General features: G+C 39.5%; 2 long non-coding RNA genes and 3 pseudogenes across 2 annotated transcripts in view; 1 reads left to right on the forward strand and 4 right to left on the reverse strand.

Annotated features, from left to right (window-relative positions):
• Nucleotides 1–5,976, forward strand: part of Gm52418 — a 7,263-nt gene extending 1,287 nt beyond the window's left edge. Inside the window, exons 2-3 of the long non-coding RNA XR_003953039.1 lie at nt 710–815; nt 1,947–5,976. This is a non-coding gene — a long non-coding RNA (predicted gene, 52418). The remainder of the gene's footprint in view (nt 1–709; nt 816–1,946) is intronic.
• On the reverse strand, nt 26,689–28,499 carry Gm8107 (predicted gene 8107; annotated as a pseudogene).
• On the reverse strand, nt 32,357–38,004 carry Gm39516. Its single transcript, XR_878114.2, has 2 exons — nt 37,886–38,004; nt 32,357–33,016 (listed from the first exon to the last, which is right to left on the reverse strand). It is a non-coding gene; the product is annotated as a predicted gene, 39516 (long non-coding RNA).
• Nucleotides 35,601–36,281, reverse strand: Gm8111 (predicted gene 8111; annotated as a pseudogene).
• Gm14631 (predicted gene 14631) lies at nt 43,234–43,827 on the reverse strand (annotated as a pseudogene).

The raw sequence follows: 72,089 nt of genomic DNA on the forward strand, positions 1-72,089 counted from the left end.
GTTTAAGGCATCTGCTTTGCAAGACTCCTCGGAATAAAGAAGCCCTTAGAAAGATATCTAATAAGGTGACACAGACAAACGGTTGTTCATAGTGTTTGCTCTTTGGCCTTGCATACTGTAGTGTGCGCCTGTCAAGTTTGTTAGAACCAGGTGAGTCATATACATATCTTTTTCATTCCAGCCTCTCATCTGCCCATCATGATGCGTCTGTCTCCCCCACCACCACCTCGCCCCATTAGCAGGTCTATGTTCTCCATTGGGATGTGTCCCCATGAACCAGGTGTCTTTTGGTGCATATGTTTTCTCCTTTAAGTGCCCTCAAGCTCTTTGACTTTGGTAACTTTGGAAAACGTAAATTGACTCTCTACTAGTTGGAGTCAAATGCTGTTTTGCCTTTCCCAAAGTGTCCTTTTTATTTGGAGGCTATCTTTGATTAGCACTCTGGCTTTAGATGGCCAAATCGCATGGCCAAGCCTCTGCCACAAGACAATTCCTCAGACCTTGAAAATATCAACTTTGTCCATCTAACATCTTCTGTTGCTCCGAGCAGTAGTTAAATGTCAAATTGATTGCAAACCCCACTCTAAAAGGAAACATAGAGAGGATGCACATGCATGCACTTCTGTACTCAGATTCCTAAAACTTTTCTTAGGCTCAGTCTAATGTTGGTTGCTTTCGATGGTTCATCGTGTCTCCCATATGTGTCTAGGATGGTCACGTATCTGGCAGCTTTTGCCATCAGAGACTCCAAGAATGGAGAGAATAGAAATGATACTCTTGCCAGCTGGAGAATGAAAATGGCCAGAGCAGACAAGGTGAGCCTCCCATTTCCTCTGCCTTCTGCGCTGTGTCTCAGACTAACCAGGAACATATCATCTGGAATGGCCTTGCCCTTCGAGGGTAAAACTGGTGAAGGGTGGTTAAGATATGCTAGAAGGGGCTCCAGTTTGGAAAGATAACTGTGATGAGGAAAAGGAACCTGGAACCCTTCACAAATCAGACTACTCAAAAGAGAATCTGTCGTCATCAACAGAAAGAATGAAAACATTCATCTGGCCTTCACCAATCAGCTTCAGTGGTTAGTGGATAGCAGTGTTGAGATGGGAGAAGCCACCTTTCTTTACAAGCTCAAATACCCCATTTCTCAAGCTGATAAAGAAAGTCTTATTTGTTTTAAATGGGGAATATAGTTTCCTTCTCCTTTTTGTTTTGTTTCTCTCATTTCAAAGTCAGTAGGCAAAGATATCAGTTGTTATAGTACTGTGAGTCTAGAAAGGCTACTGGATCTCAGATGCTGGCCCGCACTTTTGGGGACCAGGGATCTTTGATGCAATGTGGGAAAAACAAAGGGACACCCAAGTCAAGGGTTCCCACCCATCAACCAGCAAGCACATTGGTAGGTGGCTTCGGTTTGGCCTGTCATAGCCCAGCAGGCTGAGACACCCAGCACCATCCTTCCTTTGGCAGTGGGATTTCCCTTAAGGGGAGGCCCTGCTCAGACAACATTTATACAGGTACTTTTAATAGACTCACAAGTTGTGAGACTCTCCAAAGAAGAAAGCATGTGTATATTTACATGAAATATAATCAATACACCTCATGTCTTTTCTTTCCTGCATGTGTAAGTAAGTCTCCATCTGAGTATATTATACATGCAACCATCTTTATGTAAAGAGGAATTCAGAAGAATCACAGTTAGACAGGTCTGTTCTTTCCCTCTGGAATTTCTTTGAAGTCCAAAAGTAGAGGCATTGGCTTGCATCTAACATACCAAGTATGAAATACAGTAAGTAATAATTGGCTATTTATCATAATGTTGCTTTCCCGGCACACCATTCATTAACTGCCCCATATTTAATTATGCCAAAATTAGCACAGGGGAGTCTTTGGCTAGTGTATTTGCACATGCCATCAATTATGTCCTAATAAATTAATTTGCTTTTCAGGATTCACCAGAGGCACCAGTTGGGCCTCTGCGCTCCTGCTTGACTGTTCTGACTTTGAACAGGTTTATTCAGCTGCTGTCTGCTAAGCCCTACAGAAAAGCACAATGGCTGCTGATCGGCCTTTTATGGTTTATTGGAAACTGGTGGTCCGCACTGTGGCTCTGGTCAGTGATTAACCCGCGAGAAAACAAACTACACAAGGCTAAGTTGATGTTGGAGGAGGAATGAGCTCACTTCATTAAGGCTTGAAGAGGAAACCTTTTCTCCTTCAGTGCTTGTTCAAAACTTTTCAGGTCTCTATTTAATCACGTAATTCTCTCTAAGTAGCAAGAGAAGCCTGCTGCACAGCGAGCGGTCTTTTGCCACATGACAACTTAGAGAGATAAATTATATATAAATATCTTCATGGTTTTGTACAGGAAGGAAACCAATTTTAGTATTCCTCTGGAAAACTAATTTACTTGTTTCTTTATTAATAGAAATAGCCATTAGTACACTCCATGCTATTTCATGCACATGAATGGTGGACTCCATATTTCTTCTGGGCAACTTGCTCCTTGATAAGGTTATTGAAATTCAGGTGAAAGGTGCTTCCCTCTAGCCCTGTGATTCTAAACAAATATTGAAAGGGGCTGTGGAAGAGGACAGTGAGGGCAAAGGCTCAGATAATACAGATTATTGCAAAAGTGGAACAAACTAAATCTGTTCTCAGCTAGACTAGAAGGGGGAACAGGATCCGTGTGTGTCTATTTCAGGAAGTATTCCGGTTTTGAGCTTCATGTAACCTCGCATCACTCACCCAACCCCTCTTCTCCTTCCCTCTGTATAACTTCAACCTTGTAGTCAGGAACAAAACAGAGGATGTAGATTCATCAACTCTGGTTTGGGGGGTATTTATTTACTTATTTAGAACGAAAAGTTAATAAAACATGTAACATGGCAAGTTGGGGGATTTCAATAGCACCTTTTCATTTGATAGTTAAGGTTAGAATTATCCCTGCTATAATTCAGAGAACATCTTACCCACTTTTTTTTATTAGATATTTTCTTTATTAACATTTCAAATGTTATCCCCTTTCCTAGTTTCCCCTCCAAAAATCCCCTATCCTCTCCCCCCACCCCCTGTTCACCATCTCACCCACTCCCACTTCCTGGCCCAGGCAGTCCCCTATACTGGGGCATAGAGCCTTCACAGGACTAAGGGCCTCTCCTCCCACTGGTGACCGACTAGGCCATCCTCTACTACATATGCAGCTAGAGCCACGAGTTCCTCCATGTGTTTTCTTTGATTGGTGGTTTAGTCCCAGGAAGCTCTGGGGTACTGGTTAGTTGGTATTGTTGCATCTCCTATGAGGCTGCAAACCCCTTCATGTCCTTGGGTACTTTCTCTAGCTCCTTCCTTGGGGACCCTGTGCTTTGTCCAATGGATGGCTGTGAGCATCCACTTCTGTATTTGTCAGGCACTGGCAGAGCCTGTCAGGAGACAGCTTTGTCAGGCTCCTCAAGAGCTCAGCAAGCTCTTGTTGGCATCTGCAATAGTGTCTGGGTTTGGTGGTTGTTTATGGGATGGATCCCCAGGTGGGGCAGTCTCTGGATGGCATTTCCTTCAGTCTCTGCTCCACATTTTGTCTCTGTAACTCCTTCCATGAGTATTTTGTTCTCCCTTCTAAGAAAGATCGAACCTTTACTGGTACATTTTCCCTATCAGATATGCAATGATAATATTAAATTTCCTGCCCCACACTTGACCCACCTCACATACTCATGTGCCCACAAAGTACTCATTTGACATTGTTATTTACAAAAATTCCCCATGAATTAAAGACTGCATGTCAGTGAGAAAAGTTTCACATATAATCTATCAGCAAGGATGTACCAGACTTCAGAAAGCAGCAGGGAGATGAGGGTTCAGCTATGGGAGAATGCAGAGCATAAGAGCTAAGCCCTGACCTCTGCTCTGCTTCCTGCTCTCATTGCGGAATTCATCAGACCCCTTCCATGGACACTGATTTGTCCCTGATTGCACTGCCAGCAGGGATGAGTCTAAGCTTCTCTGACTGACTCCCTCAACCTTCTACCACATCATCTGTATCTCCTCCCCATGCTTCCCTCTCCCTTCAATGGCAATGAGGCCTGCACACACCTCTGACTTTGGGTACCATCAAAACTATCCATCCTTATCTTTCCCTTCCCACTATCAGTGATTCTGTTCTATCATGTTTTATGAGGCTTATCAAACTGTAATGTGCTCAATGTTCAACCACAAATTCTGATTCTACAGGGCTGAGGTGGTGCCTGAGATTCTGCATTGCTAATGAATTCTCAAAGATTGTCGATGTCGCTGGAGTCCTACTAATGGATCAGACATTTTCTTTCCTTCTGTGAGGAGCAAGGTGCTATATGCCAGCACTATTTTGCTGTAGTCAAATACTCTCACCAATGTGTAGAAACCTGAACAATGTTCTTAAAGGGCATCATAACATCATGGTATCTATTAAGGTCTCTATGTTAACTAGCCTCTTTCAATATTCAGTAGAAATACCTGCCAGTCCATACATATGCTTTTCCATATTTTAAAAAATGTCATTCATAACTACCAGCAAAGAAAAAGGCACAATTTGAGCTGATGTCCACAATTGTGGGAAAAGACTGGAGCTCAACAAATGACCTATAATTACAGGATTTTGAAATGTTAAGGAAATTTACTATTAAATCACATCCTGGTAGTGTTACTATGAAGAAAATGTTCTCAGCTGGGGGAATATTTTAGCTCTATAATGACATTTCATAAAATGGCTTTTAATATCAGCATAGCAGTTATTTTAAATTTTTTTAGCTTCTAAACCTTCCTTAGTGCTGAAGTCTGTCTGAGTAGGTGCTGGGCTAGCAATAAACCTTAGTCTAGACTGCTCTTTTCTCCCTTTAACTCCTAAGTTACCACTCTAAGGGATTGTGCATGGAAGAGAGGTTACTCAATTCTATTTGACAATTTCATATGCAAATACAATGTATTGTGATTCGATCCCCACATATTCTCTCCTACCTCCCCCGTTTTCTTCTGAACCATTCCTTCTTCCCAACTAATCCTCCTCTTCCTTTCATGATTTATTTTTGCTCCACTGAATTTAGTTAAGGTTTCTTACATAAGCATGGGTGAAGGGTTATTTGCCGGAGCAAGGATAAACTCATCTTCAAATACACTACTGAAGAAAAGGTTCTTCCCTCCCACAGCAACCACTGCCTGCCAATAGTTCCTCAGTTAAGGCTATGGCTTCAGGGATGTCTCCCATGATGACATACAGAAGGGCCCAGGCTTATGCTGGCATAGGGGTATGCGGAGGAGCTTTGCTTGTTATTGCAACAACCATGCTACGCTCTAAGTGATTTTTGATGAGTTTAATAATTCTTATTGTAGAATGTTCTTATTTATATCTAACCATACTAGTGGGATATACTTTAACGTATATCGTTACTATTGTTACTGTTGTGTCTAATGTATTATAAGCTGACCTAGAGTCCTGTATAGCAAGGATGAGCTTTCACTCTTGATCTTCCTGCATCCACCTCCAAAGTCTATATAATGTTACATGTATATATGTTTTCAGGGCTGACCATTTGGTATCAGATAACCAATTGGTAACCTCTTTCCTAGGGAAGACTATTTCTTCTCTTCTCATATTCCTCAGTTGCCTGTAGTGGTTTGTCTAGGTTTGAAACCTTATGATCTTTTCCCCTTCCAAATTGGCATGTCTATTATTGACATGCTTGTTTATCTTGGGCTTAGGCAGTCATGTTGGTGCAGTTTCATGGGTCTACCTTCTGATATTACTAGAAGATACAATCTCACAGGAACTTTCCTGCTCCTTTGGCTCTTGAAATCTTTCTACTCTCTTTCTGCAATGTTCCTTGAGCCTTCACTGTGGGGTTGTATTATAGATATATTAGTTGGGACTAGGCTCCACAACTCTGCATTTTGATTGGTTGTGGTTTGCTGTAATGGTCTCTGTCCATTGCAAAGAAGTTTCTTTGATGAGGAGTGAGTACTACACTTACATGTGGATATCAGGAAAAACACTTTGAGAGTAATTAGGGATTATTCTAGTTTAATAAAGTAGTGGCTGTATGTTTTCCTTCTATCACTGTGTGTGTGTGGGTGTATGTATATACATACATATATATATATATATATATATATATATATATATATATATATATATACTCTGAAGAATCTGAAGGTCATTAGTATATTGACAAGAACTGCATTTGTAGCATGGTCATTTTAGCAATATTAATTCTTCTAATACAAGAATGTGGGCTGTCTTTTCATTAGTTTGTGTGTCATATTGAATTTCTTTCAGTTAATGTTTTATAACCTCCATCACAAGAAATCACTGACTTCCTTGGTCAAATTTGTTCCTAGGCATTTACTAGCTATTATGAATGAAATTGCTTTTTAAATTTCTTCTCTTCAGACTCATTATTGGTATATAAAATGGTATTGATTTTTGTATGTTGATCTTTTTATTATGCAACATTACTGATATGCCATTATTATTTTGTTTAGCTAATCTTAAAATATTTGTAATTTATCACATTATTAACTTGGCTTGGTGTTAAGGTACTGTGAAATGGATAAAGAATTTTAAACCATGTAGTACAAAAGTTGTATAAAAGAAGGAGCCCTACTTTATAATCTGATAGAGTGTATTCAATGATAACAGTTCAAGGATAGCTTGCCACTTTTTGTATTAGAACTAAGAGAAAAGAGGTGTGTGTGTGTGTGTGTGTGTGTGTGTGTGTGTGTGTACAAAAACTAGTACAGAAAGAAAGTACATGGATGGAAGAATGAATTATCCCTTAGCTTTTGGGAAAATATCAACTTTTATTATTGACAATCTTTTTTTTTTTTTTAATATTTTTACTACGTATTTTCCTCAATTACATTTCCAATGCAATCCCAAAAGTCCCCCATACCCTCCCCCCCCCCCACTCCCCTACCCACCCATTCCCACTTTTTGGCCGTGGCGCTCCCCTGTACTGGGGCATATATAGTTTGCATGTCCAATGGGCCACCAGTATCAGTGATGGCCAACTAGGCCATCTTTTGATACATATGCAGCTAGAGTCAGGAGCTCCGGGGTACTGGTTAGTTCATAATGTTGTTGCACCTACAGGGTTGCAGAACTCTTTAGCTCCTTGGATACTTTCTCTAGCTCCACCATTGGGGGCCCTGTGATCCATCCAATAGCTGACTGTGAGCATCCACTTATGTGTTTGCTAGGCCCTGGCATAGTCTCACAAGAGGCAGTTATATCAGGGTCCTTTCAGCAAAATCTTGCTAGTGTATGCAATGGTGTCATTGTTTGGAGGCTAATTATGGGATGGATTCCTGGATATGGCAGTCTCTAGATGGTCCATCCTTTTGTCTCAGCTCCAAACTTTGTCTCTGTAACTCCTTCCATGGGTGTTTTGTTCCCACTTCTAAGGAGGGGCATAGTGTCCACACTTCAGTCTTCATTTTTCTTGAGTTTCATGTGTTTAGGAAATTGTATCTTATATCGTGGGTATCCTAGGTTTTGGGCTAGTATCCACTTATCAGTGAGTACATATTGTGTGAGTTCCTTTGTGATTGTGTTACCTCACTCAGGATGATGCTCTCCAGGTCCATCCATTTGGCTAGGAATTTCATAAATTCATTCTTTTTAATAGCTGAGTAGTACTCCATTGTGTAGATGTACCACATTTTCTGTATCCATTCCTCTGTTGAGGGGCATCTGGGTTCTTTCCAGTTTCTGGCTATTATAAATAAGGCTGCTATGAACATAGTGGAGCATGTGTCCTTCTTACCAGTTGGGGCTTCTTCTGGATATATGCCCAGGAGAGGTATTGCTGGATCCTCCGGTAGTACTATGTCCAATTTTCTGAGGAACCGCCAGACTGATTTCCAGAGTGGTTGTACAAGCCTGCAATCCCACCAACAATGGAGGAGTGTTCCTCTTTCTCCACATCCTCGCCAGCATCTGCTGTCACCTGAATTTTTGATCTTAGCCATTCTCACTGGTGTGAGGTGGAATCTCAGGGTTGTTTTGATTTGCATTTCCCTGATGATTAAGGATGTTGAACATTTTTTCAGGTGCTTCTCTGCCATTCGGTATTCCTCAGGTGAGAATTCTTTGTTCAGTTCTGAGCCCCATTTTTTAAGGGGGTTATTTGATTTTCTGAGGTCCACCTTCTTGAGTTCTTTATATATGTTGGATATTAGTCCCCTATCTGATTTAGGATAGGTAAAGATCCTTTCCCAATCTGTTGGTGGCCTTTTTGTCTTGTAGACGGTGTCTTTTGCCTTGCAGAAACTTTGCAGTTGCATGAGGTCCCATTTGTCAATTTTCAATCTTATAGCACAAGCCATTGCTGTTCTATTCAGGAATTTTCCCCCTGTGCCCATATCTTCCAGGCTTTTCCCCACTTTCTCCTTTATAAGTTTCAGTGTCTCTGGTTTTATGTGGAGTTCCTTGATCTACTTAGATTTGACCTTAGTACAAGGCGATAGGAATGGATCAATTCGCATTCTTCTACATGATAACCACCAGTTGTGCCAGCACCATTTGTTGAAAATGCTCTTTCTTCCAATGGATGGTTTTAGCTCCCTTGTCGAGGATCAAGTGACCATAGGTGTGTGGGTTCATTTCTGGGTCTTCAATTCTATTACATTGGTCTACTTGTCTGTCACTATACCAGTACCATACAGTTTTTATCACAATTGCTCATTAGTAAAGCTTTAGGTCAGGCATGGTGATTCCACCAGAGGTTCTTTTATCCTTGAGAAGAGTTTTTGATATCCTAGGGTTTTTTTGTTATTCCAGATGAATTTGCAGATTGCTCTTTCTAATTCGTTGAAGAATTGAGTTGGAATTTTGATGGGATTGCACTGAATCTGTAGATTGCTTTTGGCAAGATAGCCATTTTTACAATGTTGATTCTGCCAATCCATGAGCATGGGAGATCTTTCCATCTTCTGAGATCTTCTTTAATTTCTTTCTTCAGAGACTTGAAGTTCTTATCATACAGATCTTTCATTTCCTTAGTTAGAGTCATGCCAAGATATTTTATATTATTTGTGACTATTGAGAAGGGTGTTGTTTCCCTAATTTCTTTCTCAGCCTGTTTATTCTTTGTGTAGAGAAAGGCCATTGACTTGTTTGAGTTAATGCTATATCCAGCTACTTCACCAAAGCTTTTATCAGGTTTAGGAGTTCTCTGGTGGAATTTTTAGGGTCACTTATATATACTATCATATCATCTGCAAAAAGTGATATTTTGACTTCATCTTTTCTAATTTGTATCCCCTTGATCTCCTTATGTTGTCGAATTGCTCTGGCTAGGACTTCAAGTACAATGTTGAATAGGTAGGGAGAAAGTGGGCAGCCTTGTCTAGTCCCTGATTTTAGTGGGATTGCTTCCAGCTTCTCACCATTTACTTTGATGTTGGCTCCTGGTTTGCTGTAGATTGCTTTTATCATGTTTAGGTATGGGCCTTGAATTCCTGATCTTTCCAAGACTTTTATCATGAATGGGTGTTGGATTTTGCCAAATGCTTTCTCCCCATCTAAGGAGATGATCATGTGGTTTTTGTCTTTGAGTTTGTTTATATAATGGATTACATTGATGGATTTCCGTATATTAAACCATCTCTGAATCCCTGGAATAAAACCTACTTGGTCAGGATGGATGATTGTTTTAATGAGTTCTTGGATTCAGTTATTGAGAATTTTATTGAGTATTTTTCATCGATATTCTTAAGGGAAATTGGTCTGAAGTTCTCTGTCTTTGTTGGATCTTTCTGTGGTTTAGGTATCAGAGTAATTGTGGCTTCATAGAATGAGTTGAGTAGAGTACCTTCTACTTCTATTTTGTGGAATAGTTTGTGCAGAACTGGAATTAGATCTTCTTTGATGTTCTGATAGAACTCTGCACTAAACCCATCTGGTCCTGGGCTTTTTTTTTTTTTTGGTTGGGAGACTATTAATGACTGCTTCTATTTCGTTAGGGGATATGGGATTGTTTAGATCATTAACTTGATCCTGATTTAACTTTGGTACCTGGTATCTGTGTAGAAATTTGTCCTTTTCTTCCAGGTTTTCCAGTTTTGTTGAGTATAGCCTTTTGTAGAAGGATCTGATGGTGTTTTGGATTTCTTCAGGATCTATTGTTATGTCTCCCTTTTCATTTCTGATTTTGGTAATTAGGATGCTGTCTCTGTGCCCTCTAGTGAGTCTGGCTAAGGGTTTATCTAGCTTGTTGATTTTCTCAAAGAACCAGCTCCTCCTTTGGTTGATTCTTTGAATAGCTCTTCTTGTTTCCACTTGGTTGAATTCTCCCCTGAGTTTGATTACTTCCTACTGTCTACTCCTCTTGTGTGAGTTTGCTTCTTTTGTTCTAGAGCTTTTAGGTGTGTTTTCAAGCTGCTAGTGTGTGCTCTCTCTAGTTTCTTTTTGGAGGCACTCAGAGCAATGAGTTTCCCTCTTAGAAATGCTTTCATTGTGTCCCCTAGGTTTGGGTATGTTGTGGCTTCATTTTCATTAAACTCTAAAAAGTCCTTAATTTCTTTCTTTATTCCTTCCTTGACCAAGGTATCACTGAGAAGAGTGTTGTTCAGTTTCCATGTGAATGTTGGCTTTCCATTATTTATGATGTTTTTAAGGTCAGCCTTAGTCCATGGTGGTCTGATAGGATGCATGGGACAATTTCAATATTTTTGTATCTGTTGAGTCCTGTTTTGTGACCAATTATATGGTCAATTATGGAGAAGGTCCCGTGAGGTGCTGAGAAGAAGGTATATCCTTTTGTTTTAGGATAAAATGTTCTGTAGATATCTGTTAAGTCCATTTGTTTCATCACTTCTGTTAGTTTCACTGTGTCCCTGTTTAGTTTCTGTTTCCACAATCTGTCCATTTATGAAAGTGGTGTGTTGAAGTCTCCCACCATTATTGTGTGAGGTGCAATGTGTGCTTTGAGCTTTACTAAAGTGTCTTTAATGAATGTGGCTGCCCTTGCGTTTAGAGCGTAGATATTCAGAATTGAGAGTTCCTCTTGGAGGATTGTACCTTTGATGAGTTTGAAGTGTCCCTCCTTGTCCTTTTTGATAACTTTGGGTTGGAAGTCGATTTTATTCGATATTAGAATGGCTACTCCAGCTTGTTTCTTCAGACCATTTGCTTGCAAAATTGTTTTCCAGCCTTTCACTCTGAGGTAGTGTCTGTCTTTTTCCCTGAGATGGGTTCCCTGTAAGCAGCAAAATTTTGGGTCCTGTTTGTGTTGCCAGTCTGTTAGTCTATGTGTTTTTATTGGGAAATTGAGTCCATTGATATTAAGAGATATTAAGGAAAAGTAATTGTTGCTTCCTTTTATTTTTGTTGTTAGAGTTGGCATTCTGTTCTTGTGGCTGCCTTCTTTTTGGTTTGTTGAGGGATTACTTTCTTGCTTTTTCTAGGGCGTGACTTCCGTCCTTGTATTGTTTTTTTTCTGTTATTATCCTTTGAAGGGCTGGATTCATGGAAAGATAATGTGTGAATTTGGTTTTGTTGTGCAATACTTTGATTTCTCCATCTATGGTAATTGAGAGTTTGGCTGGGTATAGTAGCCTGGGCTGGCATTTGTGTACTCTTACTGTCTGTATAACATCTGTCCAGGCTCTTCTGGCTTTCATAGTCTCTGGTGAAAAGTCTGGTGTAATTCTGATAGGCCTGCCTTTATATGTTACTTGACCTTTCTCCCTTACTGCTTTTAACATTCTATCTTTATTTAGTGCATTTGTTATTCTGATTATTATATGTCGGGAGGAATTTCTTTTCTGGTCCAGTCTATTTGGAGTTCTGTAGGCTTCTTGTATGTTCATGGGCATGTCATTCTTTAGGTTTGGGAACTTTTCTTCTATAACTTTGTTGAAGATATTTGCTGGCCCTTTAAGTTGAAAGTCTTCATTCTCATCTACTCCTATTATCCATAGGTTTGGTCTTCTCATTGTGTCCTGGATTTCCTGGATGTTTTGAGTTAGGATCTTTTTGCGTTTTGTATTTTCTTTGATTGTTGTGCCAATGTTCTCTATGGAATCTTCTGCACCTGAGATTCTCTCTTCCATGTCTTGTATTCTGTTGCTGATGCTCACATCTATGGTTCCAGATTTCTTTCCTAGGGTTTCTATCTCCAGCGTTGCCTCACTTTGGGTTTTCTTTATTGTGTCTACTTCACTTTTTAGGTCTTGGATGGTTTTATTCAATTCCATCACCTGTTTGGTCGTGTTTTCCTGCAATTCTTTAAGGGATTTTTGTGTTTCCTCTTTAAGGTCTTCTACCTGTTTAGCTGTGTTCTCCTTTATTTCTTTAAGTGATTTATTAAAGTCCTTCTTGATGTCCTCTACCATCATCATGAGATATGCTTTTAAATCCGGGTCTAGCTTTTTGGGTGTGTTGGGGTGCCCAGGATTAGGTGGGGTGGGCGTGCTGGGTTCTGATGATGGCGAGTGGTCTTGATTTCTGTTAGTAGGATTCTTACGTTTGCCTTTCGCCATCTGGTAATCTCTGGAGCTAGTTGTTATAGTTGTCTCTGATTAGAGCTTGTTCCTCAGGTGATTATGTTAGCCTCTGTCAGCAGACCTAGGAGACTAGCTCTCTCTAGTTTCAGTGGTCAGAGTACTCTCTGCAGGCAAGCTCTCCTCTTCCAGGGAAGGTGCCCAGATATCTGGTTTTCGAACCTGCTTCCTGGCAGAAGTTGTGTTCCACTCACCAGAGGTCTTAAGATCCCGTGGATTGTCCTGTGCAGACCTTGGGGTTGTCCAGAAACTCCGTGGACAAGGAACCCCGGTGCTGGAGTGGACTGAAGGGACTTGTGCCCCTGATCAGGCCGGGTTATCTGCTTCCCTAATTAATGAAGTCTCAGGTCCTGCACGTGATTGGATTGGAGCAGATGCTGTGTTCCACTCACCAGAGGTCTTAAGATCCTGTGGGGGATCCTTTGGGGGTCCTTGCTGGTGTCCTGAGACTCTGCGGTCAAGGAACCCTGGTGCTGGAGTGGACCGGAAGGGACTTGTGCTGACAATCTTTTTTATTAATCATTTTATTTGTTTATATTTCAAATGATAGCTCCAGGAAAATATCATCTTTTAAAGCTTCTAAAAGATGTAAATCTTTTAAATATTATTAAAAATTCAGTAAAAAGATCTGCAAAAATCAAAATTTAATTTCAACTTAAATATTTGTTTGTCCATTTATTTTATGTCTTCATGTGCAGGAAAGGGGCATTTCTCAGAGGTTGGAGTCAGGCTGCCAGGCATGCCAGCAGATCCCTTTACCTGAAAACCTATCCTGTTGGTCCTAAAACTTAATTTTATTTTATTCCAGCTCTCCTTAACCAAAGGACTTAACACCAATGACCCCTTTAACTCCCAGTGTCAGTGACTACACCTAGAGCTTAAGTATTGGTTGCCTTCCTTTTTTCCTATCTTGCTTCCTCCTCACCTCTGGTTTTTCCTCCCTTTCTTTCAATTAAGTTCTTTATCTTTTTTGTGAGACAGCCTCTCACACTATATCCATGGCAGGCATCAAAACCAATAATGTAGGACTGAAAAGTATTTCATCAAGTAAAAGAGTATACAGCATAAACCCACTGATATAAGTTTGAATCCTGGGATCAATGGTGGAAAGAAAATTAATCCCCAAAGGTCCCTTCTCTCTCTCTCTCTCTCTCTCTCTCTCTCTCTCTCTCTCTCTCTCTATCTCTCTCTCTCTCTCTCTCTCTCTCTCTCTCTCTCTCTCTCACACACACACACACACACACATACACAATAAAAATGTAAAGAAAACCATTACTGTAGATAAAGTGTCTTCAAAATCCTGGTAATTCTCCTGCATCTGCCTACTGAGTACTGAAAAGACACACATGTTATAATGCTTGGCTTCACCTTTTACTTTCTAAATATCATTCTTACCAAAATAGGGCCAGTGCTTCTTAGGAAAATAACTGATTCCAAAGGAAGCGAAAGTATAAGGTGAGCATGGGATTTTTTTTTTTTGTCACAAAGAAGGGAAGTACTTAAATACTAATAATTTAAATTTAGAGGGGATGGGTTAAAGGGTCTCAATTGGTCAAATCTATTACAACCTTAATATTTCAAAGTAATGATATTGATAATGTTTATTACATTGATTTTAAAAATTATCCATGAATTTGAAAATATCGGGTGAAAGTCTTATATGTGTATGGGGTGTAGTTAAGGAAGAGATGAAAACTCCTTTTTCAGGGTAATAGTAAATCAAATGTAGGAAGAATGACATATATTGAATCTCACTGTATTTCAATCTGAAATGTAATAATTAATGTACCAGTGATCATTAATAGATGCTAAAATCATGCAGTGAAATACAGTGTAATAGAATATTCATATGGTGTCAGAGTATCATCCACAGACTACTTACCAACTACAAAGAGAACAATGTGGTTTTAAAATGAAAAATATGATAACCTTTGTCTTATTAAAGTGATCAGTTTTAGTATTCCCAGTATTATGCTATATTCCTCCTAATGAAATGACACAGCAACCACAAAGCATTACATAGAATGCTTTCAGATTGTTGTGGGGTTGTATTCCTAGAATACCAGCACTTAGGAGGTAGAGGCAGGGTGATCAGGAGTTCAAGGCCATTCTTGGCTTCATAGATTTTTTTTTTTTAGATCAGCCTGGGCTGTATGAGACTGTGTGTCAAACAAAACAAAACAAAACAAAACAAAACAAAACACAGTACTAAATTTTCTAAGACTGTCTACCCTTAATGTAATCGTGAGGACTCAAAGACAGACTTTAAACTACTCTATAAGACCACTAGCCTGAGACCTTGAAAACAAGCCTAGGCATGGTGGCTCATGCTTGTAATCTGAGTGCTGGGGTAGGGAAGCAGGAGGATTGCTGTGAGTGTAAGTCTACTATGGAATACAAGGTAAGTTTCAAGGCAGCCTGGACTACAGAATAAAATCCTTTCTAGAAACAATAACAAATAACAAATGGGGACAGCACTGGCATAGGCAAAGACACTATGGAGGGATGGCATTAAGTGCGCTATCTAAAACTTGGTTGCAGCTAGAGTACCTCAACTAAAGCATGAAAGGCATTCGGGTGGAAGCAAGTGATCTGATGAATTCACAGAATGATGATTATATTGTTCAGGTCTGATAATGATGTTACGAATATCTAAGAGATTGACCCCATTTTTAGGAACTATGTGCTGAAATATGTCAGGACTGAAATCTTGTGATATCCAAAAGTTGCTTTCAAATAATTAACATATAGCATATGTAATATAAACATAATTCTTCATATATATATATATATATATATATATGCACATATGTACAAATGAGAAAAAGCAAATGCAGTATGATGTCAACAAATAAAAGGATATGCAGGAACTGAATTTTATAAACCTTGATTCCTGAACATTTAAAAACATATTAAAAATTAATATGTATGGATGAGGAAAGTGTACTACACTATCCACAGAATTTCTCAAAAGAGAGAGAAAACCAGAACATGAACTTGATTGCTACAGCCACGGGTAGAATTTTGCAACAAATTCTACCGAGTAAGAACCCTACTGTACAGAAGCTTTAGAGCCCCGAGCTATGGGTTGATATCCGTAGACTACTTAGACTGCTTTTGTCACCAGTACAGTTTGCTTTCATTTCTTTTTTTGTGTGTCACTGGGTCCCATGCCTTTGATTAGCCACCCTTCAAGTCATGGGTAAATATCTTAGCTTCAGAAAGTGTCCAGGAGGACTTTTTGAGTACTTATGGTGAGAAGCAAATTCTTCCTTGCTCATACTCATTTGATGAGGAATTCTTCAAACAGAAAGACTCAGTCAAACTTTAGAAAGTCATTTATAAACTATCTCAGTGTGGGCTACAAGTTATAAAGCAAGTTAAGAAGAATGAAGATACTTCTCCTTCTCCCCATGACCTTTGAAAATGACACTTCATTTCTAGGCCAAACTCTGAGCTGGACTTTCTAGTTCCAGTGATTACATTAATGCCAAAGTAGTAATCCACTACTGGACTTGGAAAGTATAGAAAGTTGAAAGAGAAAAAATAGTGATGTGAGCCTACAATGAATGTAGCCAGGCACTGTACATTGTGAAAGTTGAAAGTAAAATTTTTAGAGTAGCTCAAAGTGTGGTCTGTGTAAGACATGGGTGTATCCCCAGTTTTCAGCAGATAACAAATCACCCTAAATGTCTTAACGATTTAGAAGTAAGAGCATATTGCAAAAGTTGGATGCCATACATTCAAATAGCTAAATGGAATCACCAACATGAAGGAGAAAAAATACTTAGACTCTTATATCTTCTTATAGGAAGAATGCTCTGTCAGATTGCTATGACAGTTTCTATTTCCTTGATAAGTCTGTCGCCACAGTGATAAGGATGAGTCACCAGATTGCCATAGCCTGATGACATTATTTCTCAATTCAATTTGATGCCATCGTCATCAACAATAGCCATTTATTGAACACTGTGCTCATTACTGCAAATACTAAGATGAATAAGGCCCTCGAGGGGCTTAGAAATCCATTTGCAGAGTGAGAGATACACTGTCAGATAAATAACCATAAAAGGTAGCACATGAAAACCAAAGAGGAATGCACAAGTACGGAAGTACTTCTGAGGAGGGACAGCATACGAAATAGTCATGACAGGCCTCCATCTGCACGTGAACAGGAGAGATGAGTCAGGTTGGAATACAAGCAAGGAAGTACTTAGGGGCTGCTATGCAGAGAAAAAGTAAGAACAGGAGGCAAAATAGTATATGGCTCTGTAATGGAGCTATGATAAGGCAGCCGGTCTTTTCTAGGGGGAATCATGTAGAGGTTGTAGACTGCAAGGCAAGGTCATGAGGTAGCCTTGAAAAGACCTGACATTAGAGAAAAATCCAAAGAAGTCAGCCAATGGATTGGCAGAGCTTGCCAAAACTTACCTAGATTGTGTGTTCTCTAGTCTGCAGTCTAACTGCCTGCACAACCTGCTTCTCATTGGCTTTCCCAAGCATCTGATCTTTATTGGCTCCTTCCCATGCCTTCAAAACAGATAATTCTTTTCACTCTGCCAGGTACACTGTTTCCTCTCTTGTTTTTTTTTTTTTTTTTCTTTTTTCTCCTGGTTTTTGGTTTGACTTTTTATCTTTCCACATACATTTTCTTGGGTGTTTCTTTTACTTCTTTTAATTTTTTCTCACCTTTTATTATTGTGTGTCAAGTCCCCTTGCAGCATAAGAAACTTTCCATCCAAGCTTTCTAGAAGCATTTTGCCATCTGTACATATTCATTTACATTAACCCCTCTGTTATCAAAAGCATAAATAAATAAAAATAAAGACATGTCAACAAAGGCCCTTGAAACCATGCACAGTGATATGTGCCTTATCTCAGCTATCCAAGGGGCTAAGGCAGAAGGAGCATTGAAGCCCACTTGAGTTCAAAGCCAGCCTGGGTAACATAGCAACTGCATCAAGAGATTGCGTTTGGAGGCGTTTAGAACATTTAAAAATCTGCTCAACAGAAAAACTCTCAGGAAACTAAGAATAGAAAGAAGCTTCCTTGAGCTGATAACCAGCAGCTATTAAAACCATATGATTAACTAGAGTTTTGTTCTTCAAGAGATTAAAAATGAGGCAAGGTTGTCTGCTTTCCTGGCTTTCATTTGCCATTATATTGGAAGGCAGGTGAGGGGCAGGAAGATTGCATACAGAGCAAAAGAAATAAAACCATTTCCCTGGCTGGTGACACATGGTTGTGTACATAGAAACATTAAAACAATTTGCAAAAACAAGAGTAGATTTAATGGGTGAATTGAACAAGTTCAGATGATACCATGTCAACGTACAAATTTTGACATATTAGTTATAAATCATTGAAAAATAAAATTTTAAGAAGAAAAATTTCACTCACACTCAAAACTGATATAATTAAGAATGATTTTAACAAGTGTATAAAAGACTTTCATACTGTGTGTAAAAAACGTTTATACTGGATAGTGCATAAAACTATCAAGGGAAATTCAAGATGTAAAAGATCAATGGACTGGAAGACTCAATTACCATTGAGAAGGTGTTGGCACATGAGTTCTTTCCAAGTCGCTCTATAGATTTAACACATCCCAATTAGACTTTCAGCATAGTATTTTTGTAGAATTGGCACTCCAATTCTAAAAGGTGTGTGACAATGTACACATGCTCAGATAATTGGAATAATCCTGTAAATTAGAAAAATAAGGCAAGGACCTGATTTCAAAAATACTCTGTACAGCTCTTGCCATCAAATGAGTGTGAGATGCCTGAATAAGAAGAAAATAAGTCCAGGTGAGGTTTCTCAGCATGTAAAGGTACATGCTGTATAAGACTGGTGACCCAAGTTTGATCACTGAAACCCAGGAAAAAGAGAGAACAACTCTACAGCGTTGCCTTCTGATATGCACTATAGCACATTTTTGCTTATGCATCTCTCTCTCTCTCTCTCTCTCTCTCTCTCTCTCTCTCTCTCTCTCTCTCTCTCACACACACACACACACCTACTGAAGATGATGATGGTGATGATGGTGATAACATTTTTTAATTACAAAAATCTAGATTGACCCATATATAGTCAACTCCAGTTGGTATCAATGCAATTAAGTTAGGACAAACATATTTTCAATTTATGTTTCTACAGTGACTAGACATCCTTAAAAACAACACAAATAAAACCAGGAAATTCCATCTTTACCTGATGTTACACAGAAAACATCAGCTCAAATTATTATAGACCTTTTGGTAAGAGTTGATACTATGGACCCTAAAAGAAAGCATGGGTAAAACTTTGACTACCATGATCCTCCAAAGGTTTCTTAGGATGCAGAAAGCATAAACTATAAAGAAAATTTCAGTAAATTTACTTCACCCAAATTTAGCACATCTTTGTTAAAACACATAATTAAAAAAAAAAATGAAATGTCTCTGGATGGCCTTTCCATCAGGCTCTGCTCCAAACTTTGTCTCTGTAACTCCTTCCATGGGTATTTTGTTCCCCATTCTAAGAAGGAACAAAGTATCAACACTTTTTGGTCTTCCTTCTTTCTGAGTTTCATGTGTTTTGTAAATTGTATCTTGGGTATTCTAAGTTTCTGGGCTAATATCCACGTATCAGCGAGTGCCTATCATGTCTGTTCTTTCGTGATTGGGTTACTTCACTCAGGATGATATCCTCCAGATCCATCCATTTGCCCAAGAATTTCATAAATTCATTGTTTTTAGTAGTTGAATAGTACACCATTGTATAAATGTACCGCATTTTCTGTATCCATTCCTCTGTTCAAGGACATCTAGTATTTTTCCAGCTCCTGACTATTATAAATATGGCTGCTATGAACATAGTGGAGCATGTGTTCTTATTACATGTTGGAATATCTTCTAGATATATGCCCAAGAGTGGTATAGTGGGTCCTCAGGTAGTACTATGTCCAGTTTTCTGAGGAACTGCCAAATTGATTTCCACAGTGGTTGTACCAGCTTGCAATCCCACCATCAACAGAGGAGTGTTCCTCTTTCTCCAAATCCTCACCAGCATCTGCTGTCACCTGTATTTTTGATCTTAGCCATTCTGACTGGTGTGAGGAGGAATCTCAGGGTTGTTTTTATTTGCATTTCCCTGATGATTAAGGATGTTGAACATTTCTTTAGGTGCTTCTCAGCCATTCGGTATTCCTCAGATGAGAATTCTTTGTTTAGCTCTGTACCCCACTTTTTAATATGGTTATTTGATTTTGTGGAGTCCAGCTTCTTGAGTTCTTTGTATATATTGGATATTAGTCCCCTATCAGATTTAGGATTGGTAAAAATCCTTTCCCAATCTGTTGGTGGCCTTTTTGTCTTATTGACAGTGTCTTTGGCTTATAGAAGCTTTGCAACTTTATGAAGTCCCATTTGTTGATTCTCAATCTTACAGCACAAACCATTGCTGGGGATTCACCCCATAATCAACTACCAAACCCAGTCACTAGGCAGATGCCAACAAGAGCCTGTTCACAGGAGCATGTTATAGCTGTCTCCTGTGAGGCTCTGCCAGTGACTGGCAAATAAAGAAGTAGATGCTCACAACCATCCATTGGAGAGAGCACAAGGTCCCCAATGAAGGAGCCAGAGAAATACCCAGGGAGCTGAAGGGGTCTGAAGCCCCATAGAAGGAACAACAATATGAACTAACCAGTACCCCCAGAGCTCCCAGGGACTGAACCACCAATCAAGGAAAACACATGGTGGAACTTGTAGCTCTATCTATATGTGTAGCAGAGGATATCCTAGTCAGTCATCAATGGGAGGAGAGGCCATTGGTCCCGTGAAGGCTCTATGCCCTAGTATAGGGGAATGCCAGGACCAGGAATGGGAATGGGTGCATTGGGGAGCAGGGGAAGGGGGGAGGGAATAGGGGAGTTTTGGAGGGGAAACTAGGAAAGGGGTTAACATTTGAAATGTAAATAAAGACAATATCTAATAAAAATCCCATAATCAGCTTCCAAACGCTGACACCATTGCACACACTAGCAAGATTTTGCTGAAAGGACCCAGATATAGCTGTCTCTTGTGAGACTATGCCGGGGCCTAACAAACACAGAAGTGGATGCTCACAATCAGCTATTGGATGGATCACAGGGCCCCCAATGGAGGAGCTAGAGAAAGTAACCAAGGAGCTAAAGGGATCTGCAACCCTATAGCTGGAACAACAATATGAACTAACCAGTACCCCCCGGCGCTCATGTCTCTAGCTGCATATGTATCAAAAGATGGGCTAGTCAGCCATCAGTGGAAAGAGAGGCCCATTGGTCGTGCAAACATTATGTGCCTCAGTACAGGGGAACACCAGGGCCAAGAAGTGGAAGTGGGTGGGTGGGGCAGCGTGTGGGGGATTTTTGGGATAGCATTGGAAATGTAAATGAAATAAATACCTAATAAAAAATTGAAAGAAGAAAAAGAAAGAAAAAAAAAGAAAAAACAAAACAAAATAAAAATAAAAATAAAAATAAAAATAAAAAAATAAATGCTTGGGAGAAGCTTCAGTGATTTTGCCCACGCCAGCTCATCACTGGTTTGCATTGCCATTGAGTAGTGCTTAGTTATTTAGAAAATGCATCCACATGCTCACCAGTCACATGTGATTGAAACATGCGTTTGTTGTTGTTGGTCGTGGTATTACAGACTTACTCGATCACAAACAGCGAGTGTGGTATCTACAATGTAATGTTTGAATATACTATCTTTTAAGACCCTTTAGAAACAAGCTTAAAAAAAAAAAAGAAATTTTCCTGCCATTGGTCATCTGAGAGCTACAAATTAAATTGGTAATCATATACCACTAATCTAAAAGAAAAAAAAATACTGTTAATACCAAGCATTGGTTTAGATCTGGAGCAATGACCACAATCATTTGCCACCAAAGTGGTACTCTAAAACTGAACAATAGCTTGATAGGTTCTTAGAAAGCTAATTACACATTCATTACACGCTTTCACTATTCAACTCTAAGGTACTTACTACAGAGCGAAAAGAAGCATCACTATACAGAGATATTCACAAACTCTTCAGTCACAGGACTTTAAATTAGGAACAAATATTGAACAGATACATGAAGATTCTGGGTTTTTTTTTAGCGTTTTTTATTAGGTGTTTTCTTTTTTAACATTTCAAATGTTATCCCCTTTCCTAGTCTCCCCTCCAAAAATCCCCTATCCCTTCTCCCCTCCCCCTGTTCACCATCTCACCCACTCCTGCTTCCTGGCCCAAGCAGTCCCCTATACTGGGGCATAGAGTCACAGGACCAAAGGCCTCTCCTCCCATTAATGACCAACTATGCCATCCTCTGCTACATATGCAGCTAGAGTCATGGGTCCCTCCATGTGTTTTCTTTAGTTGGTGGTTTAGTCCCAGGGAGCTCTGGAGATACAGGTTAGTTCATATTGTTGTTCATCCTACGGGAATTCAAACCCCTTCACCTCCTTGGGTACTTTCTCTAGCTCTTTCCTTGGGGACCCTGTGCTTTGTCCAATGGATGGCTATGAGCACCCACTTCTGTATTTGTCAGGCACTGGCAGAGCCTCTCAGGAGACAGCTATATCAGGCAAGCTTATGTTGGCATTCACAATAGGGTCTGGGTTTGGTGGTTGTTTATGGGATGGATCCCTAGGTGGGGCAGTCTCTGGATGGTCATTCCTTCACTTTCTGCTCAGAACTTTGTCTTCTTTAACTCCTTCCATGGGTATTTTGTTCCCGACTCTAAGAAGGACCAAAGCATCTACACTTTACTCTTCCTTCTACTTGAATTTCATGTATTTTGCAAATTTTATCTTGGGTATTCTAAGTTTCTGGGCTAATATCCACTTATCAGTGAGTATATATCATGTGTGTTTTTGTGACTGGGTTACCTCACTCTGGATGATATCCTCCAGATCCATCCATTTGCTTAAGAATTTCATAAATTCATTGTTTTTAATAGCTGAGTAGTACTCCATTGTGTAAATGTACCACATTTTCTGTATCCATTCCTCTGTTGAGGGACATCTGGGTTCTTTTCAGCTTCTGGCTATTATAAATAAGGCTGCTATGAACATAATGGAGCAACTGTCCTTATTACATGTTGGAACATCTTTTGGGTATATGCCCAGGAGAGGTATTGCTGGGTCCTCCGGTAGTACTGTGTCCAATTTTCTGAGGAACCGCCAGACTGATTTCCAGAGTGGTTGTACCAGCTTGCAATCCCACCAGCAACTGAGGAGTGTTCCTCTTTCTCCACATCCTTGCCAGCATCTGCTGTCACCTGAGTTTTTGATCTTAGCCATTCTGACTGGTGTGAGGTGGAATCTCAGGGTTGTTTTGATTTGCATTTCCCTGATGACTAAGAATGTTGAACATTTTTTTAGGTGCTTCTCAGCCATTCGGTATTCCTCAGTTGAGAATTTTTTGTTTAGCTCTGTACTCCATTTTTTAGTAGGGTTATTTGGTTTTCTGGAGTCTAACTTCTTAAGTTCTTTGTATATATTGGATATTAGCCCTCTATTGGATTTAGTTTTGCTAAAGATCTTTTCTCAATATATTTTTTTTTTCTTTTTGTCTTGACAGTTTCTTTTGCCTTACAGAAGCTTTGCAATTTTATGAGGTCCCATTTGTTAATTCTTGATCTTACAAGACAAGCCATTGCTGTTCTGTTCAGGAATTTCCCCCCTGTGCCCAGATGTTCAAGGCTCTACCCCACTTTCTCCTCTATAAAGTTTCAATGTCTCTTGTTTTATGTGGAGGACTTTGATCCACTTAGACTTGAGCTTTGTACAAGGAAATACAAATGGATCAATTCACATTCTTCTACATGTAACCGCCAGTTGAGCCAACACCATTTGTTGAAAATGCTGTCTTTTCCACTGGATGGTTTTAGCTCCCTTGTCAAAGATCAACTGACCATAAGTGTGTGGGTTCATTTCTGGGTCTTCAATTCTATCCCATTGATCTACCTGTCTGGCACTATATCAGTACCATGCCGTTTTTTGGTTGTTTGTTTGCTATTTTTTTGTTTTGTTTTGTTTTTAATCACTATTGCTCTGCAGTACAGCTTGAGGTCAAGGATGGTGATTCCACCAGAGGTTCTTTTATTGTTTAGAATAGATTTTTGTTATTCCAGATGAATTTGCAAATTGCCCTTTCTAACTCTGCAGAGAATTGAGTTTGGAGTTTGATGGGGATTGCATTGAATCTGTAGATTGCTTTCCACAAGATAACCATTTTTACTATATTAATTCTGACAATCAATGAGCATGGGAGACCTGTCCATCTTCTGAGATCTTCTTTGATTTTTTTTCTTCAGAGACTTGAAGTTCTTTTTTTTGTTTGTTTTTGTTTTTGTTTTTTTTTCGAGACAGGGTTTCTCTGTATAGCCCTGGCTGTCCTGGAACTCACTTTGTAGACCAGGCTGGCCTAGAACTCAGAAATCTGCCTGCCTCTGCCTCTCGAGTGCTGGGATTAAAGGCATGTGCCACCACGCCCGGCTTTTGAGTCTTGAAGTTCTTATCATACAGATCTTTCACTTTCTTAGTTAGAATCACACCAAGGTATTTTACATTATTTGTGACTATTGTGAAGGGTGTTGTTTTCCTAATTTCTTTCTCAGCCTGTTTATCCTTTGTGTAGAGAAAGGCCACTGATTTGTTTGAGTTAATTTTGTATCCAGCTACTTTATTGAAGCTGTTTATGAGGTTTAGAAGTTCTCTGGTGAGATTTTCAGGGTCACTTAAGTATACTTTCATATCATTTGCAAATAGTGATATTTTGACTTCTTCTTTTCCAATATTTATCCTTTTGATCTCCTTTTGTTGTCTAATTGCTCTGGCTAGGACTTCAAGTACCATGTTGAATAGGTAGGGAGAGAGTGAGCAGCCTTGTCTAGTCCCTGATTTTAGTGGGATTACTTCAAGTTTTTCTCCATTTAGTTTGATGTTGGCTACTGGTTTGCTGTATATTGCTTTTTACTATGTTTATGTATGGACCTTGAATTCCTGAACTTTCCAAGACTTTTACCATGAACAGGTGTTGGATTTTGTCAAATGCTTTCTCAGCATCTAATGAAATGATCATGTGGTTTTTTCCTTTGAGTTTGTTTATATATTGGATTATGTTGGTGGATTGCCATATATTGAACTGTCCCTGCATGCCTGGGATGAAGCATACTTGATCATTAAGGATGATTGTTTTGATGTGTTCTTGGATTTGGTTTGCGAGAAGTTTATTGAGTATTTTTGCATCGATATTCATAAGGGAAATTGGTCTGAAGTTCTCTTTCTTTGTTGGTTCTTTATGTGGTTTAGGTATCAAAGTAATTGTGGCTTCATAGAAGGAGTTGGGTAGAGTACCTTCTGTTTCTATTTCGTGGAATATTTTGTGGAATAGTTTGAGGAGTATTGGCTTTAGGTCTTCTTTGGAGGTTTGACAGAACTCTGCACTAAACCCATCTGGTCCTGGGCCTTTTTTTTTTTTTTTTTTTTTGGTTTTGGTTTTTTGGTTGGGAGACTATTAATGACTGTTTCTATTTCTTTAGGGGATATAGGACTGTTTAGATCACAAATCCGATCCAGATTTAACTTTGGTACCTGGTATCTGTCTAGAAATTTGTTCATTTCATCCAGGTTTTCCAGTTTTGTTGAGTATAGGCTTTTGTAGTAGGATTTGATGATTTTTTGGGGATTTCCTCAGATTCTGTTGTTATATCTCTTTTTTTCTTTTCTGATTTTGTTAATTAGGATACTATCCTTATGCCCTCTAGCTAATCTGCCTAAGGGTTTATCTATTTTGTTGATTTTTTTCAAAGAACCAGCTCCTGGTTTGATTGATTCTTTGTATAGTTCTTTTTGTTTCCACTTGGTTGATTACAGCCCTCAGTTTGATTATTTCCTGCTGTCTACTCTTGGGTGAATTTGCTTTCTTTTGTTCTGGAGCTTTTAGGTGTGCTGTCAAGATGAAGATTCTTTACACATAGTAGCTTAGAGTTAACAACTACCTAAATGTGAATAAATAAGTGAATTTATATTAACTTATACATAAAAGGAATTTATATATATTGCAGGTATATTAATAAATAAAGTGTGTCTCTCTATATTACATATTACTCATCAATAAAAGGAAATAGCCCACTGATATTTCTTCAGAGACAAATCTCAAAACATTATCTGTTGAGTGAAAGAAGTAACATAAACAGTTTAAGCTGTGTGATTCCGTGTCTATGAAATTCTAGACTAGTTAAAATGAACAATGACATTAAATGTATCACTGGTGGCCTAGGATAAGTACTTTATACAAAAAAGCACAAGGGAACTACTAGGGGTGACAGGAGCTTTCTATATATTGAGCAAAATGGTGATTATATTACTATAAATATTTAGGTATAACTCACAGAAGTATACACTTTGAATACATGTACTTTAACTATGCTAATTATATAACAATAAGTTGAGTTCTAGAAAAACATGGAAGATAGAATAAGAAAGCACAGCATAACATCCAATGGAAATTTCAAAGGAAGAGAATAGAGAGAATTAAAGAAAATCTAGGTTTAAGGAGATTGTGACTGATGGTGTTACAATTGAGATATAGAAGGCAAATTACCTTTCAGGAAATAGAAATAATATGGAGAATAGAGTTAACAACTAAAAGTTGGTGACTGTGAGAAATTTCATCACATCTAGAGGAGAGAATAGCTTCAAAGTAACACTCCAAGCCATTTGCAAACATTTTCAGACACCCAGTGTCAGTTATAATGGCTTATCCATATTTAAAATTGCCAGCATTTGTACTTAATACTACCACAGTTTTACTCTAGAAAATATGCCTTAATTTAATGATTTAAAAACTTCTACTTTCATGTATGTTGAATTGCTTTTTTTTAAACTGAAAATACATTTTGACCAATTTTAAATAGTTTTATTTTAGACGTTGCATTTTCCACTTAGGATACTGTGCTTATAAAGTTCAATGTTCTATTTTCCCTCCCTGTGCACATATTCCGGGTTAAAGTATTGAGAATGCCAAGTAATTTATTGTAGCAGCTTAACTTTCAAACTACCACAGAACTTGCTAAATTTGGGTCCTTCAAATATTTCCCTGTGGAACAATGTTACACCTCTTCTGGGACTGATTTAATCTTTTCGATGGTAGGTCCCGAAGAAGTACCATCAGGGAGAGGGCTCCCACCAGGGCAGCTACCAGGCATGCTTCCCAGCAGGTACAGCTTGTTGATGACGGGGTAACAATGAGGTTTCAGACCTTCTTCAGTTCTTTCTGCTGATGTTCAGCTCCTTCCTTCTCTGGAATTTAATTATTATCCAGCCAGATGATGATTTTATGTCTAGAATCTTCTATTTGTCCTCATAACTGGTATTGCCTAGAAGTTTCTCCTCCATGGCTGTTGCTTTCAGTTGAATGTATAGAACTCCAGTGAACTCTTGGATGATACCTCATCCCTCTGCTTCTAGTCTTCAGCTTTGTACTTCTCAGCTTCACAGACTATGCAGTCAATACCCTCCTTGCTTAAGCATCCCTTGTAATCCACTGGTGATGATGAGTTTGTTCTCCTTTCTGGGACTCTTATCCATAGCAGAAAAATTGAGATTGACATTAGTATCAGTGTCAAAAGTGACTTCATTCTGAGGAATGTCATGGGATGCTAAAGCTATATCTATGAGTTGAAAGTTTCCAAACAGGTTGTTAACCTTAGTCATGACCCTTTTACCTTCATATACGTGAAAAGGCACATGCAGCTGGTTGTCAGAGGAGGTGGTGAAGATCTGTGTCTGCTTGGTGGGAATGATGGTATTGTGCTTCATGATGGACAGTCATAACTCTATCAGAAATTTCAATATCAAGAAGAAGAGAAGTGACATCTGAGAGCAGTAAATTCTTAACATTCTCAGACTTGTCTGCAGATAGAACGGACTCCTGGACAGCTTCCTTGGGGTTAATGCTTGTGTTCAGTTCTTTTCCATTGAAGAAATCTTGCAGAAGCTTCTGAACCCTGGGGATCCTGGTAGAAACACCCACCAGGACAATATCATGGATCTGTGACTTGTCTAGTTTGGCACCTCAAAGAGCCTTTTCAAGGTCCAAGTGTCACAGAACAGATCAATATTCAATTCTTCAAATTGAGCACAGGTGAAAAAGGTATAAAAGTTGATTCCTTCATTGGGAAGAATCAACCTCAACACCGGCCTAGGTGCTAGAAGAGATTCATAAGCAGTAAAGATGTTGGAAATCTCTCTTATTTTCACTGATGTCCTCTTTGTGCTTGCACTTAAACTCTAATTAAATGGTTAACCATTTGATTGTCAGTCTTCTCTACCCATGAGAGAATCTCCAGCTGTATAGTCAACCTAAAATATTCCATCTGAAATAGTGAGGGTTGACATGTCAAATATATCACCCCCCCCAATAAAAAAATCAACACACTCCTCTCAGCTTCAAACATAAGCAATAGCAGCACGTTCATTGATAATCCTAAGTACATTAAGGCCAGCAATAGTTCCAGCATTTTTTTATTGCCTAGTGCTGACAGTCATTGGTCACAATCTTTCCCAGACAGGCTTCTACATTTTTTTTTTCATCTTTTTTAGAATCATAGAGGACACCTCTTCTGGGAAGAAAATTTTTGTTTTTCCTTTATATTCTACTTTGACCTTTGGCTAACCTGTATCATTCACCACCATAATGGCCCAATGCTTCATATCATACTGAAAAATGGCATTGTCAAACCTATGCCCAACCATATGTTTGGCATCAAAAATTGCCTTGGTGGGGTTCACCACAACCTGATTCTTCCAAAAATTCCAAATTAATCACTCCAAGTATTAAATGCAACATACATTGGTGTGGCTTAGTTACCTTGGTCACTAGCAATTTTCCATGCTGCAAGACACTCAAACAGTAGTAAGCGGTGCCAAAATCAGTGCCAGCTGTTGGTTCCTTAGACATGGCTACTTACATGTAGGACCAACTGTGCTGCTGATAAGGCAACAGGAATCCCTAAAAGTTGCCACTGCATTGCATGAGCTGAAATTAAATTCATTTTGAATATAATATATTCTCACTATGGCTTTTCTTTCCCCAGTTCCTCCCAGACCCTCCCCACTTTCCCACCCATCCAAATCTCTCTCTTGCTTTCTCTCTCTCTCAGATATAGTCAGGAATCTAAATCACAATAACAATGCAATGAGTAAATAAGGTAAAATAAAAATTAGTAACAAGACAAAGCAGACAAACAGAAAAAAAAGAGCCAAAGTAAAAGCAAAGAAACATACAGGTGCTGCTAACATCAGTGTGCAAGTGGTAAACACACTGTTCAGTGAAATGAAAACAAAACGAAATTTCAGTCAACATTTGAATTATATACAGGCTCAAATTATGAATTATTTCTATTAAGAGACCCCCCCACAAGAACAAAATTGTATTAAATGAAAGTAAAGGAAATTTAGCTCAGAAGTAAAAAATGGAGGCTAACAACTGAGAACAAAGAATATGGAAGACATCTTAAAACTAAAGAAGGACTGACTATGTCAAGTAACAATGATAATCGTCTATTTAACTGATTTTAAATGCACTTTAAAATCTTTGTAATGTTTCTAAAATTGGGATATAACTTATAAGCTGGTATGTCATGTTTAATTGCCAGTATGTTTTTCTTCTTTTGAGAAAATGAAATAGTAGTACATTTATAATCAATGATACCTTTGAATAAGCAAAATGCTAGTAATTACTTGTTTGAGTAATTAATAGGAATTAAAATGCTCTAAAATCATCTTTTATGAAGAGAGAAGAGGCACTGAACAGATTTTGATTCTATTCAGTCAATTTTGACTACTCATATGAAGGGAATCCTAACTATATAGTATAAACACACAGGGGAAAGAAATATTTTCATGTGACATTAAAATACATTCTTGATTATATATTCAAAGAGAAACATTATCCTAGACATCAAAAGAACAAGAAATAAACATTAGACTTCAGTGAGTAGGGTATTTGTTGGCAATAATAATAATGTTGTTACTTGAAATTTTTAAGGTATGTTAATGAATTAGTGTCATTAGGACTCAAGATTTTTAAGAAACAATAGTGCATAATTAAGTTGAATGACTCAAAACCCTGTAACCTCATAGTCATCTATTGGATGGAGCACAGGGTCCCCAGTGAAGGAGCTAGAGAAAGTACCCAAAGAGCTTAAGGGGTCTGTAACCCTATAGGAAGAATAACAATATGAACCCTAGAACTTGTGTCTCTACCTGCATATGTAGCAGAAGATGGCCTGGCCTGCCATCATTGGGAGGAGAGGCCCTTGGTCTTGCAAAGATCATATGCCCCAGTACAGGGGCATGCCAGAACCAGGAAGCAGGAGTGGGTGGTTTAGGGAGCAGGGCTGGGGGGAGGGAGGGTATAGGGGACTTTCAGGATAGCATTTGAAATGTAAAGAGGTTTGATCCTTCTTAGAAGGGGGAACAAAATACACATGGAAGGAGTTACAGAGACAAATTGTGGAGCAGAGATTGAAGGAATGACCATCCAGAGACTGCCCTACTTGGGGATCCATTCCATAAACAACCACCAAACCCAGACACTATGGCAGATGCCAACAAGAGCTTGCTGACAGGAGCCTGATAAAGCTGTCTTCTGAGAGGCTCTGCCAGTGCCTGACAAATAAAAAAGTGGATGCTCACAGACATCCATTGGACTGAGCACAGGGTCCCCAAGGAAGGAGCTAGAGAAAGTGCCCAAAGAACCTAAGGTGTCAGCAGCCCCATAGGAGGAACAACACTATAAACTAATCAGTATCCCCAGAACTCCCAGGGAGTAAACCACCACCAACAACAAAAAACACAACAAACAAAACAACAACAACAAAAACACGGTAGGACTCATGACTCTAGGTGCATATGTAGCAGAGGAAGGTCTAGTCTGCCATCAATGGGAGGAGAGGCTCTTAGTCTTGTGAAGATTCTATGCCCCAGTACAGGGGAATGCCAGGGCCAGGAAGTGGGAGTGGGTGGGTTGGGGAGCAGAGGGAGGGGGTAGGGGGTAGGGGATTTTTTTCAGGGAGGATCTAGGAAAGGAGATAGCATTTGAAATGTAAATGAAGAAAATATCTAATAACAAGTATGAAAAACTGTAACCTTAAGTATGAATTGAGATTATGGTAAGAAAATATGATTTATTTCTGTTGAAAGGTACTAAATATGACATGGTAACATTAAAGAGCAAAAATTGAGAAAATAGAGATGAATGGCAATAGAAATAATATACAAAAGTTATAAATAGAGTTAATACGACACTTTGAAGGAAAATTTATAACTATAAATGTTTATGTAAGGTGGAAATGATTTAAAAATTCATGAGCTGTGGATTCCCTTTAAGAAAATTGGTGGCTTTTAGGAATGGATAAAGAAAATGTGGTACATTTACAAATGGAGTACTACTCAGCTATTAAAAAGAATGAATTTATGAAATTCCTAGGCAAATGGATAGACCTGGAGGGCATCATCCTGAGTGAGGTAACCCAATCACAAAAGAACCCACATGATATGTACTCACTGATAAGTGGATATTAGCCCAGAAACTTAGAATACCCAAGATATAAGATACAATTTGCGAAACACAGGAAACTCAAGAAGAATGAAGACCAAAGTGTGGACACTTTGCCCCTTCTTAGAATTGGGAACAAAACACCCACGGAAGGAGTTACAGAGACAAAGTTTGGAGCTGAGACGAAAAGATGGACCAACTAGAGACTGCCATACCAGGGGATCCATCCCATAATCAGCCTCCAAACGCTGACACCATTGCATACACTAGCAAGATTTTTCTGAAAGGACCCTAATATAGCTGTCTCTTCTGAGACTATGCTGGGGCCTAGCAAACACAGAAGTGGATGCTCACAGTCAGCTATTGGATGGATCACAGGGCCCCCAATGGAGGAACTAGTGAAAGTACCCAAGGAGCTAAAGGGATCTGCAACCCTATAGGTGGAACAACAATATGAACTAACCAGTAGCCCCCAGAGCTCATGTCTCTAGCTGCATATGTATTAGAAGATGGCCTAGTTGGCCATCACTGGAAAGAGAGGCCCATTGGTCTTGCAAACTTTATATACCTCAGTACAGGGGAACGCCAGGGCCAAGAACTGGGAGTGGGTGGGTAGGGTAGTGGGGGGGGGAGGGTATGGGGGACTTTGGGGATAGCATTGGGAAATGTAAATTAAGAAAATACCTAATTTAAAAAAGAGGAAAGTAAAACAAGCTACAAGTGGGTATAATTGCTATTATTTTTCTACTCGGGTTTAAAAGCCCTTGGGAAAAAAGAAAGAAAGAAAGAAAGAAGAAAGAAAGAAAGAAAGAAAGAAAGAGAGAAAGAAAGAAAGAAAGAAAGAAAGAAAGAAAGAAAGAAAGAAAGAAAGAAAGAAAGAAAGAAAGAAAGAAAATTGGTGACTTTTGCCTGTAATCCTGACACTTAGGCAGCTGAGGCCTGAAGATTGTGAGTTCAAGAGCAGTCTGGCTACAAGAGAGTTTGAGGAGTCCTGAGTTACATAGTGATATCCCACTCCTAAAGAAACAAAAGGGGAGGGGACCAAAGGAAACCGGTTAGAATAAGAACCAAAGACAGAGTAAGAACAAATGAACAAAACAAATGTCCTACTAACAGAAGGAAACAGTTAATGATGTTGAAGGCATGGCGTGATCATTAAAAATAAAAGTTGTTTCTTTGACTAGAAAGTAGATAAATTTTTGGTGGCCATTTCAATAACGAGACAAGCTAGTACAAGTTAATGCGGTTTTAAAAGAAAACAACTAGAGTTGCATCAGGAATTTAATAGCAAAGCAAAGGGAACATTCATAAATCTGGAGCCTTGGTAACCATTCCCTATTCTGGAATCGGACAAGCCTCACCATAGTCAATGGTGCTGGTTGCAAGATCTCTGCTGCCTGTGCAGTGGCGCTGCACCTTACATCACCAACCTGACCCAATTGAACACTGTCTTTGGAAAGAATAAAGTAAGCAGCATGGCTCTAAGCATCATTGAAAGATAGATAGTCATAGCTGCTAGTGCGATGGGGTATGTGCTACAGCTGAGAGGATTCAGGGTCTCTTCCAGCCCACTCTGTCTTGTGTGTCTGCACTGGCTTGGATACAGATGGCTTTCCTTATGCAGTCATCAGTTCTTCCTTGGCACTTGGATCTTAGCAGCTACATCCTTGCAAATGTCCAGAGTCCTTGTACTATTTCCCAGTACACCACCTGCCCCCTTCCAGCTTTCTCTTCATTATGTTTTTGCTTCATCCTTATCTGTTTCCTCAGAATTATATTACCTCAGACAACATGAAGATCAGAGGTTTAAGTTGGTTGCTTTGGCATTTTGTTGATGCCATGAAAACCTTGGAATCTTCTCGTGCCTCTACCATCCTCAGCATAGGGTTATCCTGGGTTTCCTAAAAAGATAGTTACAACAATGGCAAAACAGGTAGAACGATCATGATATTTGATTGCTATATCTTTAGTAAAATTAAATATTTATATTAATTTTAAGAATAGGTTTCATTTATTTTGTGTTGGATGAGGAGAGACATGCAGCATGCAGGTGGATGTCAGAGCACAAGTTTTGGAAATTGATTTCCTCCTTCCATCACGTGTGTCCAGAGGATTGCACTCAGATCAAGAAGTTTGACAGAGGCACCTTTACCAGCTCAGACCCCGTGTTTTATTCATTTGGGGAACCTTGAGAAAGGCCTCAGTGGCTTAGCACTGCATGAAGCCATGTGTTGGATCAAGAACACTGAAGACCATTGATGAATATGTATCATTAATTTTAATTGACACAGAAGACATATCTATATTGTGTGGTATAGCATGATAATTTGATAGGGTATACAATATATAGTAACGAAATCAGGTTAGTTAGCATTTCCACGTCCTTACGATATTCTTATACTTGGAACCTAAAAACTCCTCTCTCTGTTCCAAAGTTGTCTAGTAAGTCACCCCAGTGTGCTATATCATGCTAGAACATAGGTTTTATATTGAAATGTGCTTTGATGGTCCCTATTCATCCTCAGTCTACAGTCTCTCCTACTGTCCTTCATAGCAGTAATTGCCATTGCACTTTCTTCTATTACACAGCTTCCATATATATGCAGTTTGACTTTCCATTTCTGGCTTATTTTATATAATATATGCCTTCCAGTCCTATTTCTTCTGCTAGAAACGACAGAGCTACATTCTCTATTTTTAGCTGAATAATGCTTCATTGCATCTGCATAGCACACTTCCTGTATTAATTTGTCTGCTGTTGAAACCCTCAGCTTATTCCTGTCTGTCTCATTGTAAGGAAAAGGGAAAGTTTTCAGGAAGCCATTACCACATACTTCACTTCAAACATTCTATTTTATAAGCCTGTCAGAAGAGTTAAGAAATAAAAATCAAAAGATCAAATGTAACCAGACATGGTGGCACACACCTATGATGCAAAAGGATCAAAAGGCTAGCCTTGGCTACATGGTAAGACCTTGTCTTAAAAGGAAAAATAAACAAACATCTCTTGGGTGTCTAAAATATAAAGTTTCGTTATTTAGGGACCTTCACCTGCGTTTCACTTTGCAAGTGAGCTCAGGCTTGAAGAATGTCTTTGAATTGAAAAACTTTTGACTGTAGGCCAGCCAGATATTTATGGTTATTATAGGTGTGTATGGTACTTCATTAATTTTTGTTTTTTACAATCTGAGAAAAATATGTTGTGTCTTCTAATGATATGCAGGGTTTGGGGCATTTTAAGCCTAGAATAATAAAAAGGAAATAGACATGAAAAATGTTTTGAATTTGCATATGTATGGTGGAATATGCTCTAAAATTGTTCTGAGACCAGCAAGTTGCCTTTTAGAGAAACCACAGTAGATTTATGTCTGACAGTGAAGGGTGTCTTAGTTTATTTCCCAATAGTTTTTGTATTCTCTCTCTCTCTCTCTCTCTCTCTCTCTCTCTCTCTCTCTCTCTCTGTATGTCTGTCTATCTCTGTCTCTGTTTCTTTCTGTGTGTATGTGTGTGAAAGAGAGAGAGAGACAGAAAGACAGATATTTGCATGTGGAGTCAAGGAAATGATATAGGAATGTTCTCTATTATTCTCAACCTTTTTTATTTTCTCTCTCTGTCTGTCTAACTCCATCTCTGCCTGTCTCTCTCACTTTCTCTCTGTGTGTGTGTGAGAGAGAGAAAGAGCGCGCACGAGAGAGACAGACAGACAGACAGGCAGATAGACAGACAGATGTTTGCATATGGAGTCAAGGAATTGATATAGGAGTGTTCTCTATTATTCTCAACCTTTTTATACTTTTGAGACAAATCTTTCAGAAAACCTGAAGCTTACCAATTCCAGCAAGCCCAAGATAGTCTCCTGTGTCCACATCCCTAGCTCTGGAATTACAGATGTGCTGCTAAATCTGGCCTTTTAGTTGGGTGCTCCAAATCTCAACTCAGTTCCTCATGCTTGCAAAATAAGAACTTTCCCCCTGAGTCATCCCCCACTGACACATATTTCCTAGCATTAAAAAAAAACTCTAATATATTTATGTACAGAAAACTTAGCAGTGCAAATTTAACCCAGTAAGAACTCAGTTTAATGCCAGTTTCTTTGGTTTTTTACTTTTCCAGCTGGATGATACAAACCACAGACTTAGGACCCTGCAGTGGTAGCAGATTATTACCCCCCACCCCCAGTGGTAGCAGATCTCACCTTATCTGTTGTTGTAATTGGTTCTAATAGCTTCCACTGTGGCCCCAGCACATACATAGCAGAGTTCTGCCGTGTCTGGCCTCAGTGGGAGGATTAATCACATGTAATGCTGTAGAGACTTGATGCCTCAGGAAAGGGGGATGTGGGGTTGGGAGAAGAGGGAGTAGGTGAATATGGGAGCACCATCTCAGAGGCAAAGGGGAGGAGGAGGGGGTGAGGAACTCTTGGAGGGCGGATCAGGAAGGGGGTAACATTTGGAATATAAATAAATGAAACATTTTTTTTTAAATTAGTGTTCACTAGTTTAGCCAGAGCACCCTTGTCTTCTGAGTGAACCTGTGTGAAGGCAACAGTGGTGCATGAAGCAGCCACCCCAGCCGGGCCTTTCCTTTGATGATGCTGTAGGGGACCCCATCTTTCAACACAGGACAAGCAGAAACACCACCAAATCATTGTAGTCTATGTCATGGGCAATCACCACCGGTTGAACTTTCTTATTCTCCACCAAGGTGGTGACTGTATTGAGTCCTGCTCGGAGGACAGGTTGTTTCTTAGTTGGGACATCCTCTTTGCCAGCAGCTTTCTTCTCAGCACAGGTCAGTAGCCTTTGCTTCTTCTTCTGCTGCTTTGTCTGTGGCCTGTACTTGTGGGCAAGCTTAAGCAGCTGAGTAGCTGTTTGCACAGTGCCTATGTGAACTGGTTAATGGCAGGAAGTACTTTGAACCACTTACAGAGGATGGACCTTTGCTGGTGTAGCCTGATGTAGCAGAGGCATTTGAAAAAGTATATCATATCTCTTTTGGGCTAGATGTCCTTCCCAATGCTGATGTTCTCAGTTATTTTCTCAAAGGACTCTCCTGTCACCCCGCCACCACCTTGTGGGCTCCTGTTTCTCCATGATGGCAGGGGCCAGGGCCATCTCTTTCTCCTTGACCTTCTTTCCTTTGAACATCTTGCTCAGCTGGAGGAGAGAGAAAGCTACTTCCAAATATTTTAATGTGTGCAAGTTTTTTTTAATTATTTTATGTGCGTTCATGTTTCATCTGCATATATGGAGGAGTTGGAGGCCCTGGAAGTAGAGTTCCAGGGAGTTATGAGCTTTCATGTGGGTGCTGGGAATAGAATCAAAGACCTCTGGAAGAGCAACCAGTGCTCTTAACCTCTGAGCCATCTCTCCATCCCTAGTATGTACAAGTTTTTAACTTTTTAAGATAAATCCTCCTCCACTCTTTAGGTTTTCTCATTTACTTGATTGTTTGTTTTAAACTAGATTTGATTTTGGAAAGTGTCTATTCCAACGTGTAGCTGGTTTTGGTTACAATGGTAACAGCTAGTTTTGTTTAATACCAAAGGAAATCCCCTTCAGAATGCTGAGTGGGTCATGTGAGAGACGCTGATAGGAGACTTTGAAAAGGACTAATAGCCTGCAGCTTTACTACACTATATTATATCATTATCATTGTTAGAATGGATTATTAGTTATTGTTATTATTATTATTAATTTTTACCATGTTGAATTAAGCCAGTAACAATTTTTATAAAAAATATTCATTCAATTTTCAAATTGAAATTATAAAATCTCATCCTTTTATCTTATTGCTTTAGGAAATAAAAGACATATTCCTCTGCTCTGCAAATGGAATAAAATTATAATCTCTTTGCTCCCAACTGTTTATGAGGATAGTAATAAGCTTTTCAGTTTTTAAACCGGTTAGTCTCCAGAACATTTGAAAAAAATTCTTTTGTTGATGATAAGACAGTAAACTTTTATCATAGGTCTGTGTGTAGGGGGAAAAAAAAAAAAAAAACCACTGATTAAAAGCCAGTACTTCTGTAAGTAGGAAGAGTGCCTTGGTAAACCTTGGCTCTCTGATGACTTTCAGGACAGCTGGGGTACAGAGTGAGAGCTAGTCTCAGTAAGAATGGGAGGAGGGAAATGGAATTGGAGAAAGAAGAGGCATAGGGGGGGGGGGGGATGCAGCGGCAACATCTGGTTAAAGGACAGAGGTGCATACTAGCTGCTAGAGAATGGCCCATATCAAATTACAATTTTGTCACAGTCACTTGCATTTAATTTGTATTCTTTTTTATTAATTATACCCCCTAGAGACTGTAATCACTTGTCATATTATTTTCTGGGTGTTGTCTTTGTCCTTGTGCCAAGATTCTCTAGACAGAAATAAAAATCTTGGTTTTTGTTTTTTGTTTTTTTTTTGGGGGGGGGGAGCTGGATTCTGTCAAGACCCACACCTCGCTTACTGTATGACTCTGCTGAGTTTTTAAAAGATTTATACCTCAAATAAGTACATTTATGGGATAAAATGTAATGGTTTTATTCCTGTGAACATTGTGTGGTGATTCAACAAAGATAAGCGTGCTTATGAGATAACCTCAAAGAAAAGAATAAGGGAGAGGGAGTACAGAGTTGACATGTGTGTGAACTCCTCTCTGAATATATATGTGTATGTATATATATACAGTTTTTGACATATACAGTTAATCCTTAGAACACCCTTCTGAGACGTGTTGCTCGCTTGCTTGAGGCAGTATCACTGGTATCTCGGGGTGGCCTTACCTTCACTGTGTACCTGAGGATGATCTTGAACATTTATTCCACCTGCTCAAGTGCTGGGATTACTTGCATGCTCTCTCACAACTTGTTTCGGAAGAGCTGGAGATCAACCCCAGGAATTCTGTAGGACGAAATTTTAGAGAAACAGTGGAGAATGTTAGGCACGTTTGTTGAGATCACATAAATAGAGCAGTAAATCACAATGCTAAGATAGGAACCCAGGCCTTCTGACTCTCAAGGGATTTTTGTTTTGCCTGAAATGAGCTCTTCTATGTAGCTCAGGATAGTCTTAAATTCACAGTAAATACTTTGCCTCAGTCTCCAAAGTTTCTCATTTTTTATTGCAGTGTCATACCCACAATGAGGGTCACAAATGTAGAACCCAGTGAAGAGCTGCAAAGCAAAATGCACATCCAGTCTCAGGTCCCCTCCTCGTCTGCTTCCTCCTAAGTACTACTCTTCTGGGTAAAACTGTTGTCAGCATTTGGCATAAATGCATATGTCACATAAGTAAGTATAGTATTGTAGAATCCACCATAGGGATTATTTGCATGGGGATTTATTTTTAGTATGTTATGCATCTATGAGATTGATGAAAATTAATTTTTATTGCTGTCAGAGTATGCCACAATGTGACTGAACCACACTGCAGTTTGTTTCCTACACTACTCTATGAGATCTATTCGAACAGATTATCTTGCAGAGATGTAGCTTAGTTAGTAGAGTGATGTCTAGCATGAAACCCTAAGACTGGTCTTGAGAAATTCTCCAATTGTTGTGTATATTCCCAGAACGTGGAAGGAATCAATGTTTGAGGTCATTCTCAGTTGCATAGTGAATCCAAGGCCAGCTTGAGATACAAGTGATATTGTTTCATGCAAACAAGCAAACAAACTGGCCATCTATCTTTAATAGATGACTGACAAAAGTAAATTATGCATCAACTTACCTTGACTATAGTACCAAATTATGCAACTGTATGAATATCGAAGTGTTTCAGTGAAATATTTTAGGTAGGTATGATTAATGTACCATCAAATGGCTATAGACTATTCACCTTTGTAACCTAGGGGACTTATCTAATCAGTTGAAGGTTTTGAAAGAAAAAAAAAGTTTTCCAAAGGGGGGAAAATATCTCTCTTCCCTTGATTAATTCCTCTCTTCTCATAATCCACATTCTAGATTTATTAAACACACACACACACACACACACACACAATTTTTAATAAATATAGCTTCTACATACAAGAGGAAACATGCAGTGTTTATCTTTTTGAATCTGGAATATTTCATTGAACACAATGATTTGTAGTTTCACTCATTTTCCTGTAAATGTCATGTACCAAATTTTCCTTTCTTCTTCCCCTATCTCCTTCTGAGATAGCCTTTTATAATGAAATAAATCCCCATGAAAAGGCTACATCTATGTAATTCTGAGAACATAATATTCAGAAAAGTAAAAACTATAGAACGGATAAAAGGATCAGCAGTTATCTAAAGTTGCTATGGAGAAAAGCATAGATAAATAGAAGATAGTTTTTTAAGATTGTGAAACTACTCTGTTAGAATGATGGATATGTTATACATTTCTCCAAACCCATGAAGTTACAAAAACAAAATGAACTCCCAATCCAAACAATGAACAGTCATGTGTTAAGGTGACATTTTCTATCATAATAAGTGTAGCATTCTGGTAGTAATATAGAAAGCTGAAGAGACTATTATACAGTGGGTAAGAGTGTGTGGGGAAACTCTATACATTCTGTTCATTTTGTGTGAATTTAAATTGCTCAAGAAATTAATGTTTAAGGTGATCTTGAATGTGAGAGGATCCCAGAACATAGACTGCACAAACAGTGGTGCAAATTGTATTTGTAATTGCAAGCATGTTCAGTGATCTCAAAGTGCAGAGAAAAAAAAATCTTGACATCTATTGGAAAACAGTGAGTCTCTGAGTATTGAAAAGCTAAGTCAAGGGGCTGGTGAGATGGCTCAGTGGGTTAGAGCACCCGACTGCTCTTCCGAAGGTGCAGAGTTCAAATCCCAGCAACCACATGGTGGCTCACAACCATCCGTAACAAGATCTGACCCCCTCTTCTGGAGTGTCTGAAGACAGCTACAATGTACTTACATATAATAAATAAATAAACAAACAAATAAATAAATAAAAAAAATCTTTAAAAAAAAAAAAAAGAAAAGCTAAGTCAAACTGACTGCACATGAACATTCCTTTCTATTTATTCAATTTTTTTCTCATTGAGACCCATATGAACAATTCTGAAATGACATAGCATGTAGTTAGAGATTAAACAGATGATGTAAGTATAAACGGTGAAAGTCATGCTTCTTATCATCAGAGAAATTTATACATAAATAAAAAAGGGATGCTAAAACAAATTTTAGCATGCTTGATTAGAGTTAGAAACATTATAAATTCATGTGTATATGTGTATGCATACACATATAAATACAGACATATCACTATGTATAATATTTACTGTGCATACAAATATGCCCTTGTTCTGACTACTGGGACAGCTTAGAGACTAAGAACCATTAGCATCCATGGTGTCTAAATCTTCTTTTCTAAATATTGTTCTTCAGTAAAAGAGCCCTTGGGGAAATGATTGATGGTAGAGCTAACATAGGAAAATATATGATGGCTTTGGGGCACCAGATAGTGTACTGAAAAATAAGAACAGAGAGATGGGAAGGAAAGGAAGAATACACAACAAAAGGAAAGTGGGTGGGTGAGAGAGATATCAAGGCACAGAGAAGCCAGCCTGAGAGAGGTCCCCATGGTCAAAGTCGGAACATGTTAATCAGCAAAACAAACCATGGTCCCCATGAGTCCACTGACAGAGAGATGATTAAATGAACAAGTAGTGGAGATGTGACATATCTTCTGGAGATAATAATAATTAATGAAAATAATAATTTCAAATAATACATATAAATTCTCTCTTCTTCAAACACAGTTTAATCCCAATTCCCACGTGCATAGACTGAACTTGCTAACTTGTATCTAGTGAGTAAGTATGAAAACGGAGAAAGTAGAACTTTATACCGGGAAAAATTCACTAGGTAATCAAGAGCAACATGGCTATTGTTGAGACCCAGTTATATCATGTACTCCTTGACTTGCAATGTGAACTGCATTACCAATCAGTGATATTCTTCAGAACTTCTACAATCCCATTTCATCATGAGAAAACTCCAGATCAACTCAATTTGATGCCATTCCCCATATATGTGGTCTATACTCTTCTTCCATAGTCCTGAAAACAAATAATCTATCATGGGCTGGAGGAATATATGGAGTCTCAAGAGTTAAGTGCATTGCATTATCTTGTGTTGAAATTTGGAAGAGAAAAGGATTTTCTGGCTATACATGAATCAAACCTGTTGTTTGGCTAATAGTTTTATACCACTTATGATGGTCCACTGTTTTGGATAAATGTGCCATGAGTAGTGAAGGTGTTTCAATATAACTGTCAGAGAGATTATGGGAACACTCTGTACTACTATCTTTGCAACTTTTTTCATGAGTGAAAAATGCTTTTGAGATGAGCTACAGATTATAATAGACCTTTCACTCAAAAAGATGTACAAATAGACAGTGAACATGAAAAAATGCCCAGTCACTTCTCATCAAGGAAATGCAAATCAAAACCATAATTTCATACTGTTTACATCCATTTGGATTGTAGAATCAAAAAGAGACAATAACAAATGTTAGAGAGGACATGGGGAAAATGAAAGCTATTTTACACTCTCTCCAATACATTTTTGGATGGAATGTAAAATAGTGTAGCTGATAAGGTAACTGGCCTGGCACTTTGTCCAAAAAAGAAAGAAAGAAAGAAAGAAAGAAAGAAAGAAAGAAAGAAAGAAAGAAAGAAAGAAAGAAAGAAAGAAAGAAAGAATTACTAAGAAATGGTCACATGACTCAGCAGTCACACACTCCAGTATTTGCTAGGGAACTGTGAAATGTTATGACTAAGTTTCCTTTCAACTAAAGGTTGGGATTTGATAATTTCCATGTACATGGTACTTCAAGCCCTGGGAGTAGAAGAGTTCTCCTGGCTGTTGAACCTTAATGGGTAAATGAGGGTTATGTCTTCTGAGATAGAGAAGACCTATGAAGGAATGAGATTTGCGGAGTGTGAAACCCGGGAACTCTGTTTGGGGTTGTTAACTGGGAAATATCTTTAAAGAAGCACCCAGTGTTTGAGCCTGGAGAGATCTGGTTGTAAATGTAATGTTCTTGGTGAAGTTGGTCTAGTTTCCATTAGCACCTACTGTCCAGTGTTACACCTGATAAGTCATAGCTGCTTTAAAAACTGTCCCCAACTGGACACTCAGCACTGGGGATGAAGAGGAGGTGGATCTCTATGACTTTAAGGCTAACCTAGTTTATGTAGTGATTTACAGGGCAGCCAGGGCTACATAGAGAGACCTTATCTAAGAAACAAAAACAAAATGCAGAATAATGTGACCAGTTTTACACACACACACAAACACACACACATATATATGCATATATATGTATATATATAGCACACATACACATATACAAGCATATTATATATATACATACATACATACATACATACATACACACAACTCTTTAAGGTATTTCTTTTGGTGGCTGTTGAAATGTTAAGAGTCTCATGGATAAATCACAGTCATCACCCCCTCTCCAAGATAATGGCTTTGCAAAGACTTGCTGATGGTCATTTTCCAGCCCCACTATACAATCTGGAGGAAGAATTCTTCTTACTACTACTGGGTGCTACTATCAATTTCCAAATTAGGGTAGACAAAGTGGTCCACACCACTTAAGGCTCAGCTTAAGGACTGGCTTTTTTTAAAGATTTATTTATTGATTATATGTAAGTACACTGTAGCTGTCTTCAGACATTCCAGAAGAGGGAGTCAGATCTCGTTACGGATGATTGTGAGCCACCATGTGGTTGCTGGGATTTGAACTCCGGACCTTCGGAAGAGCAGTCGGGTGCTCTTACCCACTGAGCCATCTCACCAGCCCAAGGACTGGCTTTTACTATTCCTGGATACTATTGGTAGACTTCATGGTCACTATGGACACTGGCTTATTTTAAAAATAAAAATTATCATCATTGTCCTCATTATGTGTCTGTGTTGGAAGGAAAGCATTGTGTTCTATGGCATTCACATGGAAATATAAGGACTATTTTGGGAATAAGTTATCTCCTTCTATCACCAGGTCTAGGAACTGGCCTAGTCTTTGGGATTGGGCAGCAGTTGTTTTATTTTTTTTTTTTTCAACATCCAAACTTTCTTATTAACAGTAAGATCCAGGGTTACTTTCTGTAGCCTCAGCTTGCCTTTCAGCCTCTGGCAAGCTTGAACTTCCGGCCCTTTGAGCAGACATAGAGTTTGATGTGGCTGTATGGGATTTCTCAGGCCTTGCCACAATACCTGTAAACTTCTTGGCACTTTTGAGGACCAGAAAGGAGCAGAGTGCCTCCGTTCTTCAGAGACCCCAGGACCACCTAGTCATAGGTGAAAATCTTATCCCCAGCTTTGAGGATGTGACTTCAGGCTGGTCTCTCACCCACAGTTCACACACATTCAGCTTGAGCACTTTCAGAATCCATACATCATCAGTGGCCATCCCCCAAACCACAGCTCCTTTGTTTCTCTGACCAGGAAGCTTTATCTTTTAGATCATCTGTGACAGGGACAGAGGTGGTTGGTTAGTACAACTCATAAAAAACAAACAAACAAACAAACAAACAAACAAACAAAAAACTTTTCAGCAGAAGCTGATTGGAGGTAGAGTTGGTCCATCTGACCAGAAACCTGTATAGCTTGACTAACAGACACAGATAAATGTCTTGGTTCTTGGGCTCCTTGGGCTGAAACTTTCGGTCCTTGTTGTGGCAAATGTCAACACCCATGATGGTGCCTCTTGTTCAGCCAGGTCCACAAAGCTTGAGTGAATCTTTTACTCAATGAGCCATATCACTGGCTCAACATTGGTTCCTTTTAAGTAAATTTGTCACCAGTTCTGTCCTTTTTATGAAGTAGAATATTACAGATTTCTGCAGAAAGGAGACCCTTCAGAATGTATAGACTTGTTTCCAGAATTGTCTCCAACAAGTGAGTCTTGGAAAGATGGTCCTATCATTTTTGAAAATATAGGTGAGCAAAAATGAACCCACATACCTATGGTCACTTGATTTTTGACAAAGGGGCTAAAACCATCCAGAAGAAAAAGGACAGCATTTTCAACAAAAGGTGCTGGCTCAACTGGCAGTTATCATGTAGAAGAATGCAAATTGATCCATTCATATCTCCTTGTACAAAGCTCAAGACTAAGTAGATCAAAGAACTCCACATAAAACCAGACACATTGAAACTTATAGAGGAGAAAGTGGAGAAGAGCCTCTAAGATATGGGCACAGGGGGAAAATTCCTGAACAGAACAGCAATGGCTTGTGCTGTAAGATCAAGAATCAACAAATGGGACCTCATAAAATTACAAAGCTTCTGTAAGGCAAAGGACACTGTCAATAAGACAAAAAGGTCACCAACAGATTGGGAAAAGATCTTTACCACTCCTAAATCAGATAGGGGACTAATTAATATCCAATATATATAAAGAACTCAAGAAGTTGGATTCCAGAAAACCAAATAACCTTATTTAAAATGGGGTACAAAGCTAAACAGAGAATTCTCAACTGAGGAATACCGAATGGCTGAGAAGTACCTGAAAAAAATGTTCAACATCCTTAATCATCAGGGAAATGAAAATCAAAGCAACCCTGAGATTTCACCTCACACCAGTCAGAATGGCTAAGATCAAAAACTCAGGTGACAGCAGATGCTGGCAAGGATGTGGAGAAAGAGGAACATTCCTCCATTGCTGGTGGGATTGCAAGCTGGTACAACCACTGTGGAAATCAGTTTGGCAGTTCCTCAGAAAATTGGACATAGTACTACTGGGTGATCCAGCAATACAAGTCCTGGGCATATACCCAGAAGATCTTCCAACTTGTAATAAGGACACATGCTCTACTATGTTCATAGCAGCCTTATTTATAATAGCCAGAAGCTGGAAAGAACCCAGATGTCCCTCAATAGAGGAATGGATACAGAAAATGTGGTACATTTACACAATGGAGTACTAGTCAGCTATTAAAAACAATGAATTTATGAAATTCTTAAACAAATGGATGGATCTGGAGGATATCATCCTGAGTGAGGTAACCCAATCACAAAAGAACACACATGATATTGCACTCACTGGTTAGTGGATATTAGCCCAGAAACTTAGAATACCCAAGATACAATTTGAAAAACTCATGAAACTCAAGAAGAAGGAAGACCAAAGTGTGGATACTTCGTTCCTTCTTATAAGGGGGAACAACATACCCATGGAAGGAGTTACAGAGACAAAGTTCAGAGCAGAGACTGAAGGAAGGTCCATCCAGGGACTGTCCCACCTGGGGATCCATCCCATATACAACCATCATACCCAACACTATTGCATATACCAACAAGATTTTGCTGACAGGAGCCTGATATAGCTCTCTCTTGTGATGCTATGCCAGTGCCTGGAAAATGCAGAAGTGGATGCTCACAGTCATCTGTTGGATGGAACACAGGACTCCCAATGGAGAAGCAAGAGAAAGTACCCAAGGAGCTGAAGGGTTTTGCCGCCCTATAGGAGGGACAACAATATGAACTAACTAGTACCCCCAGAGCTCGTGTCTCTAGCTGCATATGTAGCAGAGGATGGCCTTAGTCGGCCATCAATGAGAGGAGAGGACTTTGGTCTTGCAAAGATTATATGCCCCAGTACAGGGGAATGCCAGGGCCAGGAAGCAGGAGTGGGTGGGTTGGGGAGCAGGTGGAAGGGGAGGGTATAGGGGATTTTCAGAGAGGAAACTAGGAAAGGGGATAGCATTTGAAATGTAAATGAAGAAAACATCTAATAAAAAAAAAAAGAAAGAAAGAAAATAGAGGTCAGGGAGGATAGCAAAACAAGATGGCCAAAAGCAACTAACCTAGGCTAGGCAAAAGGACCAAACAATACACGATCCTGAACTGAAAGGAAATTACTATAAAACATATCATTGGTAAGTTTTGAGTGTGGATTGTCCAGTATTAGTGTCTCATGTACTTTCATTTTGTGAGATTTTTTTTTCTTCTTCTCCTCTATTTGTCCTGAAGAGGTTTACATGAAAATATTCAAAGAAAGTCATTCATGTTATCTGCAACTTACTCCCAGTGGCTAGGCCAAAACAGTACTAACAGTGACTATATTTGTGCATTTGTTTATGTGCATACAATATAAAAAAAGATGGATGGAAGTTTGGAATGTGTCAAGTGTCAATGATGAATGAAAAAAATCACATGATTATCATCTCGTTAGATGCTAAAAAAGTATTTGACAAAAACAACACCCCTTCATGTTAAAAGTATTAAAGAGATCAGGAATTCAAGGGCACCACCTAAATATAATAAAAGCAATATACAGCAAACCAACAGCCAATATAAAATTAAATGGAGAGACTCTTGAAGCAATCCCACTAACTTCAAGGACAAGGCAAGGCTGGACACTCTCCCTGTATCTATTCAACATAGAACTGGAAGTTCTAGCTAGAGCAATAAGACAACAAAAGAAGATCAAGGTGATAAAATTGGAAAAGAAGAAATAAAGGTATCACTATTTGCAGATGAGAAAATAGTATACATAAGCGACCCCAAAAATTCTACTGGAGAACTTCTATATCTGATAAACAACTTCAGCAAAGTGGCAGGATATGAAATTAACTCAAACAAATCAGTAGCCTTCTTTTATACAAATGATAAACAGGCTAAGAAATAAAATAGTAAAACAACACCTTCACAATAGTCAAAAATAATATAAAATATCTTGGGGTAACTCTAACCAAACAAGTGAAATACCTGTATGACAAGAACTGCAAGTCTCTCCAGAAAAAAAAAAAAGGAGACCTCAGAAGATGGAAATATCTCCCATGCTCATGGATTGGTGGGATAAACATAGTAAAAATGGCCATCCTACCAAAAGCAATCTACAGATTCAATACAATCCCTATCAAAATTCCAACACAACTCTTCACAGACATGGAAAAATTAATTCTCAGTTTCATACGGAAACAAACAAACAAACAAAAAAAAAAACAGAATAGCGAAAACAATTCTCAACAATAAAAGAACTTCTTGGAAAATCACCATCCCTGACTTCAAGCTGTATTACAGAGCAATAGTGATAAAAAAAAACTGCGTGGTATTGGTACAGTGACAGGCAGATAGATCAATAGAAGAGAATTGAAGACCCAGAAATGAACCCACACACTTATGGACACTTGGTTTTTGACAAGGAAGCCAAAAACATACAATGAAAGGATGAAAGCATCTAACTAGCAGTCAGTATGTAGAAAAATGAAAATAGACCCATATTTGTCACCTTGCACAAAGTCCAAGTGGATCAAGGACCTCAACATAAAACCAGATACAATGAATCTAACAGAAGAGAACTCATTGAACTCATTGACACAGGGAGAAATTTCCTAAACAGAACTCCAATGGCTCATGCTCTAAGATCAATAATTGATAAATGGGACCTCATGAAACTGGAAAGCTTCTATAAGGCAAAGGGCATAGTTAATAAGACAAATTGGCAACCTACAGATTGGGGAAAAAATCTTCCCTAACCCTGCATCAGATAGAGGGCTAACATCCAAAATACATAAAGAACTCAGGAAGCTAACCTCCAAAAACCCAAATATCCCAATTTAAAAATGGGGTACAGAGCTAAACAGAGAGTTTACAACAGAAGAATCTCGAATGGCCAAGAAGCACCTAAAGAAATGTTCAACGTTCAGTCATCAGGGAAAAGCTTATCAAAACGACCCTGAGATTCCACCTCATCAAAACGACCCTGAGATTCCACCTCACACCAGTCAGAATGGCTAAGATCAAAAACTCAGGTGACAGCAGATGCTGGCGAGGATGTGGAGAAAGAGGAACACTCCTCCATTGCTGGTGGGATTACAAGCTGGTACAACCACTCTGGAAATCAGTCTGGCAGTTCCTCAGAAAATTGGAAATAGATCTACCTGAAGATCCAGCTATACCACTCTTAGGCATATACCCAAAAGATGCCCCACCATGCCACAGGGGCACGTGCTCCACTATGTTCATAGCAGCCTTATTTGTGATAGCCAGAAGTTGAAAACAACCCGGGTGTTTCATGACAGAAAAGTGGATACAGAAAATGTGGTACATGTACACAATGGAGTACTACTCAGCTATTAAAAACGACTTCATGAAATTCGCAGGCAAATAGATGGAAGTAGAAAATATTATCCTGAGTGAGGTAACCTAGACCCCAAAGTACATGTATGGTATGTACTCACTGATAAGCGGATATTAGCCAAAAAGTACAGAATACCTAGGACACAACCCACAGACTGTAAGAAGTATAGCAAGTAAAAAGGCTCAAGTGAGGATGCTTCAATCCCACTTAGAAGAGGGAAGAAAATAATCATGGGAGGCAAAAGGAAGGAAGGATCTGGGTAGGAGAGGGGATGGGGAGGGAATAAAAGGAACAGGATCAGGTATGAGGGGAAATAGGAGAATTAATGGAAATATGCAGTCTCCGAGCTGGGAAGTGGGAGACCCTCTAGAAAGTACCCAGAATGTGAGAGACTCTCAGGACTCAATGGGAACGACCTTGGATGAAATGCTCAACAGTGGGGAGAGGGAACTTGAAGAGCCCACCTCCAGTAGGTAGACAGGCCTCAAGTGGAGGGAGGAGTTTACCAACTCACAGTAAAACTTTCTGACCTACAATTGTTCCTGTCTAAAAAGACTGCAGGGACAAAAATGGAGAAGAGACTGAAGTAAAGTGATCCAGTGACCAGCCCAACTTGGGATCCATCTCATGGAGGGGGGTGGCACCAAGGCCTGACACTATGGTGTGCTTATGGACAAGAGCCTAGCATCAATGTTCTCTGAGAGGCTCAAGAAGCAGCTGACTGAGACAGATGCAGATACTTATACCCAACCATTGGAATGTGGTTATATTAGGAGGCAGATGAAAGAAGCTGAAGAGGAGAGTGACACCATAGGGCAACCAGCAGTCTCAACTAACTCGGACTTGTGGGAGCTCCCAGACACTGACTCACCAACCAGACAGCATACATGAGCTGGTCTGAGGCCCCCAGCACATATATAGCAGAGGACTGCTTGGTCTGGACTCAGTGGGAGAAAATGCACCTAATCCTTGAGAGACTTGAGGTCCCAGGGACAGAGGAGGCCTGGTGGTGGTGGTGGGGACATAATCTTGGAGACAGGGGGGAAGAGGAATGGGGTGAGGAACTGTTGGGGTGTGGACTGGAATGAGGGGACAATGGCTGGACTGTAAATAAATATAATCATAAATATAACAATAATAATAAACAAAAATGTTCCTATGATACCCAAAACTATATTCAATAAATATAGTCTCATAATTTGGAGAAAAAATTTGGAGGGACATCTAGGACACCTGCCCATAGTAGGTGGCCTGGACTTACTTGTTTTGCCTGTCAAGCCACAAGGTAAGTATGAACAAACGCAGGCCTGAGGCAATTCAGAATTGTTTGTGAAGATGCACTTAGGCAGTTTGTCTCCTAAGAATAAAAGTTGTCATGCTTTTCCAAATTATTTTTCATAAAGGTAACATTGAGAAGACAAAATTTAACTGTACCTAGAGGTGCAGAAAAATCCCATTTCTCATTGTTAATATGTTTAGTTAATACACATGCAATTTAAGGAGCATGAACCAACTTTCTCAGGGTACACAAATTTCTGATGAATATTTCTGTAGTGATTGTAGAAGCCTAGAGCACAAAGCATGGTGATGAGAAGAGTTACTGTAGAACCTGGAAGCATTCAAGTAGCAAAATGGCAGCCATAAAAGAAGGTTCAGTGGATTTCATGAAATCCAAAATAAAATGCTTCAAGGGAAAAGGGGTGGCCCAAAGTCTAAATTGGCCTTGACAATATAGTAACTATGAGCTATATTGTTGAAATTCAATCAAATCAGAAATTCAGTATTCTATTATACTCACTGCATTGAATTCTCAATAGCCACATGTGCTGTCTCCAAGAGGATGTTTCCTACCACCACCAGGCTTTCTCCCCTCCCTGGGGCCTCAAGTCTCTCCGGGACTGGGCACATCTTCTCCCACTGATGCCAGACCAGGCAGTCTTCTGCTCTATGTGTTGGGAACCTCAGACCAACCAATGTATGCTGCCTGGTTGGTGACTCAGGAGCTCCCAGGGGTCCGGGTTAGACTACACATGAAGTGAGATAAGAACCATAAAGTGTTCAACAGCATTTAGTGGTATGGCTATCAGGGATAGTCTTGCTAATACTATTTTCAGGAGAAGAAAAATCGTAGGGTGGCATTAAAGGAGATAAAGAAAATGAAGTGATCGGTTTCAAGGCTTCTTCGGGAACCTTGAAAGTGCCGTAGAAAGCAGCTCAAGCATGACTGCAAAAAGGGAAGCTATGTAAATATATTTTAGGAAGAAATTCTTAAAACCCTATGGAGTTCATGCATTTTACTGAGAAAAATATGCAGTTGTTAAATTGAGGTTCCCAAGTAAGTAGACAGGATGAACCAGAGTTTGGGTGACAAGGCTCTGTGTGGGAAAGAATATCTTCTCTCGTCTGTACAGAAGACTAGAGCAGCACTACAAGGATGTCTGTAGACTTGATGGCAAGAAGGCTAGAGAATTTCAATCTGAAACTTGCCATTTTATGTAAACTTGCAAGTGAGTTTCTTTTCTGACTGGAAAGCAGGGTATTAACAGAATGACGTCATGCTGGAGAGCAGAAAGGGAGAGCATCCCTACAGTTGTGGCTTTTGAGTGTAAACATCCGTCAGAATCCTCTGGCAGGTCTGCTGAATCACAGAGTGGTTGGCCCTTAGCTCTTGGGCTCCAAGTCAGTGATGAGGACGATTAACCAGGATGGTGCATTTCCAGCAAGCTCCCAGATGACACTCATGCCACACTGGCCCAGGAACTCCACTGGATTTGCTGAGTAGCAATTTTTGTGAGAATCATAAATATTGATGGCAAGGGCAAAGAGTGAGAATGGTCAAGATGTACAACAACATGTGCAAGTGCTGATGAGAGGAAGCATAGCAAGTGTTAGAGTAACAAGACTTGCATTAAAATGTTGCCTGAGACATCAAAATAGCGTAGAATCTAGATAATGAAGTGATTAGTGAGACAGGCTGCCTGTGTAAGTGTCAAAGTAGAGAGCCAACAACAGAATTTGAAAGCCTTAAATTCTTTTCAAAGTGTTTTTTCCTCCCAGGGTTTTTAACCCTGGTCTTGTTCTTAGACACTAGAAAAAAAAAAAAAAGGTTATGCTGTTTGGAGGTAGAGGTGGGGGAGGCTTCTTCTACATCAAGATGGGAGAGAAGATTTTCAAGGGGTATTTAAAAGATCTTGAATCTATGCCCTGGGGTTGGGCAGACTATTGTGAGATTGTGTGTAACTTTCATCTGGTAAATGTAAAAGGGTTCTCAGTGCTCCAGAAGCAGGCAGAGTATGGGAAGTGCAGTGTACCCCAAGGATCAGACAAGAGCTGCACATTCAAGAGAGGTCTGCAGGTTAGGGGTCTTCTCTAGTGTGGGGGTTTCAGTAGAAATCACAAAAGCATCTATGAAACAGACATCTTTGAACATCTCCTTGGCCTAGATTGTGAAAAGCCAATTTACGGCAGGATCAGTCCAGAAAGAACTCTATGGTCTCCCTCACATCTTGAACTTCTCCTTCTATAATTTTGAACTAGGGCTTCTCCCATTCAGCAAATCACAATGCAAAATGTAAGGTAAATGGAAAAGGAGACTTACCAGTGAATACCTATCACAGCATTTTACATTTAGCGTGACATTACATGCAATGTGTGTTTTATAACTAAAAGAATTCATTGTCTATCTCAGATTTCAGTTTAGTTGGGCATCCTCCATTATTACTGCTGCTTACATAGAGTAACAAACTGTATTTAGCAGCATATGAAAAGAACTGAAGTTCTAAAGTAGGAAAAGAAGGGTAAACCATGGCTTGTTTGGTAGCTGTAGCCCCTTCACCTGTAGCAGATGCCAGCTCTTTGAAAGCCTTGCTTACTTCAAGGGAAGAGAATTCTAAATAACCAATTAAACCTGTTTTGTGTTTTATCTACAGGAATGACAGAAGACAATGTGGAAGGTGGTTAGGGTTTTATTTTGTGACTTGTATTCAACTTACTGTGGTTATTATTTTTATGTGCAAAACAAATATGCTTGGAAGTATGTATACTAAATATAGCAGGTACTGATTTCTTGTCATGCCTTAGCTTTTTACTTTCAACTCTCTTTGATTTTGTTTAGCTTGAATGACTATGAATACAGATTACTTTGACCTTCAACATCATTAATGAAGTTTTTAAGACTTGTTATTTTTCAATTCGCTGTTTTCTTGATGTGTTTCTATGTTAATATTCTTTTCAAAAGTTATTTCTATAGCTATTTCATAATCCATTAGATGACTAGCTCAATGCACTCAAGACCCTTATACAGATTCATCTTATCCTTTATTAATATACATAATAATGAAAGCTTTGTGATTTATTCATTATGCACATCCTTACTGGTTGCCTTAGGAAACAGCCCTAGAAGTTGAGTGGTAAGCCAAAGAATTAAATGCATGTTCTTAAGATTAATAAAAATCCCTATTAAATCTGCGTGCCTATACTAACTCCACTACAAGCTGCTATTAATATATATCACAGTGTTTTGATTGTCATCTCTTTTAATATTCAAATGAATGTTTTTCAAGCATTTCTTGGCCATTTGTGTTTTTCTATTAGTCTTAATGGGTGCCCAGTAGGTGGATATTCAATTGATAGTTATTATCGTGAATATTTTATCTTTTGTGAATATTGACACTTTTCTCCAGTACATACACATAAACATGCACACAAAAACACATACTTAATACCAATTTATTTTGTTATCTTGTCAGTAAATAGTGGTTGCATACATGAATGGATTAAGCATTTAAAGAATTCAGTTAAATGAAAGACTTCTTAGGGTTTGTTGTTGTGGTTATTAACATTTTCATGGTTTATTCATTTGCATAATAAAAATAAGGAGTATCTTCTGTGTTCATGAGTGGATGTTGCACCATTTACAAAATAATAGCCAGGAGATATAATTTCAACCAATGCCAAAACGAACCCTAAAACTTAAAGGCATTCTGTGCACATGTTGGACACACAGCACAATCAGTAGAATAACCCTTTCTAGAATGGTCATGTGTCAGGTAATTTGAAGTTTATATACCAACTTGAAGTTTTTAGATGGCTATTAACAAAGGTATTTTGGGAGGTAACGTATATATGCTTGTGAGATTTTGTGAATATAGTGTTCTGCTAAGGACTAGCCTCGGCTTGAAGAAGAATTCTGAGGAAAGGGGTGTCTGGGAGCAGTGAAAATAAAAGACTGAATGTCAAGTCATGGGTTCAAGGTGGCAGCCCATGTTCTGCACGAGACAGCTTTCCAGATTGCTTTCTCTTTGTTCTGCTCTCTCTGGAGATCTCGAAACTATCTCAGATTTCTGCTTGATGCAGTTCTCCAAGCAGTTCTTTCTTGCCATTATAAAAATAAGTCTCTGGAGATGGGGAAAGCCTCTAAAAAGTCCCAGAGACCTGGGATGTGAGAGACTCTGGGGATTCAGTTGGGGGTGACCTTAGCCAAAATGCCCAACAATAGGGAGAGGGTACCTGGAAAGTCCACCTCAGTAGATAAACAGGGCCCCAAGTGGAGAGATGGGGTTACCAATCCACAGTCAAAATTTCTGACCCAGAATTGTTCCAGTCTAAAAGAACTACAGGGACAAAAATGGAGCAGAGACTGGAGGAAAAGCTGTCCAGTGACCAGCCCAACTTGGGATCCATCTCTTGGGGGTTGGGGGGAGGTTGGCACTAAAGCCTGACACTATTACTGATGCTATGATGTGCTTACAGACGGGAGCCTAATATGGCTCTCTGAGCTCACAGAGACTAAGCCAGCAACCACAGAACATACATAGGCTGGTCTGAGGACCCCAGCACATATGTAGCAGAGGACTGCTGTGTCTGGCCTCAGGTGGAGAGTTATAGAGACTTGAAGCCACAGGGAAGGAGGATGCCCCCTGCGGGTGAGAGGGAGAGCACCTTCTCAGAGGCAAAGGGAAGGGAGAATGGGATGAAGAACTGTGGGACGGGCATGGGGCGGGGGACAATGTCTGGAATGTAAATAAATAAAATAATTAATTTAAAATTTCTCTGGATAGCTTATCTCTTGCCGACCATAAGCCTATTATTTTATTTTACATATCTATGCAGTCATTTACTCCAGGTTCCCTTTTGATTATCTGGTGAATCAGCCTTCCATGACCCAGCCCCTAGATTCTTAGGAGACAGCAAGCACACATTTTCTTTTAACATTGCAAAAGAATTCAGAGATCTGCCCGCCCCTGCTTCCTTTCTGTTAAGCACAGAAGATAAACTAGCTGGGTGGGATCCAACCCCTAAATTACCATTTCTACCACTCCCTCCATCCCGGGCTGATCTTGAACTCGGGAGTCTGTCTGCCTTTGTAAACATTAACAAAAACTTTGCTGGGTAGGATCTTGTCATGTGATCACTACACCCTAAATCTCTTCGTCTCCTTCCTTAGTACCTTTCTGACAAGTTGGCTATTAGAGCAGCCGCCTCTGTTCCTTCAGATCTGTGAAGTTCCTTTTATAATTCATATTGCATCATTATAATTTTACATGATTGAGAAATTATATATTTTCAAACTCATGTTTTCAGAGTTCTTTTCCACAGCCTTATGGACTGTCCTGAAGGTCTCAGCATTTACCCTTTTGCTGAGACATTAGCTACACCTTCGCTTCCCAGGCTCATGCTGTCTCTGATTATCATGCAGTCATTGACACTAGCAGGGAGGACAGTCCTTGAAGGAGGAATGTAAGATATGTACATTATTATACAAACAAGCCTATGGCAGGTATCACCAAGTCACTACACGCCGGACTCAGCAGTGTTCATAGCTGTAACTACATGGATGGATGGAAATGTTGAGGAATGTAGTTTGACTCTTGCTCTGAATGTAGAAATCACCCCTCCTTTCAAGGCTGAGAATTGCCTCCTGGAATTGCCCTGAGCATCACCACCTTCCAGCTCTGTTACCATTGTTACTGTTGTTGACACCATGCCCACATTTCATCCACTTTCAAATCCCTATTTCTTCTTGCTGCCAGTGACTCCCCATTTGTTCCTCACGTCTTCTCATCTCACATCAATGCTTTTTGGATTTGAAATCTATTTGGGCTTTCTGCATATATTGCCAGTTGCTCAGCCACCTCACACTTGGGGTAAGTTACCCTTTTTGGCTGTGTTGGTTGATCCCAGTTGTCAACAGGTTGTTCTTTCATTATTAAAATGTTTTGGGGCAAGAGTCCAAGCTGATAAACTCAGAGTTTCTGAAAGCCCAGATATCAGAACATTATCAAGTTCCTGGCATCATATGAGTGCAGAATTTTATACAAGAAAAGGAAGAGACTTCTTTGGAATAAAACTTGGTATTAGAGTCAACTAATTGCTTTTAAGGGACGATTTAGTAGATTTCCCAGCCAGTTCTGTGATAGCACGGATAGAATTTTCTAAAGAAAGTCACCTCTGCAGTGCACTCATTTGTGCTCTCATTCTGAACCTATCTCCCTCACTGGGGGCAGCTTTCTTTGGTGGTTCTAAGGCTTCAAGGAAAGGAACTCCTCATGCTTGTCCCTGCCTGATTATAGTTTGCTCTCTTAGGCAGACAGAGAACCTGAATTTCCTATCAATAAAGGAGTCCTGACCTGGTGAGAAAATAGGACTAAACACATGGTTTAGGTCAGTTCAAGCAGAGATGACATGAGGAGAAAGTCAAGGTGCATTGTTAGAAAAAAAATCCTCAAGTTTGTTTGTGCGAAAAGAAAGGGGACCTGCTTGTTGTATTTGGCTAGGAAATGTGACAAAGAAGATGACAGCACAGTAGATTCTTATGAAAATATCTTTCTTGTATCACTTTGAACAGCTCCCTGGATTATTGAACCACCTCTTTCTTCCAACAGGGTACTCAGTATGGATGCAGAGGTGAGGGTCAGGGAACTAGTCCTGGAATGCTGTGGTGGCCTCTGTGGGAAAATCCCCAGGCACAGCTAACTGTGGAAAACAGAGGGGAGAAGGGGAGGGGAGGGGGTGAGGCAGGCTTGAGTGCTGCAAGCGTTCTGCCAACCACTTCAACCACCACATCATGATGATGAAGAGAAAAGTCTTTCCTTGGAGGGTGATTCCACCTGCCTTTGACACCAGCTGCCACACATCTGGCTTGCTGGTATTTCATTAAAAAGGCTGCCTGTGTGGAGTTCCGAGGGAAAAGAATGAAGTAGGTTTTGCCTCTTCTCTTTTAAAGTTGCTCCCCAAAAGAGTGTACATTTGCTAAGGGCCAAAGTCTGTTTGTGAAAAGAAACCTCTGAGGGGAGATACAGCACCTAAGACCAAAGACCTTAATTTTTGCCTCAAATTTTGGCTATACTGTTTCTATAGAGACCAAAGGCAAGCTTTGGCTCCCCCACTCAGCTATTAAAGTTTAGTGCATTGAAAACTGTCTTCATGCTGTGATACCCTTTCAGGGAGGAGAATAGGGTCTGAACTAATCCATGAAAGTTGTCATGCTATGAACTAGTAGTCAAGCTTTTTCCTTTCAATTGAATCTAAAACTATACTGTACTTCACACTTGATTGGTCCTTCAGATGGAAGGATTCAATATCCCTGCTGGAAATCAGCTCGTCTTCTTCATACAGTGCCGTTGAACGTGGAAAGAACTTATTTCTGAAGCATAATTACCGGCTCTAACATATGAGAAGTCGTAAGGATATTTCAATTTCTTTTTGCTTTTCTTAAATGTTGGTCAACTCTTTAAACTGCTAACTTTTACTTTCCCCTCTGACAAAGCTTGTTTACTAGGCTGTGTCTTCATGCTTGATTTTGCTGTTTGTCAATAGAGGTTGGGATCTATACACGTTCACTAGCCTTTCTTTCCTCAGGATGATAGACAGACATGCAGCATAAATGTATCGAGGACAAAACCCAAAATATCTTCTGAATGCAGCCGGCAGCAAGCCATTGAATGTCCTGTAGCAAAGGTAACGGGTCATTTATTTACCATGAAGACTGGGACAAGAACTCAAGGAATCTGAGCGGTGCTATGCCAATTGTCTAAGGAAAAGGACGCTTTTCCTTTCCCACTCAAAAGAGTTAGCTTTGTTTGTTTGCACATGTTTTAGATCAATAACTGGTAATAGTAAAGGCAGAACAAAAGCTCTAATAACCATGAGCCATCTGCAGTGTGAATCGACATTTCCCAAGTTAAACACTGTGTGTTGTGAGTGAATACATACAGTGTATATGATTTTTTTAAGCTTAAAGAAAGCCTTGATCTGGCTACACCAAAAGGGGGCACCAGGGTATTAAAGAAGCTGTGATATTTTCGGAGTCTATAAGTGAAATTAAGTGAAGTTTGAAGAGGTTTTTGAGGATAATCGTTATGTATGTGATTTTTTAGAGTTGCTATTTGAAAATCTGTTTGAGTGACTCCAAGTATTTCAGTAAGATCACATTTTGATAACTGAGTGGAATTTCTGGTTGATGTGGGGTTATATCTTTGGAGTCTGATGAAATAAGTCCCTGGGAAACTCTACATTTTATACGAGAGAAACTATATAAGGAAAACTACTTTTTTGATTAATTGGTATTAATATTTATAATATTTTGTAATTGATGTTTTTTTTTACTATTCTGTCTTAAAATAGAAAAGTTTTCTTTATTGTGAGGATATCTTTGTGTGTGTGTCTGTGTCTAGATGGAAAAAAAATCAGTCTTCAGTATTGATATTGTGAGAGCAAGTGCTGAATGTGGAAATCGGTGGGTTATGGCGAATAGTAGCTAGTTTAGAAGTTCTGTACCATAGTTTCCAGAATTTACACTTAATGGAGAGAACAGAAGGCATTTTCTGGGAAAGAGTTTCAAATTGCACATGTCAGATTAGTGCTATCTCGTCTCTGTGGCTTTGGTGAAGGGGATTTATTGGAAGAAAATAGATGCAATGTAGTCTGTAATGGAGTTGTAAATGTGTGCAATGCAAGTGGATAACTCTTACTTTAAGAGTTATGTCACTTAAGGGGAGTAAAAACCAGTTCACTAATTTTGTTAGTGGTTGAATAGTGTTATTTATGTGGTTTTCCTCATCACCCTGATCCTGCCCCCCTTTCTCTCCTCCACATGAAATAGAGACCTTTGATATGTAATCAAATCTCAACTGATTGGTTAGCTAATAATTCATCTTAAAAATGGAAATCAGTGCCTACATGATGCTATTTCCCCTGTATATCTGTAGACTTTCCAAAAATGGCTACAATCTAAACAAAATGTCCTGTCTCTTCATAGAAAGGATTTTCTCCTTTTTAGTTTTCTATGTCTGGCTGTCACTGCTTCTTTTAGAAAGACAAAATGATACATTTAGTTCATGGTGTGTTTTATAGTTTAATTTTTACCCATTGTTTTGTGCTTTGTGATGATTGATGAAATCATATATTATGTAATGTGAGGCAATTTACAAGCTGCTATTACATCCCTGTAACTTTTATGAAATATGTGACTAATTAGTATATTGTTTAACTGGGAGAATAGATGAGAAAAGCAAGCATCTCTCAGGTTTATTTGAACATATGGACTTTACTCAGCTGGAGTAATTATTCAAGTACAATAAATTGTTCTGCACAGTACTGGAAGAGAGATGTAAATTTTATTTCAAAATATGGCAGTATGTAGAAGTTTTTATGGCTTTGTTGTTTATTTGAAATAAAAATAGAATAGGGTTATTGACTTTCATATCTTCCTTGTTATTATCACTGCTGTAGTAGTGAACATGTGCTGAAATGCCCACATAAAGGGAAAGCACGCAAGCGATGGTTGCTTTTTGTTTGCTGGGATTCTCCCCTCACGTGCCTCATAAAGGATGCTAGGAGGCTTGTCTTGATTGTAGAAGATTTTAAACATGACCAAGAAGCATCGTTCCAGCTAGCCAGACTTTTAAGCGTGTGTTTTCATTTTTTGAAAGAAAATGGGATTTATTTTTAATAGTCTTATTACATTGCTTCTTTTTTTTGAAGTATTACTGTTCCTTAGTATCCTTGAATAAGAACAACATACTTTTTCAGAGTAGTGCTTTATAAATTGTGTGTAAGGAAAATATTCCACAGAAACAGAGATATTCAGGTGGAAATTGTATTTCTCCATGTGCTTTTCAGATCCTGCCATTTTGACAAAATGTTGATGTGACCAGATGCTGTACACTTTTGGAATAACAGTAAGCCTGGATGTCTATGATCTGAAAATGTAATTAATCACATTGCTGATGATGAGGGTTTTTGCTGTGAACTCAGGCTATGCTTTTAGAGGCTTTGCTTTGGGTCTAAAATATTGCCCTGCTTTTACATGGTCGTAATTTTTATAAGATCAGAATAAACAACAAAGTATGAACTGGGTCAAGTTCCGATATATGATTTTTAGCTCCTTTGCCTGGCCTTTCTTATGACAAGATTGTGTATTAGTAGGCCACAAAGACCATTTCTGCTTTCAACTTTTCCTCCCAAAGTCAATTTACTAATGCTTAAAAACTTGGCCCATCCTTCCATCTCACAGCATATTTTTGTGGGGTTTGCAAGTCACCTTTCCTTAGAAGCAAATAGTTAGCTAAAGAGAGCTTATGAAATGACCTGAAGCACTAAAGGTCTCCTAGGGGTTATTCTGAAAGGGGTCAGGGAAATCCCAGCTGCAAGGACCGCTGATCTGTTTCCTGGAACGATGTCCTTTGAAAACTCTACAGAGGGGTTTTGCATCCGATGTGGTATTTAATTTTTACAGACCAGTTTGCCTACGGGCACAGTCGGTGGGGGGTTTCTATCACAAATTTTGGGTTTTTTTTTTGTTTTGTTTTGTTTTGTTTCTTCCTCCATAATCTTACTGGAACTCTGCCTGAAGAATCAAAGGGGCATTCTGGCCTCTCATTATAAAAACAAGCAAGAAGTACAGAAATCCTGATGGAATTAAACAAAACTTTCTTTTCAAAGGTAATTCTACACAATTCCAAAAAGCAAACTCTTTACATATGGAGAGAGAGAGAGAGAGAGAGAGAGAGTTAGTTTCAGGGACTGAAAAATAAATACTGATGGTGAAAATATGAATAATTTGATTTTTGATTGGGGGCCAATTAAACCAAAACCAGTACAGAGTAGAATTCTAGAAAAACCATATAGAACTACATGCTTTGTCACCCACCCCCACCTAGCAACAAAATAGTTTATATGAAACTTGAAGGCTGGTTTGACTTGTCATTCGGCAAGAATCTAAATTCACAATGGACTTTGCAGCTTAACTGGCCTTCATGCAGTTGTTGATTAGAAATCGCAGTCTTGTTCGTCAGTGTTGCTTGGTGATGTGATTAGGATGAGGGATGACCAGAATTAAATTAAAGAGGTGTTCCAAACTTGACAATTTAAAGCATTTCCGCGAACGGATGTGGAGACAATACCAATCTCTCTATTTATGAGAACGGAATCAAATTCCGTTCTCTCGGTCTGAATAGAGAGAACAAAGGTGCTAATCTGCAGTACTGAGAAAGGCCAATTATGCCCCATGCGTCAGACAGGGCCTAATATGATTCTAAATAATTGCCAAATCAGATGCACATGACTATAGTTTTTATTATTTGCCCCAAACCCATTAACACAGCGTTTATAGGATGGAGAACTGGGTGTATTTCTAATGAAGTTTACCTATACCATTGAAATGCTTTGCTTCGCCTTACAAAATCTTGGAAAGACAAAATTGGAGTCTTGTTTTGAAACCATCAGTGCTGTTATTCTGGTGGCAAATGAGCTGCTTAGACAAAGCAACTGAAGCTAATGTCTCAGGAGTCCAACTCTTTTGTACTTTAAAAATCAGTCATTTCTTTTTTAACCACTCTCCCATGTCTAACATTAGACTCCTTATCCTAGTTTGAGAAAGTCCAGATAGCCCCATATTTTTCTATGGAGGATATTAAGGCCCAGGAAGTCAAGTGGTCAGTTTGTTAAAGAAATACAGGATGCTGCTGATAGCATCCTGAAGGCTTTTACAGTGACTAACAGATACTTCTTGTTTAGCCCAGGTGCCATGATTAAAAAACAAACAACAGTACAGGGGAATGCCAGGGCCAAGAAGTGGGAGTGGGTGGGGAGGGGAGTGGGTGGGGGAGGGTATGGGGGACTTTTGGGATAGCATTGGAAATGTAAATGAAGTAAATACCTAATAAAAATTAAAAAATAATAAAAAAAACAACAAACATTTTTAGATTAGCTGATGACGTTGACTATTGAATGAAAAATAGATTTCTTTGTTTGTTTGCTTGTTTAAATCAAAGTGATTGAATTTTATGGAAGAATGAAAGCCCTGACTACCTATCATGGTTTCCCATTTCAATAGGGCCAGTATTGCCATTGCTGTAGCTTATACCTACCTGGTCTTCCTTGGTTCTTGCTTCCTCCTCTGGGCATTTTAACTTAAAACAGTCTACATAAAACCAATGATTAACAAGCTTTCTTGTTTCTAGAAACAAAACAAAACAAAAAACAAAAATTTCTTGACCCCTTGTCTGTCCTCCCTGCTGGACAAAAAATAAATATCCAAGGCTCCAAAGAGGAGCCTAGCAGCAGGCCATAGCATAGTGACTAGCACACAATGTGCCCTTCTGAAGTCTCTAGGGCTGGGATGGCATGAGAGTGGCTTCACCACTAGAGTCATCACAATGGAAACCTGTAAAAAAGCTCTTTTTTTAAAAAAAGAATATATATTTTTATTGCTTATTTTATTTATTTACATTTTGAATGTTATCCCCTTTCCCTGTTTCCCCTCTGGAAACCCACTATCCCATCCCCTCTCCCCCTGCTTCTATGAGGGGGCTCCCCCACCTATCCCCCAACTCCTGCCTCCCTGCCCTAGCATTCCTCTACACTGGAGCATCAAGCCTTCACAGGGCCAAGGGTTTCCTCTCCCACTGATGTCTGACAAGGCCATCCTCTGCTACATATACAGCTAGAGCCATGAGTCCCTCCATGTGTACTCTCTCTTGTTGGTGGTTTAGTCCCTGGGAGCTCTGGGAGGGGTCTGGTTGGTTGTTATTGTTGTTCTTCCTATGGGGTTGCAAACCCATTCAGCTCCTTCAGTCCTTCCCCTGACTCCTCAGTTGGGGTTGCTATGCTCAGTCCAATGGTTGGCTGTGAGCATCCACATCTGTATTGATCATGCTCTGGCAGAGCCTCTCAAAAGACAGCTATGTCAGGCTCCTGTCAGCAAGCACTTCTTGGCATCAGCAGTAGTGACTGGGTTTGGTGACTGCATGTGGGATGGATCACCAGGTGGGGCGGTCTCTGGATGGCCTTTCCTTTAGTCTCTGCTCCATTCTTTGTCCCTGTATTTCCTTTAGACAGGAGAAATTCTGAGTTAAATTTTTGAGATGGGTGGGTAGCCCCATCCCTCAACCAGGGGCCGTGCCTAATCTCTGGATATGGTCTCTACAGGTTCTCTCTCCCCTTTGTTAGGTATTTCAGCTAATGTCATCTCCATTGGGTCCTGGGAGCCTCTTGCTTTCCTCCCATCTGGGACTTTCTGGTGGCTACTCCCAGTTCCCCATGCCCCATTGCTACACACCTCTGCTCAATTTCCTGACCTTCTCTACATCTCCCCCGTAAAAGGCGTTGTGAGAGGGGAATAAGAATTGCCAATCCTGTTACCTCCCATTTTAAAGGTTGTTTTCTGATGTGTCTTTTCCTCATCTCATTTGCTGCGGAGGATATATCCATAGTTTCGAAGAGCTTCAGGAAAAAAAAGTATCCTTGGATTGATGGTTTACATATATGTGTATGTTTCTAGTTGTGAAAACGCAGCCTCCATGGGCTGATGGACTACAAGAACCTGGGCAGATCCCAAGGCCTGGTAATCGTATAACGTGTTTCCTTCCTTGTGGTCATGACCTTCAAATGTGCCATTTTTAATGTTTCATGTTGTTCCTCTGAGAAATTCCCATCAGTTCAATGCCATGCACATACTCTGGAAGTGGAGGGCGCTGTAGAATATATTAACCACCAAAGATCTCTCCTGTTTTCTTTGAACTTTGTCAGCTTCTATAGTCCACATTAGTCTGATAATATTCACATTCCCAGAATTGGAGACTATTATCTTTTTTTTTCTTTTTTTTTTTTTTTCGAGACAGGGTTTCTCTGTAGTCTTGGCTGTCCTGGAACTCACTTTGTAGACCAGGCTGGCCTCGAACTCAGAAATCCGCCTGTCTCTGCCTCCCAAGTACTAGGATTAAAGGCATACGCCACCACCGCCCGGCGGAGACTATTATCTTATATCACATTGTGGATATGAAACAGATGCCCTGAGAGACATCTATTTAATATCTATTATCATTAGATAATAGCTATTAAACATTATCTAATCTTTACAAGTTTCCTGTGTTGATACTGAAGGACAAGGTCCTTGGGGGCAAATACTGAGCTTTACTGCTTTTTTTCATTAGATATTTTCTTTATTTACATTTCAAATGTTATCCCCTTTCCTAGTTTCCCCTCTGAAAACCCCCTATTTCCTGTTCCCTCTCCCTGCTCCTCAACCCACCCACTCTCGATTCCTGGCCCTGGCACCCCCCTACATGGTGGCATAAAGCCTTCACAGGACCAAGGGACTCTCCTTCCATTGATGACCGACAAGGCCATCCTCTGCTACATATACAGCTGGAACCATGGGTCCCTCCGTGTGTACTCTTTGATTGGTGGTTTAGTCCCTGGGAGCTCTGGGGGTACTAGTTAGTTCATATTGTTGCTCCTCCTATGGTGCTGCAAATGCCTTCAGCTCCGTGGGTACTTTGTCTAGCTCCTCCATTGGGGACCCTGTGCTCAGTCCAATGGTTTGCTGTGAGCATCCACCTCTATATTTGTCAGGCACTAGTAGAGCCTCTCAGGAGACAGCTATATCAAGCTTTACTGCTTTTTCCCCCACCTAGTATGGTGAGTCTTGCATATAGTAAGGGCTTAGCCATTTTTATTAATATAATCCATATCATCCCCACAGTGACTTATGGTATATAATACAAAAGGTGTTATGGTTAGCTTGTTGGGCTATCATTAAAAACAAGAGAGTTCCAGCATGGCTGCATAATAGGATATTCAGAGCAGTACAATTCAAATACTTGATTCAAGTAAAATGGCCACCAAAGGCATGCTTTGAAAATAATTCATTTTATGTTTAGGATCTTTGGTGGAGGTATAGAAAAGATGGAATATCGCATGTGTGTGGGGGTGGGGTGGGGTTCCTCTCATTATTGACCTGATAGGGATTAAAACTGACCTGACTCATTAGATTTAACAAAATCCAACAGAATGTATTTGCCAAGTCCCCAGGCCTTTTGTATTATCCTTTACCTAAATTTTTTTCCAGCGACTAAGTGTCAGAAACAGGCACATCTACAGAAAGTGAGCGCATTTCCCTCCACAATATGACAATGCTGTCTGACAGCTATTAGAACTTGCAATTCAGGGGCTTGTAAAGTAATTCTTCAAGAGTAGTTCATTTCAAATAAAAGCATTTGATTCTTTCTCTCTCTCTTTCTTCCTTTCTTCCTTTCTTTTTTCCTTTCTTTATTTTCTTTCTTTCTTTTTTCTTTCTTTCTTTCTTTCTTTCTTTCTTTCTTTCTTTCTTTCTTTCTTTCTTTCTTCCCCATCGATATTCATTTAAAATTTCTATTCCATAGGAACAGGAACATTTTTGTGTTTCTAAAACCATTAGGTATATACTCTCTGTTCTTGTACTTAAAATAATTTATTACTGTAAACTAGTTTTAGAAATTTAGTGCCAGGGGGCTGCAGTAATGGCTCAGTGGCTAAGAGCACTGGTTGTTCTTCCAGAGGACCCGGGTTCAATCCCAGCATCCGCATGGCAGCTCACAACTGCCTGTAAGTCCAGTTCCAGGAGATCTGACACCCTCACACCAATGCACATAAAGTAAAATGAAATACAAGTTTTAGAATAGGAAGAAATTGATAGGACAACACGAACAAGACATATTTATGTGACATTTTGTTTTTTACAAGTTATCTCAAAAAACATGGTACCTTGTAAACTGGTAGCAATCATCAGAATCTAGAAAATTCTTTTTTCCTTTCTGAAGGAAGAATGTCCCTACTTTTATTCAAAATAAATTGAGTTTTCATTTGTAGCTGTGCACTTTCAATTAATGAAAACCTTACAAGTTGCTCAACCTCTCAAGGCCCTTTGTCCACGTCCATTAGATGAGTATTCAGAGTAGCTTCTGAACCCATAGAGTAGCGGAACATTTAATGAACTAATGCAGTTGAAGCTCTTCAACCAGAGTACAGCAAAAATAAAAAGCATTTGAAAATATTAGCAACAGTAATATTTGATTCCTAGTTCAGTCTTAAGTGGTGTTTGCAGCTCTGACTCAAGAAAGCCAGAAGAAAAGGAAGTAGCTCTCCTCTGCCTGGAGCTATAAAAAGACTCAAGGCTTTTAGAAGTACAATCAGTTCACAAATCTGCCCTCTTTCCTGGGAATGGCAAAAAATGATCAGAACCTATACTGCAGAAAAATAACCCCGAATAGTTCCAAGCCACAGCTACTGGAACTACAAGCCCCTGATCTATGCATCCCCTCCTCTCCCATCAAGCAGTCAATATAACTTTTTTTTTTCTTGGAAAGAGATTGTTGTACACACCTAAAGGGCAATCTTGGTGCTGGTTTTATGTATAATCATTTATCATTTTGTTGAGTACTCTTGAAGACCAGAGCAATAGTTTGCTCTTGGGAACAGCAAAACACTTCAGCAGCTTTTCATTTTCAAAACTAAAAATTGTTTCTTGAGGTTTTTGTTTTTGTTTTTGTTTTTTTTCTTTAAGTACATTTTACTTTCTAAACGATCTCTGCAAGGGCGCTTTTAGACTTAGGAAGTTCACGGTGCAGTTGCAAGCGGCTTTGGTGCATAGGGCAGTGTGCCCTCACCAGGGCACCTCCTGAGAGAGTGAGGTGGGGGACAAAGAGAATCAGACCATCCACCAACAGCTATTGCCTGGGCATTCATCTTCATGGAGGTTTGGAGATTAATTAATTAATTAATTAATTTAGGCTTCTTTTAATATTGTGTTTTGTTGATATACAATATTGTGTTTTGGTTTTGTTCATATACAATATCACCTTTTTTTTTTTTTTTTTTTTTTTTTTTGAGACAGGGTTTCTCTGTATTAGCCCTGGCTGTCCTGGAACTCACTCTGTAGACCAGGCTGGCCTCGAACTCAGAAATCCGCCTGCCTCTGCCTCCCAAGTGCTGGAATTAAAGGTGTGTGCCACCACCGCCTGGCTCCCAATCTCACCTTTTAGCTCAGGCTGGTCCAGCACTTACTGTTCTATCCACACTGGCCTGATACTCACAGCAAGCCTCTAGTGCTGGGTGATAAGTATGAGCTCAGCTTTCATTTTTTATCAATTATTTTTTGTTGCTTTTATTATTATTTTTTGATATAGGGATTCCTGTGCCCCAGGGTGTCCTGGAACTTACTATGTAGCCTAGGGTAACCTCCTGCCTTATCTCCTAAGTGCTTGGTTTATAGGCATCCATTACCACACTTGATCTATGACACCATAGCTTCTGTAATGCTGGGGCGTGCCAAACCTCAGGATTCGTGTGTGCTAGTCAAGCACGCTGTCAATGAACTGTATTGTATTTCCAGCCTGTCACAGTTTTTCTTTTTCTTTTGTAATTTTCTAAGAGTTTTATGTTATAAAAAGACGATTATCTTCCCTTGGCCAGCAAGAAAATGCACGACCAGGAGGCTAAGAGACTTTGCTGAGGGGAACTTGGCTGAGAAGTAATCAAAATGGAAATCGGAGCCCGAGCTAGTTGCACTCTTGTGCTCATGCTTCGAACCGCTGTGGCACGATCTTTCTCTTGGTAACTTTAAAATGCTGAGTTTCCCTTTCCCACCCTTCATGATATCTATTCAGTCTCAGTCTCTCATCTTTGTCTCTGAGGACTCCAGGCTGACGTTTTGGAGGGAAACTGAAGAAGGGTAAAGGTATGACTTCCTCCGGTCAAGCCAAGCAACAACCCATCCTAATCTCCAAGTCTCTGGGTTATCCTGTAACTCATTTCTTATCGTGGCCCTTTATGAGATTTAGCTTCAAGCCTTGCTCTGTAATTTACTGTTAATGAGAACCTGACTTTCTCTGACTCACTGCCTATCCTTCTGTACCAGAAGCTAGTGCAATCTCACAGGATTGGTAAGAAAGGGTTTAAAGGCAGCACTGCATAAATCAGTGTGTGGTGTGTTGCTAAGGACTCCACCTATAGGACCCAGCACTTGGTGTTTGAATTGCTGCTTCTGTAAGTTGCCAGTTGTATGAGTTGAAGCAATTTACCTCAACTACAAAATGAGAGGTAATAACATCAGCTTCATATAGGTGCTTCTGGAGGACAAAGTAAATTAATATGGTTAGTATCTTTTAGATAGGCCCTGTCCCAAAACAAGTATTCCATTATTTTTCTATTATAAATTGAGTTCAAGACATAAAAAGTGGCAGTTCTCATTTCTCTTGTATTCAGCACAAGTCCCACTTGCATTTAGGAATAGACCCACACTACATAGATTCTGAGACCTCCTAAACTGTAGCTCTGACTTAGACTTGAACTCCCAAGATGTCAAGATAATATAGTGGTCAATACTCTGTATTCTGAAGTCCCAAGAACTATGCTGTAGCTTTCCCCTGAAGATAGAGAGACATGATCCTCAGGTCCGCTTATATCAATAGTGGCAGGGAGACAGGAAAGAGACTATGAGTCTGGGACCCTAGGATCTAGGTGTATGGAGCGGCATGATAGAAGATATTTAAATAACCCTGGAAGAAGAGCTCTGTTTGTGTGTGTGTGTGTGTCTGTCTGTCTGTCTGTCTCTCTCTCTCTGTGTCTCTGTGTCTCTGTCTGTCTGTCTCTCTCTGTGTCTCTCTGTCTTTCTCTGTCTCTCTCTGTCTCTCTGCCCCCCCTCTCTCACTCTCTCTGTCTCTCAGGCAATTCCCCATCACCACTATTACCACCACAAGAAATAGAGCTGGCCTAACTGTACATCACTGGTCTTGCTCCTTGCAGGCCTTCTTGAGGTTCTAAGGAATAGTCCCCTTCTCTTTAGTCATGGCTTAATCCCAGACAGCACTGACTTCTGGAAAGGATAGAGAATATCTGCCACAGGATTAAGTTTGGGTTCCTGCTTCAGAGTGCAGTGTCAAAGATGGCAGGGGCAGCTTTGCCTTTCTGTGAAGAAATCTTCCTGAGAAATTCTAGGTGGTTCATAGCTGAACAATACTGCAGAAGCAGTGTTAGGTATGGCTAGCCATCTCTTTGTACAGAATTCAAAGCCCATGAAGACAGGGACTGACTTTGTTCAGTGCCAAGCACTGGGTTAAGTTCAAGCACTTAACCCAGTGCTTGGCACACAAACAAGAAATAGGTCCTGGATGCATACAGTGCTCCTGGCTCAAAAAAGGAAGGAAGCCTCCTACGAGGACATGCATAGTTTCTTCCCCCAGAGGCTTTGGGGAAGCATTGATTTTCACCATCAGTTATGGACTTCAGTGGAAAGTCAGAACAAAAACAAAAACCAAAACAAGAACAAAACCCTAATAACAACAAAAATGAAACCACAGTCTTTTCTAAGCATCTATCTTTATCCTCAGCTTTTCTGCCAGACAAAGGCAATTTTAGGCCACCGTTGTTTCTGTTCAATTCAAGTTATAAGGTTTCCTTCGTCAATTTTCTTCTTCCTACAGAAACTTGATTGCGGCTGGGTATAGCATTTATGTAAATTTCAAGTGCCACTCCTATTTGTCTCTGGGCTAACTTAATGGATCGTGTTAATCTCAATCAGGTCTGCCACTCAGTCCTCTTATCCCCTTCACCTTTCACCCTAATTGCCAATTTTCCTTGAGGACCCAGCAGTAGAGTCCCTATTGATTCCTTCTTCTTCTTCCTTCACCGGTGGACATCCATTTCATTTGATTATCCCTAAAAACAGTAAGTGGATGATTTCATATGTTACTGACATGCAATAACCCCATGCAGCTGCCATGAAACCATTGCATTACTCCCAAAATGGTCTGTCTATACAGCTACACACAATAATCATGGCAGAATCTCTCAAATGTGTTGTTAATGGGAAGGAGATTATCTAAACAGAGAGAGATGGTATAATAATATGCTACAGATTCATGTATGTGAAATCCAAAACCCAGTGAAAGTTAATCTGATAGGGGAGTTATTGGGAGGAGGGTCTAGGAGGACTTTGAGGGTGCTGGAAATATTTTCTTTCGTGGTATGTATGTAGGTATGAACACTTTTTTTTGTTCATATTTCTGTATATATGTTATATTACAAATAAATGTCCCCAAATTGCTGAGATGGAAGGAATGACCATCCAGAGACTGCCCCACCCAGGGATCCATCCCATGAACCAAACCCAGACACTATTGCATATGCCAGCAAGATTTTGCTGACAGGACTCTAATATAGCTGTCTCTTGTGGGGCTATGCCAGTGCCTGGCAAACACAGAAGTGGATGCTCACAGTCAGCTATTAGATGGATCACAGGGCCCCCAATGGAGGAGCTAGAGAAAGTACCCAAGGAGCTGAAGGGGGTCTGCAACCCTATAGGAGGAACAACAATATGAACTAACCAGTACCCCCAGAGCTCGTGTCTCTAGCTGCATATGTAGCAGAAGATGGCCTAGTTGTCCATCAGTGGAAAGAGAGGCCCATTGGACTTGCAAACTTTATATGCCACAGTATAAGAGAACGCCAGGGCCAAGAAATGGGAGTGGGTGGGTAGGGGAGCAGGGGGAGGAGGGTATAGGGGACTTTTGGGAGAGCATTTAAAATGTAAATAAAGAAAATATCTAATAAAAAATTGAAAAAAAAGTCCCCAAAGCCATCTGTTAAACCCCAGTCTGTATAAACTCCATATGAATAAGATGATTGTGTGATACTGAGAGCTCTTAGTTCTTCCAAAGAGATCAAATAGTAAAACAGGAAGTGGGCTCTGTCTCACTTGGACAGTTCAGGTGTCTAGAGAGAAGCTCTAGCTTACTTTTGGGTTCTTCCATGGACTTTCTCAAGTCTACCTCTGCCTACTCACCTCCCATGGTTCAAGTGCTATCTTTCCTACAAAATGTCAAATAGTTTCTCTCCCCATGCCGTGATATTTACCAATTGTAGGTAAAAAATTCCAGGACTAAAATGTAGAAGGATAAAGATATGTGTTTATGAATCTCCATGGGGCTAAATATAAATATTCAGTTCATACCTTTAAACTAAACAGAATCTAGTAATCAGAGAGGATAGAAGAAGAAGACACAGTCAGGGTGGGTTTGATTGTTCTTACTCTGCTGTTTATAGACCTACTTCCTGTACATACATTTATAAGGAACACTTGAACTAGAAGTTTCCAAATTTCACACTGATGTAACATAGCCTCTCCTTTGAATGAGGAGCAGTAACTTAAATACTTACATAGGTTTTTCAAGGTTGTTACTTTAAGGAGTCGGTAGGCCCAGGGAATTTTTTGATACAACATTCATACCTTCCACTATTTATGAGTTGGTTTTAAAGGCCCATGACATGTAGTAATTTGAAATTTTGCTGAGGCATATATTTGAATTACATACACTTGAGAGCGAGTATGATACAGCTATTTCCTTCCCAAGAACGTGATGGTTCTTAGGGGGAAAAGTAGAAGTTTTATGGAGGAAATTATATGTCAACAACATAGTACGAGGATTTGTGAGTTGGAGAGAGGTTGGAGACTAAGTTTTCTGGGTGCCCTTCCTGAATGTCAGGGGTACATTGTAATTTAATTTTACATCATAACCATCATAGATTTATTTTAGTCTTCAGCTATTTATTTGTTTTTAGAAATCCTCTCATCAAGACTTTCCTAACTGTAAGGCATACAGCTGAATACTACTGGGAGATGGAAATAGATTCAATAGAAAAATGATCAGATTTTTATGACAAGGAAGCAAGATATGATATAAAGTGAAAACCTTGAAGATAATTGTGCCTGTTCATCTGATTTGTTTATTTATTTTGGTAGAGGGCAGGCAAACTAACTTATCCTATGGCTTTTGACAGGTTACCTTCCTTTTCTAGTCCTTGGTAAAGTGAGGACGTTGGACTATGAGGGATATGGTCTTACGGCCTTACAGGTGATGACTACTCAAAGCTATATTCTCCCTTCAAGCTCTGTGTTTTGATGTGCAAGATGTCTGCAAATGGGGATTTATAAATGTCATCACTGAGTATTCACCGAGCTGAAGCCATTTGAATATGAAGCTGCACTTGAAATAGCTTTTTACCCAGGAAAGATGTAAACCTAATAAGATTTAAATGACCAAACACATGACTCATACACTTTTTATCAATTTTGAAACTTCTGTCTTAAGTGCTGAGAATGGAATATAGGCAGTGACTTGCTAAGAAAGTGCCCTACAGATGAGCTGTCCTCCCAGCCCTGGGATAGGTTTTCCATTCTTTGGATGTTTTTGACTTAAAAAGAAAAATGTTTTTCACAGTGTTTTATTATTATTACTATTACTATTATTATTATAATTATTTTGGAATGTTGATATTTAGTTACTGGAACTAGAGGAATGGACTGAGGGTCTGCCTTTCATTTTACGGGTCTCAGTGAATGGAAGGCAGTGACACGGAAAGTTCTCTGTCTCAGGAGATAGGAGTGAAAGGTGAAGAATAATATCCAACCCACAATCCCAAACCAATCAGAAGTAAAAGACAGGAAGCATGGCTTTCTTTCCCACTAGGTATATGGGTACACTTGAGATTGAAAGAAGACTTATTGAAAATGCATATTCATGCACTGTAGAATACACATCATCTATGGAGGGG

This window comes from Mus musculus, chromosome X, assembly GCF_000001635.26.
Source record: "Mus musculus strain C57BL/6J chromosome X, GRCm38.p6 C57BL/6J".
Taxonomy (NCBI): Eukaryota; Metazoa; Chordata; class Mammalia; order Rodentia; family Muridae; genus Mus; species Mus musculus.